At 50.1% G+C, this 70,471-nt stretch overlaps 1 protein-coding gene across 3 annotated transcripts; it reads left to right on the forward strand.

The window, feature by feature from the left end:
• Positions 1-32,181: 32,181 nt before the first annotated feature.
• On the forward strand, positions 32,182-52,091 carry CSF1 (colony stimulating factor 1). 3 transcript variants are annotated; one of them, XR_005020376.1, is made up of 10 exons: positions 32,183-32,428; positions 35,548-35,673; positions 36,932-36,994; positions 38,573-38,743; positions 42,924-43,071; positions 44,280-45,301; positions 45,820-45,872; positions 46,219-46,277; positions 49,395-49,457; positions 49,943-52,091. XR_005020376.1 is itself a non-coding variant. In XM_036856216.1 (9 exons), exons 1-8 carry the CDS (start codon positions 32,390-32,392, stop codon positions 46,262-46,264), a joined length of 777 nt encoding a protein of 258 aa, XP_036712111.1. In that variant the 5' UTR covers positions 32,182-32,389; the 3' UTR covers positions 46,265-46,277; positions 49,943-52,091. The 3 variants fall into 3 exon arrangements, 2 of the variants coding, with proteins under 2 accessions (XP_036712111.1, XP_036712101.1); XM_036856216.1 differs by lacking the exon at positions 49,395-49,457 and having other exon boundaries at positions 32,182-32,428; positions 45,171-45,301; XM_036856206.1 differs by lacking the exon at positions 49,395-49,457.
• Positions 52,092-70,471: the final 18,380 nt, after the last annotated feature.

The following is a 70,471-nucleotide window of genomic DNA, read 5'->3' on the forward strand; positions in this document are numbered from 1 at the left end:
GAGTCAGGGAGGCGACAGGTGGGAGAGAGCGCAGGGGGACTCAGCAGCTGTCTCAACAAAGATGTGGGATTCTTGTAAGCACAGTCATCTCTGAAACACCCTTCCCACCATCACAGCGCCCACACTGGAGGGGCTGCTTTCTCACCCTCAGGATCTCTCTGCCCTTCTAGATCACCAGATTCACAGTTTACAGGCAAAACACGTGGACTCAGAGGGTTGACTCTGATTGCACTCAGATATGGGGGCAGTGCGTGCATGCATGCGTGTGTGTGTGCTTGTGCATATGTGTCTAGGGAGGGGGGATTGGAAGAGTGGAAATCTACCAGCACAGCATGATTTCAGGAGTCTGAACACCACCATCCTAGCCCAGGCACATCCTGGACCTCCTTTTTTTTTTTTTTTTTTTAATTAATTAATTTATTTTGATTTTTGGCTGTGTTGGGTCTTCGTTTCTGTGCGAGGGCTTTCTCCAGTTGCGGCGAGCGGGGGCCACTCTTCATCGCGGTGCGCGGGCCTCTTTCTGTCGCGGCCTCTCTTGCTGCGGAGCACAGGCTCCAGACGCGCAGTCTCAGTAGTTGTGGCTCACGGGCTTAGTTGCTCCGCGGCATGTGGGATCTTCCCAGACCAGGGCTCGAACCCGTGTCCCCTGCATTGGCAGGCAGACTCTCAACCACTGTGCCACCAGGGAAGCCCTGGACCTCCTTTTAAGGGTGACTTCAAGAAGGACACAGAGGGGCTTCTCCTACATATCAGAGCAGAGCTCTGCCCATCCAGGACCAGGCCCTGTGCAAAAGTTTCAGCAAGAGGCTGCTAAGAGCCAATTTTGCAAGGAGCCCAGACTAGGGGTTCCTGGATGGATTCTGGGTTCCTTGCTAAAGTTGTGCTAAGAAGTTGGATATAAAACCCTGCCACCTGCCCGAGTCACAAGGGAGGCCTTAAACATGTAAAAGCACTTTATGCCAGGCGCTTTCACACACACACACACACACACACACACACACACACATACACCTGCTTTAATTCTCCTGACTATGGAGTAGGGATCATCCCCACTTGGACAAAACCGAAGCTCAGAGAGGTCAAGAGAAGTTCAGAGGTCACACAGCTGGAGTCCCTGATTGTACCCTCAGATGCCTGACTTCAAAGCTCCCAAGGCCCAAGGTATTTGACATCTCCAGCACCCATACCTTAGCCCTCCTCAAATCCCCTTCCTTTCTGGGCCCACAAGTCTGCTGAGGAGCAGTTCTGGGTCAATCTGGCTTTCTCACCAGAGGCCTTACCCTCTCTGGAGCTTCCTCGCCAGTCCGGGGATGGGGGTAAGTCTGCAGGGATGGCCTAAGCCTTGGGAATGGGAAGGGAGGGGGTTGTGCTGACACATCTTTGGAATTTTTCTGACTTCCCTGTCCTTTGGGGCGGAGAGCAGATAAGGACTGGGCATGTGGGCAAGGAAGGGGCATCTCTCTCCTTAGAAGGTGGTCCTGGGGCTCAGTGCAGTGACCTCTATTCCCTCCGATATCCTGAGACCTATTCTCTCCCCGTCTCACCCCCAAGCCTCTGCGCCCAAGCAAGGCACTTGTCTCCCAGGGCTCACTTTCAACAAGGGGGACACTGGTTGTTTTTTCCAGCCCCACTGCTGAGACTCCTTTCCCACTTGCCCTGAGTGTCTCCCCTCTGGCCAGGCCCCTGGACCCTACCCAGCATCTTAGGTCAGTTTCTCCCATCAGAGAAGAAACACATTTTTGTTTGGTTGTTGGGTTGATGTGCCACACATCCCAAAGGTAGTTGCCTGCTTGATGAGGCCCTGTATAGAAGGTGCTTATCCCAAAGGATGGAATTGCTAGAATGGGGCTGTCTGACCTCACGCAGGGACACTCTGTACAGAGCCTGCCCCTTGACTTTGCCAAAAGTTCAGGCAGATTTGATCTCCTGGACTCATGGTTTCAGGACCTCGGAAGGCCAGTTCAGAGGTGCTTGGATCCCTAAATTCCCAGCACTGGTGGATGATGACCAGGGCCATCCCTAAGCCTTGGCCCTGAGATTTGGACAAGATCGGGTGCGTTCAGGGTGGTATGACCGTAGACACCCTGAGATTTGGTATGGGGGTGGAGATGCTAAGCGTGGGCAGATCAGGCCTCTGGGATGTGGCAAGACAAACACCTTCCCTGCTTAACATGTGGCTGGCTCTCCCCAAAGCTGGGTGTCCCCACTTCTACACTTCTTCCTAAACTGCCTCTGACAACTCCATCGGTCTGGAGCAGAGTCTGCTCAGATTCCATCTGTGGGGAGCCGCTGTGAAGAGCCGGGGGATTTGCACGTGCTGTGGGCCCTGGTGGCGGCCAGAGACGGAGCCCGGGAGGGGCGGGGCAGGCACACAGACAGCCTCTGTTGGCCTGGGAGGCTGAGAGCAGTGACCAGCGCAAACCCTGTTGCTTTCAAATAAACAACCTCAGGCTGCGGGGAATAGCTCATCTTTGTCCTGGTTGGTGCTGATGTGGATCCTGCATCCCCTAACCCCCCAGTTCTCCTTTTCTTGCCCACTACAGCCTTGGAACTGGGGTTGGGTGGGGAGGGGCAGGGGAGAGGTGAGGCCCAGGCCCGAGGCACCTGGTTCCCAGAAGAGGTTGTGGTTCTGGCCCCTATGGCCTCTCAGGTGTGACCCCTCTTACCGAGTGGTCATGGGTGGGCCCCACACCCACCCCTATTGTCCTGGGCCTCCACCTCCACCTCAGCGAGTTCTCAAGGCCCTTTTCTTTGTCTAGCAACTGGGCTGCAGCTCTGTGCCATGCACAGTCTGAATCTTGGAGGATCAGGGAGCCTTGGTGTGTGGATTAAGAACCCAAATCCAGAGAGGTTAAGTGACTTGCCCAAAGTCACATAGCTGATGAGCCACTGAACTGGTTGACTTTCCACACTCTTGGAAGAATCCTCTTTCCATTTTTTCGTATTGGTCCTTCCCGGACCCCAGCCCACCCAAGAGAGCCCAGACGGGGCTGGGATGAGCAGTCTTCTGCACACATGTGGTGCTTATCAAGCAAGCGTTGCCTTGCAGGGTTTCGCAATGAGCCTTGTGTTCTGGTTACCCCATTGGGCTTGGAGCTGGGCTTGGAGGGCAGGGGCCTTCCGTGTTTTCCTGACCACTGCCCAGGTCACTGCCCCACCCAGGCCCAGAACCAGGGCCCAGCAAATCCCTGCTCAATGAGAGAGGGGATGCGTGCAGGCCTGGAGAAGGAACAAGCCCAGGACGTCAGGCATTTTCCCCTCAGATGGAACAGAGCAACGAATTGTGCAGGAAGGAGGAGGAGATGTTTGTAGGAACAGGGACTCGTAAAACAGGGAGGTGACCAAATTCATTCAGATTGGCCTCGGAGCAGGCTCTGCTCACAGAACCAGCTGAAATACTCCGAACCGAAAGCCAGCGACATCTCCCCAGAGAGGCCAAAGGGGACAGGCCAGGCGGAGCCGGCAGTGGCAAGATCAGGCACAGAAGACACTGAGCTGGCAGAGGGTGCCAGGGAGAGGTCTGTGGGCCTCGGGGAAAAGGCAGTGGGACTTTTCTGGGAGGTCTTCCTTCCAGGATTAATTAAGCCCTGCTACTTGCCACTCAGCCAGTCAATCAGCCCAGTAACTGGTGTGTGTCCAGCTTTCCCGTGAGCCCAGTGTGGTGCTAGGAGCCTGGGAGGGGTGGGGAGGCAGGCACCAGAAAGAGAAGCCAGTGTCTGCCTTGGGGGGGCCTGTGAAATAGTCGGGGAGAGCAAACAAGCACATACAAATCAGATCATGGTTAGAATGGTTAAATAGCAAACCATGGGTGACCAAATACAATAGGAGGCAGGGGGGGAGGGTCCTCTCCACTGCGAGTAAACATCAGGCATCTGTTCTTTTATTTCCTTTCTTTCCTTCTACCATCCCCCCACCCCCCAACACTCTACCATCCCCCGCAAACACACACACACACACACACACACACACACACACACACACACGCAGCGTCTCTACATAACAGGGCCAGCAGTGAAGGCTAGAGAATAACTTCCCATAAATCATAACTCTATGATGCCTTGGCGACATCCCAGCTCCAATCCTGAATTTACAGCTCTCAGAGTACTCACACTGCTGACCACCTACCCCAGGACACCACCAACATCTTAAATTTATTGACTGATGGACTGATGATCAGCGTGGGAGCAGCCGGTACACATGGCTAGGGGAAAGATGGCACACAGGCAGGAAAAAACAGAGAGCAACTTGGCAAAGTGCAAACAGCCTCATGTACAAGGAAGGGAAAGGATTAGAATCGTTCTTCAGTGAGACTTCCCAGAGCGGATTCTTTGGTTCCCACTTTTGAACCTTCACTCTTTCCCCACAGCTGGAACTTCCCCACCTCCTTGCACCCAACAAGTCCCTCCTCTATTTTGAAACTGACTTCCAGGGAAACAGTCCCCAGGTCCCACATCTGACTCAGGCCACCGCATCTGCCCCCTCTCTGTATTCAAGTCAGGCACCCAACTGTCAGTCCAGAGGGGCCAGGATCTGACTGTCTGGTCTGTCTTGTGTATAAGCAGTTTTTCCACTCATTAAACTCTCCGGAGCATCAGTTCGAGGCCGGGCTCTGGGCTATGTCAGCTGGAGGCAAAGTGGGACAAGCTAGGCCTTGCCGCACAGAAGCTCACCATCTCCTTAGGGTGAGAACACATAAACCCACCAGCGTGAACTTAACCTTGCGAGGCAGCCTGGATTCAATGTCAGATGAGCAGAAGAGTCATCAGCTTTTTTTGGTTTTGGTTTATTTGTTTATTTTTGTTTATAGCAGCTCTAGAAACAAACCAAATGTCCCCCCAAAATCACTTGAAAAGGCTCAGAGGAGGAAGAGGTTTCTGAGGGCTGGAAAACTGCCCCCAGCTTCTTGAAGAATCTGGGTCTTGAAAGAACTGGACAGGTAGAGAGGAAGGGAGGGAATTCAGGAAGGGGGAACTGCTTGAGTCAAAGGGTGGAAGAGGCGCTTCCCTGGTGGCTCACTGGTTAAGAATCCGCCTTCCAATGCAGGGGAAAAAGGGTTCGATCCCTGGTCCGGGAAGATCCCACATGCCGTGGAGCAACTAAGCCCGTGCGCCACAACTACTGAGCCTGTGCTCTAGAGCCCTCGAGCCACAACTACTGAAGCCTGCGCACCACAACTACTGAAGCCTGCGCACCTAGAGCCCATGCTCCGCAACAAGAGAAGCCACTGCAGTGAGAAGCCTGCGCACCAAAACGAAGAGTAGCCCCTGTTCGCCGCAACTAGAGAAAGCCCGTGCGCAGCAACAAAGACCCAACGCAGTCAAAAAAAAAAAAAAAGAAAGAAAGAAAATTATTTTTTAAAAAAAGGGTGGAAGAGGGTAGATCAAATTTGGCAAATAGATGGCACACGTGACACCACTCTGCTATCGCTTGTCTGTGGATGACGTTGTTGACTGATTGTTATGCTGCTTCCCACTAACTCTGAGTGCAGACTCCTTCTCAATGCTGCCATCACCAACTGGTTAATGTGGGAATAAGTGCACTGGCCCTTTCTGGCCTAGAGAAAGGCGCCTGTGTTCAGAGACCTGAGAAAATGGATGAGGCTGGAGCAGGACACTGTGTGTGGAGGAGTGGGGAGGAAAGGCAGAGTCGTGGAGTTGCAGGATGGCAGAGCTGAACGGACCGGAGGAGCCAATTCCCACAGTTTCACTTACAGAGTCCTAGGCTACAAGTACTGGTCCGAGGTCTGTGGGAGTACCTGGCGAAGGTGTTGGTGCTCAGGCCTCCTGACAGCTGGGTCATATGTTAGGGCCAGCTGTTCAGAGGGCTTTGGATGCCCAGCTGCTGAGCTTGTACCTAATCCTGTACGATCTGGAGCTGGCCGCGTAGGAGCCCAAGGCAAAGGTCTTCTGAGCTCATTCTCTACTCCAGCCCACCTTCTCTCCTCCTTTTCCAAAACTCCCGTTCCTCAGGAAGCCCACAGTGGGGCAGTGCTGGGGAGGGGGCATGCCCTCGTTCGGCGGGACCTCCAAGGTGGACTTCCTCTCACCTCTCTCCCCGCAAAGGAAGGCACTTCTCCCCCTGGAGCCCGCCCGGGCTCACTGAGCACCAGCAAAAGGTTTTCCCACCTTTCTCAAAGGTCTCCCTGTGGCCTGGGAGCCACTGAAGGTTTTTGAGCATGAGAGTGTTATGATGAAAATGTTATTTATAAAATATTATTATGAAAAATTAATCTGTCCTGTGTCTTCTGGGAGACAACACCTCCCATTGGGACATTCCTGAATGGGTTGGAAGCTCTGCAAAATGGACCCAAGGGCTCCACAGGACAGAGGACCCACTGAAGATGGGGGCACTGGGAGGGGGGTCCTGCATATATGGGGTGGAAAGGAGAAAGAGGTTTTACCCTCAGGATCAAATTCCTGAGGTCAAGGCCCATGGAGGCTCCTGGGAGGGATAAGGAGCGGAGACTAGGAACCACACAGAGCTGGAAGGGCTTTGGAGAGCTGTCAGACCCCGTAACCCCCAAGCCGGGATGGACTGGTAGTTTTGCTGTTGGTTTCCTTGAAGTGGATGTAAGTAAAGAAGTATGTTGAGGCTTGTCTGGGGGGTAGAATGAAGTGGGGAGACTGTGGCCCTTTGTGCAAGCAGCTTCTGGGGTCTGAGAAGGGGAATGTAGGAGGCAAACTCCAGGCAAAAGAGGGCGTGGTGGCAAGGAGGGGCACAGAGACAAAGGGGGTCAGCCAGGAAGCCCCCCAGCCTGCGAAGGGGCAGAGCTGAGCAGCAGCGCCTGGACACCCCCATTAGACCATCAGCCGCTAGAGGGTGGGGACCACACCCCCATCTTCCTCAGCCCATAGTCCCAGGCTCTGGAGACTGGACACGTAGCCATGACCTTGCTGAACCAAGATTGACTTTCTCCTTTTTCCCAACCATTTCCCAAATCATAAACAGTTCTCCCACTTATAGAAAGGGGCAGGGAGGGGACAGCAGTCTCCCTGCCCATGGAGGGGCCATCCGAGTGAAAGTAGAAGGGTCTGGTACCAGAGAGATAAGCTAATTTTTCTCTTCAAAGGTCACCACTGATGTCCCATTTTCCAACCCCAGCTTCCACTTAGTGCTCACCGTCTTGGGGCAGCTGTTGCTCAATCTTTGCTTCTTTAAACCTTATCGCCTGGGCTTCCGGCCTTTGCACCTTCATGGTTCTCCCTCTACAGCTCTAGTTCCTCTTTCTCTACTTCTGTGTAGTTTACTCTTCTTCCTGAATCCCTTAAGCCAGTTGTCCCCAAAATTCTGCCACTGGCCTCTTCTCCTGGACATCTCCATGGTCTCCCTGGGGACCCTCTCCACTAGTCTCAGCTTTGATGGTCAACTTGCTTGTTGGTGACACTATAGCCCTGATCACTCCTTCAATTCTAGGCCCTCATTTGCAAGAGTCTGCTGGACAGGGGTAGTTGGAAGCCCTCCACAATCCCTAGGTACAACACATCCATTGTTGGAGGGCTTCCATGAGACTTGGGGGAGCCAAGCCTGGAGACAAGGCTGCCTTGGTGGCCGGGCCTTTGCCTCAGGTCACCAGCACCAGGCCCGCCATCATCCTGCAGAAGGCTGCCTGCCTTCCCTCTAGTCTCTGGTCACTCTGCCTCCTGACTCAGACAGTGACAGGGTCTGAGTCACTGATGTTGGACCTGGAAGACTGAGATACCCCACTGGGGGACAGAGTGGTGGGTAAATTCTAAATCCATCTGGAAACCATTCCAGTTCTGGGGAGTGCTCTGTGTTGAGAGCTCACGGGAAGATAAGAGGAGACCTTCCAGGCTGAATGGGGAGGAACGTTACTCTCTCATTCATCCCTGAAATATTACTTGAGTTTCTCCGCTGGGCTAGGGACTGTGTTAGGGGCTCAGGATACAATGGAGAAGACAGACAAGGTCCTGCTCTCGGGGAGCTCAAAGTCTACCAGAGGACTGGGCACCGAGCAGGTGATTAGAAATTGATGAGTGCCCCAAAAGAGAAGCATGGGACGGAGGTGGGGTGAAGGACAGGGGCTGAGACCTAAAGAATTATTAAGAGCTAAGAGGAGAAGCAGGAGAGAAGATTGTTCCAGGCAGAGGGCAGAGCCCGTGGGAAGGCCCAGGGCAAGGTGGGCTCAGCACTTTGGAGGACCTGAGAAAAGCTCAGAGTGTCTGTGGAATGCTGAGAAAGTGACCCTTAAAAAGGAGGGAGAGGTGGGCATGGGCCCTGTCACACATGACATGGGGGGCCATGGTCAGGATTTCAGACTTTGGAATTTAAATCAGTGAAAGCCATGAGAAAATGTGCGTTTAAATAAGATATTTGGGGCTGCCGTGTAGCAATCACATCCCAGGGCCCACAGAGGATACTGCAGTGGGTACAAGACGGTGGCAGCCTAGATTAGGGAGATGGCTTTTGCTGGAGCCGAGCAGTCAGATTTTAAGGATATTTTGGAGGATTCAGGAGCTAAAGAAGAACAGAGGAGTCAAGGACAACTTTGCTTTTTTCACTTGTATAACCCCCTGCACTGTCAAGTTCATTCCATGGGAAGTTTGGTCGTGCATCCATGAAGTGGAGATGCTTCTGGGGCCTCGAAGAAAGAAGTCAAGTCATGCAGGCTTTGCCAGACACAATAAGGGTGCCCAGTTCAATTTGAATTTCAGATAAACAAAAAATAATTTCTTAGTATAAATCTGTCCTAAACATTACATGGGGCATGGTCGTACTAAATTTTTTTTCATTGTTTACCTGAAATTCAAAGTGAACTGGGCATCCTGTATTTCTATTTGCTAAATCTGACAAACGGGCAATTGTGTACGTGGATCTGAAGCACAAGACAGAGGTCTAGACCGTGTCAGCATAGAGCAGCACGTGCAGCATCAGACATGTAGGGGTGGCTTAGGGTCAATCTAAGGAGGAGACAAAGCCTAGAACAGGGTCTGATTAACTCCAAAGTTTAGGGTTTGGGTAGTGGAGAAAGGAGGAGGAAAAACAGGGGAGCATCACAGAAGCTGATGGTAGTAGAAAGAAGAAATGACCCTCAGCAGAAAAATGAAACATACAAGGGCTAAAAGCATTCACGGAAAGGATGGAGGAGTCGTTAGTGGTCTTGGTGACAGCAGTTTATTTATGTTTTGTGATGAGGGAAAATACATCACAGTGAGTTGAGGAGTAAATGGGAGGACTTGAGATGTTTTCCCATGAAGGAGAAGGTAGGAGCTGGAAGAAGAGGTGGGATCAAGGGTGGGCTTGATTTAGTATTAGAGACTTGAACTTGTTTAAATGTTGATGGGAAGCCATGAACAGAGAGAGAGAAGTTGAAGATGAAGGAAGAGGGAACAGGCAAGGTCCCTGAGATGGCACTAGGGTTGGGATCCAGAACATAAGTGGCAAGATCAGATAGAAGGATATACATCTTCCATCAAGCCAGGAGGCAAAGTGGAAAGGAAGGATCCAGGCAGACTGGTGGGAGGATGGCAGTATGGTGAATGATTTCCGGCCTCCAGGTTCCTATTTTATCTTTGAAGGGGGTGGTGATATCATCTGCTGAGAATTAAAATGCAAGTAAAATAAGTTGAAGTTTTGAGAACAGGGTATAAGTTTTAAAAAGTGGTTGTACAAGCAGTTGAATAGATGTAGACTAGGGAAAACATAGTGGGCGGTGCTGAGGATCGCCTTGCTTGCGTGACTTGACTGGTGCTTGGTGAGCACCAGTGATGGTGGATCCAGTCAGCTTGCTGGTGTGGTGATTCTTCTCCAGCAGACCTCACCCACCACAAAGGTACAGTTCAGAGGGAAAGGAGAGCTAGTCCTTCCACATTTGGGGTTTTGCTGGGTGGTGTGATAAAGGGCAGTTTGTGTTAAAGGCAAGAGTGAATAAAATTCTGAGCTGTGCAAGCTGAGGCGTGATGGGGGTGGGTGAAGAAAAAAGAGGGTTGTTGGATAGGGAGAGGGGGGAAGGGTCGGAGACAGGTGCTCCTGAGGGGGTCAGAGGACAGGTGTAGGCCGAGTGATCAAGTGAATAAGCTGAGAGGCTAGAAGGATATCAGAATTAGTGATTTCATAGGTGGAAAAGTTCTGGTAGTGACTCAGTCTGGGGAGTGGTGATGGGAGTGGATGGCCAAGATAGTAGGACAGAAGGTCGTCAGAGATGGAGAAACCAAGCAACCAAGAGGCTGGGTCACTCTCATGGACACTGAAGTCACCCATGGTGATGGCAGGGCCTCCCTGTGTCCTCCACATGTCTTACCTCTCCTGGTAACACTTACCTGTTTGTCAGGCCACAGGGCTCGCTATGGTGGTGGGCGGGAAGAGGAGAGCTGGTAGTGGCTCACACTGGGAGGGGACTGTGAAATGTTTCAATAGTAGAAAGAGATTCTGTGTAAGCTTAGAACAAAGTGGATTCCGTTGAGTCTTCCTACAGTCTACCCACAGTCTGTCATCAATATTCATCAAGACTGAGAAAATCTAAGATTCTTTCTCTTCTCAATGTTACTCTGGAAGCCCAAGGAACTAGTGTACTGGTAATAACACACGGTAGTATGCCTCACCTTTTTCCCCCCAACTCCCAGAGCCTGCCCCGTCTCTTGTCTTCTTTCAGCTACTCTGGCTAAAAAGTTCAGTCTCACTTCCATATCCAATTGGCCACTAACTTTGCCTCTTTCTATTCCCACTGCCCCTGCCCTTATTCATATCATTGTCATGTCTCCTCACGTTACATTTGCTTCCTAAATGATTTCTCTGCTTCCCTCCTACCACACCCTCTCCCCAATTTTCCCCGGCTTCTCCCTCTTCCCAAGAGGCCAAGGCCAGAGAGAGGACACTCCTAGCAATGCTTTCTCCAAATAGACCCTTTACTCAGCCATTGTATAATCTTCCTAAAATGCTGCTTAGTTTACATGATTCCCATCCTCAGAATTTCTCAGGGGATCTCTGTGTCTACAGAACAAAGATCAAACTTCTTAGCATAGTATTCAAGACTCCTCTTGACCTGGCCCCATGTTCCTTGTCACCCAGATCTCCTATTCCTTCCTCCACGCACTGTGTGCCAGCCCCTCTGGGTTGTTTTACATTAGCTGAAATAAGCGATATTCTTTCCTGACTCTGGGGATTTGAATCTGCTGCCCTCTCAGCCTGAGATGTCCCTCTTTCCGTTCTCCACCTGCATCCTGTAGGGCTTAGCTGCAATCACACCTTCTTCCTGGTGCCTTATCTGATCCTCACCGTTCAGAATTAATCAGCCCTTCCTCTACAACAAAGCCGGAAGGCTGTGCCAGCATCTCTATTCAGCATGTATTTTCAGTTTTGTAAGCAGTTTAGAAGTTGTTCATGTAACACTTACACTGCAAGTATGCTTAGCTGTATGAGCCACTGAGGATACAAAGAGAGAAGAGGTCCTACCTTCGAGGTGCTTATATCCTGGTGGGAGCGCTGGGGTGCTTGGCGAGCTGATGGGAGACGACAAAGGCTCATGGTGCATTCTGAGAAAGGCGAAGGACCGATAATTCCACCAGGGAGTGGAATTACTGGTTTGTATCCGTCTCCCCAGCTAGAACAGAAGTTCCTTGAGTTCAGAAAGATGCTATGTTTATCTCTAAGTCCCCACACCCCTGCCCAGACCCTGGCAGGTCGTAAAAGCACCATGTGTGATTTGTTAGGATGAACTTCAGGCTCCCAGAAGACAGGAGCTGTGTCTCCTTCATTCTTTTATTCTTCCCCCTTCCAGTGCCTTGTTCTAGTCCTGGTAGAGTCAGTGTTTGCTGAAATGAATTAAGAGAAAGAGTTGCTGGGAAGTAGCAGGTGTTCTGGGGACCTGTGAGTCAACAGTCGGCCTGGGAAGTGTCTCAGACCAGACAAGCGCTCATGGTTCATGGGACTGCTGTCTCGACCCAGGCACCAGCGGATCACTGCTCATCCCAGTGGGGCTCCCCGAGGCCGGCTGACTGACCAAGGCCTCCCAGCACCCACCCACCCTGTAGCCACTCTCTCCTGCACGAGGCCAGGTGGAGGGAAGGGCCCTTCTAGCCAGCAGGGCGGCGTCAGGAGCTACGGGGACCCGGCTGGAGTGATTCACAGGAACAGCAGAGAAGCGGCCTGAGAGGCACCCGCAGAACTTCCCCCCCCGCCCCGCCCTTCCCCCTACCACTGTGGATTGGGCCTCATCTTGGTTTGAGGGGCTGTGTGTTCAGCAGTTCTGATGTCAGCCATTGAGTCTCCCACCTTATGAAGAGGACAGAGGGGGCCTGTTCCCTAAGGGTGGCTTCAAAATGACCCGACAAAGGGCTTGGGGAGATGCGGGGAGGAAGTGCCTGCTCTGGGGTCAAGTGCAGAGGTTTCCAGGATACCTTGCCCTCCCCCTCTCACCCCCCTCCAATTTGTGCGTCGGTGAGGGTGGGGTGGTATGCAGAGCGTGAAGAAGTTATGAGGAAAGTTGGACAATGTCCTGAATTCCTGGGCTGAGGAAAATCCCCCCAGGACTCCACAGTTCCTACCAGGAAGTGGGAGATTCCCAGCAGCTTGTGGGGAGGGGGTGGAGGGCTGCCAAACGGGGTCAGGGCTTCATTAGCAAGGGCAGCCCCTCCTGAGGGAAGTCCCTGCATATCCCCTGGAGGTAGAAGTGGGCTGTTGGGATCCAAGGTGCCCCTTCAAGTCTGGGATGCAAGGTGTTCAGTTCCCATGGGAGGCGGGTTACCCCACCCCAAGCCTTCCCCATCCCTCCCCACCCTTCCTGGCTCCTCAAGGCTCCTCCTCCTCCCCTCCCAATGCTCCTCCTGGCATTTCTTTATTCCCCTCAGTCTTCCTCTCATCTTCCCCCTGGACCAGGAGAAAGCCAAGAGAAGGCCTAGGTTTGCATCTCTGCAGAGGGTCTGCAGGGCATGGTGAGAATAACTTGGGGTCTGGTCTGTGTCCCCTGCCTACAGCAGCCATGGGCTCGGGCTCTGTCTGGGCAAGTCACTCAGCTTCTCCAAGCCTAAGCTTGTTCTTTTGTAAAATGAGGATGTCCCTTTGCAAAGCTGCTTGAAGTGCCATTGTGTATAAGTGTTGTTTGCAAATTTGCTTTAGACACACAGCTATTCTTTTTTTTTTTAACATCTTTATTGAAGTATAATTGCTTTACAATGGTGTGTTAGTTTCTGCTTTATAACAAAGTGAATCAGTTATACATATACATATGTTCCCATATCTCTTCCCTCTTGCATCTCCCTCCCTCCCACCCTCCCTATCCCACCCCTCTAGGTGGTCACAAAGCACAGAGCTGATCTCCCTGTGCTATGCGGTTGCTTCCCACTAGCTATCTATTTTACGTTTGGTAGTGTATATATGTCCATGCCACTCTCTCACTTTGTCACATCTTACCCTTCCCCACAGCTATTCATTGATTCACGCATCCGTTCCACGCAGTACTTATCAATGCCGACTATGTGTCAGGCCACCTTCCATTGTTAAGGATGTAGCAATGAGCAAAATGGACAAAACCCCCTGTCCTCCTGGAGCTTACACTTTAGTGAGGAGGACGAACAAGAAACTAACCAGCAAATGAATAAACATTTAATATACAATAAATATAATTTTCTGCTCTGCAAGGATGAGGTGACGTAAGGTGGGATAGTACCATCTCAGGATGCTCAGGAAAAGTTTCTCGGAGGAAGTGACTTTTGGACAGAGACCTGAGTATGGTAAGGGAGAGGGCCAGGCCACACTCTGGGGCAGAGCGTTCTAAGCAGAGGGAACAGCAGTGCTGACACTCTGAGGCAGGGAGATGCTTGGCTCAAGGACCAGCCTGGAGCCTGCGTGGCTAGAGTGGAGCAAACAGGGGCTGTGGCGGGGGATGAGGTCAGAGGAGAAGGCAGGGCAGGACTGGAGGGCCTTGTTTATCATGTTGGGGAGTTTGGTTTTATTCTAAGTAATGGTTTTGAGCAGGGGAGTGAACTGATCTGATGTATACTTTTAAGATTACTCTGTATGGGGAGTTCACTGCCAAAGTGGGACCAGGATATCAGTTAGGAGGCTGTGATCATCATTCATCACAACTGGTCCCCCCTCCCCTATCTCCATCTCCCTCCCCAGTTAGCATTCCAGAGCCTGGCACACTGTGCCTAGTTCCTCTCTTCTGCTACTCTCCTGGTTTACTCTTTACTATATCTGGAGTCTGTCCCCACATGCCACAGAAACTGCCACCAGTGGCCCACTCCAAGGGTCTTTCTCAGAGGAGACCTCTCTGAGGCATTCCGTGATCTTAGCCCCTCCCCCTGCTGGGACTCTCCACTGCCGGGGCATCTTGGCTCTGCGTGTACTACCTGGGGCCCCCGTCTGAGGTGCAAAATACAAATGCCTATACAAGGTCCACTCTCGACATCCTTCATCCCTCCTCTGGGGGCCCCTCTCCCTGGCCCTAGGCTTCAGTGTTGTCCTAAGGTCCCTCCCGGGTTGTGCCCCAGGCCCCTTCTCCTTCCACTCTGACTGCATCCGGCTGCGACTCCCTCCTGCCCCTGCTGCTGGCATAGCTGTCACACTCCCTGGTGAGTCATTCCATCACCAGTGTTCACCAGCTGCCCACTCTGGGCTCTCCTCGGGTGCCTTCCAGGTGAAGGTGAACCAGACAGATTGAACCCCTGCCCTGAGGGAAGTCACATTCCAGTGGTGGAGACAGAAGAACATGTAAACAACTTTACAATGGAATGTTGGGGAGTGATTAATGCTATGATGAAAATTAGAGCAGGGTAAGCAGATAGGGAGTGATGGGGTAAAGGGCTACTCCAGATAGCAACCTGAATTAAGTGCACAAACCATGTGGATGCCTGAGAAGAGAGAGTTTCAGGCAGAGGAAAGAGCAAGTGCAAAGGCCCTGAGGTGAGAAATGAGCTTGTAAAGAAGGCTACTGTGGCTGGAGCAGGGGGAGGGGTAGTGGCTGAGGCTGCCTCACATATAACTCCAGACTCCACCTCAGACTCCAATCCCTCTGTCTTTCTGGACTTTCCCAGCTAGAGTTTCTCCAGGCATCACCACAAACTCAGTGGATCCCGTGTTCTTCCTCCAGAAACCTGTTCCTCTTCTTGTCCTCTGGTCTGAACCATCCCCCATGTTGGTAAGCTGGGAGTAGCTGTGACGGCTCCTGCCCCCTTACCCCACACACCCAGCCAATCACAAGTCCATTAAACCCTGTTTTAAAATATTTCTTGTATCTGTTTTCTCTTTTTCTGGATCAGGCCCCCACCCCTGTGATGAGGATATTGTAAAAGCTAACCTCTGATAATTCTCTGAACAGAAAGATGGCCCATACCTGGAGAAAAGCTCAATAGCACAAAGCAGCACGTACTATGTAGAGAGGGAGCTAGGGCTGGGTGCAGTCAACTGGAGGGAGCAGGGCAGGCTTCATGGAAGAGGGAAAGCTCGTCCTCTCCCAGTTCAATGACCATGTACACCTGGGCCCCCAAGTCTATCCCTCCAACACAGAACTCTCTCCAGAAATCTAGCCTTGCCCACCGTCTCTGGCACTTGCCTGCCCTCAGCAGCCCCTCCAGGAGCTCAAACTGAACACGTCCAAGTTTGCACTCATCATCCCCTGCCTGCAGACCTGCTCCCCTCAGTAAAATAGCCCCATTGCCCATCTGCTTAATCAGAAACCTGGGAGCCACGCTTGACTCCTCTCCCCTCCACCCCTATGCCTAAGCAATCACCAAGTCCTGTTAGCTGTTAAGAGCTTTGGACCCCTTCCTCTTGGCCTCAGCTCCCCAGCCATCACTTGGTTCAAGCCACCACTGCCTCCTGCCCAGACCATGTAAATCTCCTCCTAATAGGTCTCTGAACCTGTCGCTTGCCCTCCTCCCATCCATGGGCTACACTCTGGTCACTCTGGACCAGCTAAGGTGCAAATCTGCTCATTGTAAGTCTCCGCTATAAACTTCTCATTGGCTTCTCATGGCTCTTAGGATAAAGTTTAAACTCTGCAGGGCCCCTGGGTAACTCTCAGCCTCTCCTCTTGTGACTCCCTCTCACACCCTCTACTCCAAACTTTATGATCAACTTTCAGTTCCTAGAACGACTGTCTCTTGCCTTAGGCTCTCCTACTTTCTGCTTCCTCTGGTCCCAGCATCCTTGCTGCCCCCTTCCCTCCCTGATTCCCTTGCCTACCTAACTCCTACTCACGCCTCAAGAAATCAGCAGCATCACCTCCTTCAGCAAGCCCTCTATGATCTTCTCCAGGCTGGGTGAGGTGCACCTCCCAGGTGTCACCCTAGCACCCTGAGCTCACTTTGCTCCATTGCAAGTGCCTGTTTATGTCTGTCTCATCCACAAGCCTGGCAGGTCTGTTAGTGCTTACCTTGTCTAGCTTGTTGTTGGTCAAAACCTCAGCTCTTGGCACAGGACTTGGCATTCTAGTAGAAGGTGCTCAACAAATATTTTTTTAGTGGATGGATGATGTGAGGATGGAAATGTGGTTTAGAGTATGGGTGCATCTAGGAAGGAAAAGGCATCACAGAGAGTGATGGAGAAGGGGCATGGCAAAGGCAAAGGTGGGGGGATGGCCATGGGTATGTCACGTTCAGGGGCAGAGGACGCCACCTGATGGGAGTGGAGGGCAGGAGTGGGGTGAAGGGTGATGAGGTCAAGAGGGAGGTTGGGCTAAGCTAAGGCATTCAAACTTTATCCCAGAGCTAGTAAGGAGCCGCCAAAGATTACGAGCAAGCTGCGACATGGCCAAAGCCATGTTTGAGAACATCACTCTGGCGTGGCCTGCAGGGGGATAGAGGAGGAGTTTGGAGAACACTCCCACTTGGAGGGCCCCAGGGGGCCTGTTCCAAGCCCCTCTTTCAGCTGGAAGACCCCAATCAAGCCTCAGACCTCTAGCAGCCTTGGGCCGTGGAAGGAAACCTCCTACCCCGGCCCTTCCTTCTCCATCACAGGGCCTGATTGCCCTCCCTGGTGACTCACCCCGGAGGGTCAGCTCCGAGCAGAAAGTCATTGTTGACAGGAAGAGGGGTCAGACTTTCCCTTCCCCGGAGGCTTCCTGGACACCAAGACAACAACACAGGACAGCAAAGAGTGGGGAGGGAACCCCTGAATGAGCTGGGAGCATGCCCGCCCAACCCACGTTACCCGCCCACCCACCCAGGACCCACGGTGCCACATGACAGCCAGTCTGACAACACCAGTTGTTGGTGAGTCAGGCAGCCCTGGAAACCCTCTCACCGCCAGCTGGGGAGGTGTGAGGTCCACAGCGCCATTCCAGCTCTTGCAGGCTGGTCGGGACGAAGGGGTCACACCAGCCAGCTCTGGCTCTCAGGCGGACACTGGAGCCAGTGAGGGCATCAGAGTGGGGACAAAATCCGGCAAGGCTTCTTAAGGAAGTGAGAACTGAAGGAGGGGGCAGAGGGCTGCAGGCTCCCAGAAGGGTGTATTCTGGAACTGGGACGAGATCAAGTAACCCATCCCTCTAACATAGAAGCTGGCAAGAATTAACTCACTGTGGCAGTTACCAAGGCAGGCTGGCTCCAACCCCAAAATTGTTGGAGTTTAGAATTTGTTCTCTATAGAAGAGGGACGTCACATGTGGTGGCCTAGTTCCTTGGCTAGACCATCCCACAGAATTCCATGGGAGCCAGAATGTTTAGTAAGAGAAAGCTAAAGTGCCTATAGTTAACGATGCAGTTTCATGCACTTACAATTTGGTTAAGAGGGTAGGTCTCCTGGTAAGTGTTCTTACCACAAAAACAAAGCAAAGCAAAACAAAACACAAAGGGACACAAGGAAACTTTTGGAGGTGATGGATATGTCCACTACCTCGGTTGTGGTGATGGTTTCATGGGTATATGCATCTGTCCAAACTCATCAACTTGTGTACATTAAATTTGTACAGTTGTTTGTATATCACTTACACCTCAATACAGATGTTGAGAGAGAGAGAGAAAGAGAGAGCAAGTTGGGAATGTAAATTGATACAGCCACTATGGAGAACAGTATGGAGGTTCCTTAAAAAACTAAAAATAGAACTACCATACGACCCAGCAATCCCACTACTGGGCATGTACCCTGAGAAAACCATAATTCAAAAAGACACATGCACCCCAATGTTCACTGCAGCTCTATTTACAGTAGCCAGGACATGGAAGCAACCTAAAAGTGTCCATCAACAGATGAATGGATAAAGAAGATGTGGCACATATATACAACGGAATATTACTCAGCCATAAAAAGAAATGAAACTGAGTTATTTGTAGTGAGGTGGATGGACTTAGAGGCTGTCATACAGAGTGAAGTAAGTCAGAAAGAGAAAAACAAATACCATATGCTAACACATATATATGGAATCTAAAAGAAATGGTCATGAAGGGAGATGCAAGAGGGAAGAGATATGGGAACACATGTATATGTATAACTGATTCACTTTGTTATAAAGCAGAAACTAACACACCATTGTAAAGCAGTAATACTCCAATAAAGATGTTAAAAAAAAAAAAAAAAGAAAAGGCTGGTGTGCAGAAGTAAGCGTTTTAGCCTAAAAAAAAAAAAAAAAAAAAAAAGGTCATGAAGAACCTAGGGGCAAGATGGGAATAAAGACGCAGACCTACTAGAGAATGGACTTGAGAACACTGGGAGGGGGAAGGGTAAGCTGGGACAAAGTGAGAGAGTGGCATTGACATATATACAATACCGAATGTAAAATAGATAGCTAGTGGGAAGCAGCCGCATAGCACAGGGAGATCAGCTCGGTGCTTTGTGACCAGCTAAAAGGGTGGGATAGGGAGGGTGGGAGGGAGGGAGATGCAAGAAGGAGGAGATATGGGGATATATGTATATGTATAGCTGGTACACTTTGTTATAAAGCAGAAACTAACACACCATTGTAAAGCAATTATACTCAGATAAAAACATTAAAAAAAAAAAAAAAAGAGAGAGAGAGAGCAAGTTGCAAGTTTGGGTGTGGAAGTAGGGAAGAGAGGGAACTTGGAGCAGGGTCCGGAACCCATACGCACACCAAGGATTGTGGGAACCATGAGCCAGAGGGCAGGACTTCTAAGTTCTCCTCCAGTTCCGTTCCGGTTCTCTTCCAGGCTCTGTGGCTGGGAGCAGCTCCAGTGAAACCCACTCCATCTCCTGTGTCTGGAGTTCCACTCTCCCCTGCACAGAAGGAAGCAGAATCCAGACCCTGCTGCTCACCTGCTGGATGGCAGGAAGGGGACGTCTCCGGCTGCAGTGGTGAGTAGCTGGCTTCGGCAAGCCTGGGCCCCAGAGACAGAGGTGAAGAGCAGATGTGGGTGCCAGGCCTGGGCTGAGGGCTTTGAGGCAGGCAGCAGCAGGAGAGAAGGTGAGAGGGGAGCTGGGCTGAGGGGTGGGACCTCGGGGAAAGGAACATATCCCGGGAGAGGGGTTGCGGGGCAAGAGGGGCCCTCCCACAGCCATTGCAGCGCCCTGGGTTGCAGATCAGAAGGGACCCCGGTTTTCCTTTCTGTCCTATCCTTCCTCCTTCTCACTTCCCATCTCCCAGTCTTCCCAGCACTGCAGACCCTGCAGCTGGTTCGTAAGTGGGAGCCAGAGCTAGTCTGTCCCTCTGCCTGGAATTCTCTTCTCAGAGTTGCCACAGAGCTGGGTCCTCGTCACGGTCTTGGCTGAAGCATGACAGCCTCTAAGAGGCCTTCCTTGACCGCACCTCTAATGGAGGCCACCCTGACATCACTATCCCAGCCCCTAGATCATTCTCACAGCAGCTCTTACCACCATCTGCGATTTTCTGTCATTTGTTTCCTCATTTACTCCTGTCCCCCATCCATAACGTAAGCTCCACCAGCTCAGGGACCTTGTCTATGTTGCTCTTGGCTGTGAGGACAGTGCCTGGCACAGAATGGGTGCTCAAATATTTAGTTTATTCATAAATGAATAATAATTGCTAACATTTATTGAGTGCTTACAACAAGCCAGCACTTTCTTCGCGTATTAACTTGGTAGAGCAAACTGTGAGCCTCAGGGCAAATCCAGCTCCCTGCCTATTTTTATAAACAAAATTTTATTCGTCCCCATGCCCATTGATGTATGTACTGTCTATGGCTGCCTTCGAGATACGACCGCAGAGCTGAATAGTGATGACAAAGACAGTATGGACAGTAAACCAAAAATACTTACCATCTGACCCTTTACAGAACAGGTCCGCTGAGCCCTGTGTTAACTCACTTACTCCTCACCAATGACAGTGAGGCCAGTTTATTATTATCCTCACCATTTTACAAATAAGGCAACTGAGGCACAGAAGGCTTGTCCCAGGTCACACGGTAAATACTGAAGCCAGGCAGTCTTCCTCCAAGGCCCACGTTCCTATTTAGCTGCCACATTCCATGACCTTTCTAGGAAGGGAAAGGAAGAGAGAGGGAAAGTCAGGAGGTCAGAGGCATTTGGGTGGAGACTATTAAAAAGGAAAGGAAAATGGAAAATAGAGAAAGCTAAGGCAGCCAGGAGGCCAGTGGAGCCCTTAGGACCCCGGGCCATTGCTTTTGAGGTTTGGCTCAATTCTGAGACCCAGAGCTCTCAAATTCTGTTCCCTGGAGCAAGAGTCCCACCCCTAAACGTAAATAAAGATCCCCTTCCTTCAATCTGAAGATCGAGTGTGAAATATTCCCCACTTCGGACAGGAGATCCTCACATTCTTCTTAAACCTTAAACCTTAAACCTTGGCCCCTGCTACTGTTTATCTCCATGAGAATTAAGGATCCAGGGGTCTCTGATTTAGCACAAGTAAGGGTGATTGGAGGTTGCACATACTACTTTTTTGTGTATGTGAGTTCCACAAAAGTGCTGGCTTCCAGGGGCTCCACCATGTGAACATGTTTGAGAACCTCCCATTCCCCTGATATTGAAATTTGGATGCAACTCAACCCAGAGGTTAAAGGAACCAAGAAGCAGATCCTCTAGGATCAGAGGATAAATTGCAGTCTTGGATATCACACCCCCATGCATGAGATCTCCTAGTAGTACGAGAAGCTTTTCCTTACTGATTAAAAAAAAAGACTCTGGGCAAGCTGGAGAGGAGCCCTGAGCTGAGCCGAGCTGGGCCTGTGGACCTTGTCCAGGCAGAGAGTCCAGCTGCAGAGGGAGTATCTCTTGGAAGGTGTACTCTGGCGGGAGCAGTGGCAGAGCACCTCACGCTCAAACTTCTGGCCTCTGGAGGCTGCTGCAAAGTTAGCCCAGCCCCTCCACAGTTGTTACTGCATTTTCTCATGACAATGTCCTGAGGCAGGAGTTTCTTTCATCCCTGTCAGAGATACTACAAGATTTGTTAAATGTCACACAGCAAGTGGCACCAGACAACTCCTCTCCATTTCGATGAATTCCTTGCTTATTAAGTAACCTCCCGATGAGTCACTGGAGAGCCTGATAAAAGGACAGAGGTGATATGGGTGGACACTTTGGTGTTTTAATTCAACGTGTCCATCTAAGTCTTTGCTGCATTCCCAGTACCCCAAACCTGGCCCACCTGAGAGACCTGGTCGTCTCTCAATATTTGTGGAGCGTATTGAAATGACATGTCCCTGCTCTGGAGGAGCTCCCAGTCCAGTGGAGGTGACAGGGCAGGTACACACATACGCCTAAAATAAACTGGAACATGGAAAGGGGCCCCCAGAGGAAGACAAAATGCCATAGGCTTCTGATGAAACCACACGGGTTGGGGAAATAGGAATTCTTAGAGAAGGTGACAGCTGAGAGGGCTTTAAGGAGAGGTTTACTTCCTCGGCTGGGGGTGGGGTTCTAATGACAGGTCTCTGGCCTCACCAGTCCTCTCCCCATCAAACCTTGTGTCGCCCACACCCGGCCACCCCAAACCACACTCCTCTCTGCCCCTCTGCCTTTGCTGCTCCCCCTACCCAGAATGCCCCTCCTCTCCCTTCTCTTCTTCCCTTGGCTCGCCACTCCCCTGACTCCCCGACCCTCTCCCGGACGTCCCCACCTGGGCTTCCTGCCCACGGCACTAACTACGGGCTGGGGCGTTATAGTCGGCTACTTACTTGTCCAACCACCTCTAGCCCTGCTGGAATGTGAGCTCCTTGAGTGCAGACTGTCTTTTATATATTTTGGAAATTCCAGCAACTAACCTTAAGCTGGGCCATAGGAGACATTCAATAAAGGTTTATTGAGTGGAGGTGTACGCAATTTTGGGGGGCCTACGGGTGGATAATAGAAGATGAGTCTGAAGTAGAAGGCTAGGCCCAACCGGAGGAAGGCCTTGCCATCAAACAAGCGGGGGTGCATGGAGCCCCTGGAACACTCAGTGAGCCACGGTGGCTGGCGGTGCCCACTGACAGGATTGCCCTGCAGGGACACGAGGGCTAGAGCAAAGAAATGAGAGGCCACGAGGGAGGAAGGCTTCTCCAGCATCCTGGTAGGCACACAGGTCCCCGGAGCCTTCAGTGAGCCTGGACAGGCCCCCAAGGTTCTGCTCACACCTTGACTCACGGACAGAGTGAGTTCAAACCCTGCAGCTCTGGCATCCTGCCGGAGCCCATGACCTCAGTCAAGTGCAGAGGACCTGTGACAAGCATGTGACCCAGCTGCCAGCCCTGGGATAGGCCACCGTGGGATGGAAGTGAGGAGCTCAGCTTAGGAACAGGGGAGGAGAGGTCGTTTCCAGCAGGGGGAATGACTTGAGTTCTTGAAGTCCATTCATTCACTCATTCATTCAACAGACTTTTATTGAGCACCTAGTATATTTGAGTCCTGTGGGAGACCAAAAGCTATCTCTAGAAGCTCTAGTTTAGTTGGCAGAAGGGTAAGAAATATACATGCAAAGGAAGACACAAACAAAAGAGAGGCAGAGACCAAAGCACCATGGAATCCAGAGGAGGGAAAAAGCATTCCTGCTGAGAGCAATGGGAAGGCTTCCTGAGCAGGGCCATTTCAGGAGGGCCTTAAAAGACATGATTTCCACAGGAGGACTTGGGAGCGGTAGGAAGGGACAGCAGGCCAGGCAGAAGAAGGCCGTGAGCTCCTGGGGGAGGGAACCATGGCGGTTTGGTTCTGTCCCTGGTCCTCGGCTGTGCTCAGTAATGATGTGTCTTGTTTGCTGATTGAGGCAGTGAACTTCTCCTGGCCCCTCCTCCTTCCCTCCCCACCAGGACCCACCACCAATCACCTGAACTCTCAACAGCGCTTAGTCTCCCGAACCCCTTTTCTTCTGAAACCCACACCATTGACCTCAAAGGCAAAACACCTCTTCTCCTGACCCCACAAATCTTTCCTTGCATCCTTGATATTACCCCCGCCCACCCCCAGGATCCCGCTCCTTCAGTGACCTCTGTCTCTCCATCTGTTTAGCCTCTTTCTCTCTGGGCAACGTCCCTTTAGCTGATAAATGTAGTTAAGTCTCTGGCACCCCCAAATCCCCTCACTTCCTGATTAGATGCTGCATTTCCCGAGGACAATAGTCCATTCCGTACCATATGCATCTCTTCACGTGCCCCTCAGAACCTAAGGAAGGGGCCCTAAGCTCAAAAAACATGCACTGAATGGATAGATCTGATCCTGTCACCCTCCAGCTTCCTCAGCAACTCCTCGTGGTAAAGTCAAATGTTGTGTGTATGACCTCCAGGCCTCTCTCCCACTTCTACACTTCCTCCCCAGCTCCAATCATTCCAGAATATACTGCCCAGAGCCCACTACACTGTCACTTACCTCTCCTGGCCTCTGTGCATGCTGTTCCCTCTCTCTGGAATTCCCTTCCCCATTTCTGTACCTGGTGTACTATTGCTCTCAATGCAGCTCCAAGGTCTCCTCCTCCTAGAAGCCCTCCTGACTCCCCACCCACCTGCTTTAAATGCCATCCAGCACTGCTGCTCTGTGTGGGAGCAATGTGTTCACAAGCCCGAGAGCTCCTTGAGGGCAGGGATGGGTCTTCTTCAATGATTTTAGTCCTAGTGACTAGGGCCGGGCAACTGGTAGGTGCTCAATGTTCATTAAGTGAACGAGTTAATTAATGTCTGAAGAAGTGCCAGTGTTTTCAGAGGAACATGTCTAATTTTCCTCTTGAGTCCTGGCTCCCACCTGCAAGAAGGGGTGAAACTCCCTTGGGGCCCAGAGTGTTTAAGATGGCATGAGTCCACAGTTTAGGACCCCCCAAAACTCAGCTCTAGAAAGACCTCTATTTGAAGTTGGCTTAAAAATTAGGCATATAATCCATGACCTTATTTTTTCAAATTCAAGGAAGAACCAGAACATGAGTTCTACTGCTGTGTTCTAAAAATATTTTTTCTATGGTTTTCTGCTTTCTTCATAATAAAATAGCTTTGGCATGACAGTCTTCTTGTATAAGTGAAATAGTGTTTTATGAGCTATTTATTTATTATTTATGAAATAGCTTTAAGGGAAGCAAATATCTGACATAAGGCAGGGACAAAGGGAGGGGAGAGGGGCTCCAGGCAAGACAGTTCCATGTCCCCTGAAGCAGGTCCTGGGCCTGGTGCAGGGATATTGGCACCAGAATCCAGAGTCAATCGTCCTCAATCAATCAGCAAATATTTATTGAGTGATTACAGCATGGGGAGCTGCAGCTTAGTAGAAGGGAAAATGTGTGTGAACCCGGTTTACTTTCCATGGCCAGTTCCCTCTGGCCATATCATCACTACTACTTCTATGAATGATTGTAATTAACATTCATTGAACATCTGCTCTGCAACAAGGGTCTGGTTATCTCCGTTATTGACTTTTTATAAACTCTCTAAGGCAGGTAGTATTATTTCCACTTAACAGATGAGGAATCTGAGGCTCAAAAGAGGTTCCTACGTTGCTCCAGGTTTTCCAGCTAGAAAGCAGATCTGGATCTGAAACCCAGTTTCAAACCCAAAGTCCTTTACTAGTGATGGCCAACATCTGCAGGAGTCTTCCAAGAGGACAGAGTATTTTCTAGGAAATTTCTAATTTGATACTAACGCTACTCACGGGAGTTCACAATTGTTATAATCCTCATTTTACAGATGAAGAAACTGAGGTGCAGAGGGTTCCAGCAAGTTGCCAAAGTCCCTGTCTGAGGTGAAGCCAAATCCTGCAACACCACACTGAGGACTGGATCATCCAGTTTTGGCCCCTGTTGCCTTCTAGCACAGAGCTGGGCCGTGTAGTCTCTTAGAAGGAATTAATTCCGGGAACGGAATTCTTTTCTTTTCTTTTCATTTGGCTGCACCGTGTGGCTTGTGGGATCTTAGTTCCCCATCCAGGGATTGAACCCAGGCCCCCTGCAATGGAAGCGTGGAGTCCTAACCACTGGACTACCAGGGAATTCCCAGGAACAGAATTCTAACCTAACAGCCCCAAAGAGCCCCCAGGCATCATCGTAGGACTGCCTGGATTCTGTCCCAGACTCCTGTTCCTGGGAGGAGAGAAGGGAAGGGCGCTCCAGGCCGGATGACCAGGCTGCTCTGGGGGCTAGCAGCCCCACGCCTGGGAGATGGAATGTGAGGGAGAGGGCGGCAGCTGTACCGGCTGGACAATCAGGAGGCTTTCTAATGAATGGACCGATTGGTAGTTGTGGTTCTGTGGGCCAATTGTGGTTAGGGGAAGGAAAGAGGCTCCCAAGGAACACTGCATTCCTGTTTCTGACAGCAACTCCAAGAGGGAGCTGGGAGCCCAGACCCTGTCCACTCCCTTGGCTCCAGGATGAAGCCTGCCCCTCAACAACCCCGCACCCTCCTGGGCCCCAGAGCAGGGCTCTCTCCACAGCAGGATCCAGAGGAATGTTCACAGTGGGAGAGGGGCTTTTCTGGGGTGGAAGCAGCCTTGGCCATGTGCCGCCTCCACCCCGCCCCCATTGTTGCCTGGCTAGGGCACTGCTGAGGAGGCAATAGCACAACCGCTCTGGAGTCCTCTTTTAATGGAGTCTCGAGTAGCACCGACTGGACAACAGGCGCAGTGCCCTCTCGGTCTCACTCTTCCTTAATAATGATAGCTCTCTCCCTTATATGGCACCCACTATATTCCAGCCAATGTCCTAAGCATTTTATACATAATAACTCAACTTTACAGAAGCCCTGTGAGGAAGATGCCATTATTATCCCCATTTTACGGATGAGGAAGCTGAGGCACAGAAAGGTTAAGTAACCTACCCAGGAACACAGAGCTAGCAAGAGGCAGAGCTGGGACTTCAATCCAAGCATTACGGCCGCAGAGCTGATGCTCTTACCACACTTCACTGCTCCACCCATGAGGGCTGCTCGGACTCTTCCTACTCCTCGGGGAAAAGTGCACAGCACCAGCCAGTGGAAAGGAGATTTGCCATCTGGCTGAAGGGCCTGGGGCTGGGCTAGGACCCTGGCCCGGGGCTTAGGGCAGCCCCAGAGATGAGTGCTGCAGACTGGAGTGGGCGTCACTCTTGCCTCTCCTCCCCTCACATAGGGCAACCCTAGAAAGTCTTCCCTCCTGACTCATGTCCGTGCTCTGGGCCTCCCCATCCCAACTAGCTGGGCACTCTCGTGAGGAAGCCTCCTTTTGGACTTCCCAGTTGGCATTGGGCAAACCAACATAAAGAAGCAAGGCAAGGGGCTTCCCCGGTGGCGCAGTGGTTGAGAATCTGCCTGCCAATGCAGGGGACACGGGTTCGAGCCCTGGTCTGGGAAGATCCCACATGCCGCGGAGCAACTAGGCCCGTGAGCCACAATTACTGAGCCTGCGCATCTGGAGCCTGTGCTCCGCAACAAAAGAGGCCGCGATAGTGAGAGGCCCGCGCACCGCGATGAAGAGTGGCCCTCGCTTGCCACAACTAGAGAAAGCCCTCGCACAGAAACGAAGACCCAACACAGCCATAAATAAATAAATAAATTAATTAATTAAAAAAAAAAAAAAAAAGAAGCAAGGCAAGGAATAGCCTTAAATCACAAGAGGTGGGAGAAAGGGGTCTGTCCCCCAGCCGTATCTGGGACTAGAACCCTTCCAACCCTCAGGCTTTTCTCTGCTCCAGGTTTCTGGCTCCCTTCAGTGACTTCCAGAAGCCAAGTGGCTCCTGGCACACTTCATACATTTCCCCATCATCACACTCACTGCCTCAAGTTGGATTGTCCCTGAGGCGTCTGTCTCCCTGGCAGGCTGTGAGCAGGGAGGGCATGTAATGCAACTGATCAGGATGAGCGCAGGGCCCAGCAGACAGCAGACATTCAAAAATGCCTATTGCATTAACACATGATTACAGATGGCATAGATTTTCACTTCCTCTTTCCAGGTAATTCTCTGCCTTATTTGCTCTGAAGTCATGCAGGGCCAAAGATAGGAAGTACGCTTGTCTGTTGCTTGGAAACCAGCAGACACATGATCCTCTTCATGATTCTTTTTTTCCAATGACGGTTAGGACAAACTTTCATTCCAGAAGGGTCCTCAGCTAAGGAGTTATAACTCTAGCAGGTAGGGAGGGTACTCGGGAAGCCAAAATTCACGCAAATAAATTTTTTCTTCACTTCTAGGTTAGACTGATCAGCTCTGAGGACTTCATGAGCACCTGAGAGAGCCTGTCCAGGTCTAGAAGGTGTTGGCAGGAAGCTCAGGGCAGAAGAAAGAGCTGGGCCCCTGATACAGACAGCCTCCCAGAATGCCTGCCCTTCAGAGGCAAGGCTCTTGGTGGCATGGTGCTGAAGCCAGCACAAGTGTTTTTGTACCTGCAGGGACAAGAGGTATAGCTGGCTGTCCTCCAAGGGGAAGATCTGGTCTCAACAGTTCTATCAGTCATTTTCCAAAGTATCAAATATTGGTTCTTGGTAGTTTACCAAATACAAGGTCTTCACAGCAGCCCTGGGAAGCCACCTGGCTGGGAGCTACCATTCCCATTTCTTACTTATTTATTTATTTAAATTTATTTTTGGCTGCGTTGGGGCTTCGTTGCTGGGCGTGGGCTTTCTCTAGTTGCAGTGAGCGGGGGCTACTCTTCGTTGCGATGCGTGGGCTATTCATCGTGGCAGCTTCTCTTGTTGTGGTTCACAGGCTCTAGAGCACAGGCTCAGTAGTTGTGGTGCACGGGCTTAGTTGCTCTGCGGCATGTGGGATCTTCCTGGACCAGGGATCGATCTCTTTTTCCCCTGCATTGGCAGGCGGATTCTCAACCAGTGAGTCACCAGGGAAGTCCCAACCATTCCCATTTAATTGATGAGAAACCCAGTCCAAGGGTCCCTCCATTATGGCCGCTTTACCACTTTTGTGCTGCCCCCCACCCCGCCCACCACTGCCCTATAAAAAGGGAGAAGGCATGACTAGAAGGGCAGCCCACAGAGTAATAGACCTGGGTGGGGCAGCATAGGAGATGGGTTAGTTGGGGCGTCTTAGCACACTCTGGCCATCTCTGCAGCACCTTGCCAGGAGCACAGGGACAGGAAAGCGGCATTTCCTCTGCAGCCCCAAGCTTCCAAGGCTACGCTATCCACCCCCAGTCCACTTCTTAAAGGGCCCTGGGCCACTTTAGTGGAAGGAAGAAAGAGAGAGAGAAGAAAACGAAGGAGGAAGAGGAAGAGGAGGCAGGAGAGAGGAGGGAAGGAAAATGAAAGGAACGAAGGGGGAATGAAATAAAGGGGGAAAGAAAGAAATAAAGAGGGGAGGAAAAAAGAGAGAAAGAGAGAGGCGGAGAGAAAGAAAGAAAGGAAGAAAGAAAGAAAAGAAAGGAAGGAAGGAAGAAAGAAAGAAAGGAAGAAAGGAAGGAAGGAAGAAAGAAAGGAAGGAAGGAAGGAAGAAAGAAAGAAAGAAAATGAAAGAGAAAGAAAGGAGTCCTTTGTGATAGAAGTCAACTCCCTAGAAAAGATCTCAAGGGGAAATTGCCTGTCAAATAATTTCAAGGAAATGACATCTTGACAACTAGCAAATGAAGCTTTCCTCCCACTTCCTGCCATCCGTCTCCATTTCTCTCTTTTCTATGTCTCTCCTCCCACCCTTGCTTCATTCCCCTGGCAAGCAGGGTCCCTCTGGTATTCCCTTCTGCCCTCCTCCAGGGTCAGCTGAGCACTGCCTTCTCGATGATGCTACATTAGGAAATCATTGAAACCCCAAATCTTGGATTGTTCCAAATTCCTCTATGCCTCCCCCAGGACCCTGCTCTGGACATGACTCCACCAGTAGTCAGCAGGGAGAATAGCAGCTACTCTGACCAGGGAGAACACAGGGGATCCAGAGTTGGGTCAATCCAGGCCTCGCTCCTGAGGCCCCCACCCCACACTGCACCAATCATGTGTGACTTTGGAGGAGGTGGCTTCGCCTGTCTGAGACTCTGTTTGCTCATTTGAGGCAATATGGGTGGAACAGCTTCTAGGTCAGGTCTGTGGTTCCAACACTCTGTGACCACCAATGGGCACACACAGGCTTCCACGGGTGTAAACAGCTAAGGAGCCACGTGCAGATGGAAACCATCCTGCTGGCTTGGCCCTGAGATTCAGCCGGAACCTGCCTGCCCAAGGTCTCCCAGCCAGACAGGCAGGGGCTGGAGTATCCGCCCAGTGCAGGAGAGAGCCCAGGAGATGCTGTCCAGGGGAGCCCTACCAGGCACACCATAAGTTCTTCCAGCCTCAGTTTCTCCACGTCTGGTGGTAAAGCTTGCCTGAGGTCAAGCAGATTCACAACCTCTCCTTTTAAGGTAACAGAGACGAGACAGCTGCAAGTCCCACTGTGGAGTCACGGTTACCCAGGACCTTGCTCATCCCTCTGCAGCTCCACACAGGCAGAGCCTCCCAGCATCCCATAGCCTACAATTCCAAAGTGTTCTTTCATAACCAAGCACTTATTCTGTGCTGTTCATTGCCCTAGAGATCCCCATTTGTCACCGATTTGACCTCTCATCCACTCCTTGGGGAAAGGGCTTATCGTCGCCATTGTCAAATGAAGAAAGAGGGGCTCAGAAGGAATAAAGGCTTTGTCTAAAGTCACACAGCAAATGAATGGCAGAGCTGGGACTAAAGTCTGGCATTGGGACTTGCAAGTTTACTGCACTACTGTGGTGTCATTGCTTAAGACGCATGTGAGTGGACAGGTAATACTAATACTAATGCTAATGCTAATGCTAATACCAATAGCACTTACTACCTTCAGGTCCTGGGCTAAACACTTCACAGGCATCATCCTACTAAATCCTCAACACTTTGGTGAGAAATATAAACGTCTCCATTTTATAGATGAAGACACTGAGGCTAAGAGAGGTTTGTCTCGAGACATACAACAAATGACTGGGCAGAGTTGCAAGGTCAGATAGCTTGTAAGTGGTGGAATCAGGGTTCAAATCTGGGGGTGTAAAGAATTTCCGTTAGGGGAAACAAGAACCCAATGCTTGTGCTGACAGAGGAAGGCTGACTTCCAGAGGCAGAGCTATGTCCTAACACTGGCTTCAGTGAGCCCACAGAGTCGGGTCAGGTGAAGGAGGGAGCAGGTAAAATTTTACTCCCAGCTCAACAAGTCAAGAGGTTTATCTCCTCACATCATTTCCTCTAACCTCTTATCAGTCCTCAGAACAAGTGGTGTCAACATGTTATCTTAAATCATTTTGTACTGGGACCACTTGACAATGCCCAGGGGAAGTAAGCCCTCAGACTCCTTCCTCTGGCTGGACTCTGTCTCTGGCCTTCCTTCCTCAAGTTTCTGAACTTCCAGTCCTGCCCCACACCCTTTCAGCTCTGACTACTCCCAAACCCATGAAAGCAGGGATATGCCGACATGTCCATCATCACATTCCCAGGCCTAGCTCAGTGCCTGGCACATAGTAGCCACATGGTGCACATTTGTTAAATGAGTGAATTATTCTCTAATGGTCTCATTCGATCACTATCAACTGGGTACCTATTATGTGCTGGGCACTTTCGATTTGGAGGTAAACATGGGACCAGCTTGGAGGAACTCTCAGTCCGGGGTGGGGATGAAGTTTCAGTCTGACGATCCAGAATATAACTATCAGCACCACCTGAAATACTTTTTAGAATAATGTGGAGAATGAATGAATGAAAGACAAACAACTTAAGCAGACCACAGAGAAAGGAGCCAAATTCAGTGAGACCACAGGAAAAGGAACCATTGATCTGCCTGAGGAGTCAAAGAAGGATTTGCTGGTGAAGGATATGGTGTGATTTCAGCCTTGAAGGGTGAGATGTTTCTGCCTTAAGGACAAGTGGGGAAAGGATAATTCTAAGCAGAGGAACCAGTATGAACAAGAGCATGCAGGTGTAAAATTACTTCTTGGGGCTGGAGCAAGTGACAAGAGATGCCCCTTCCAGACCTGGCTGTATATCATGTATTTCCCAGGGGCTGGGTTTGGGTGGAGTCACAGAGAGATTGAAACACTGAACCATAGTGAATTGAAGAAAGAGAAAGCTCCTGAATTTGGCATTATGATTAATAGGCTCATCCTATTAGGCCTCATTTAGATTCATTCTCATGTGTAGACAAAATGTGATTAATCATCTCAGTAAATGCATTTCCAAAAGCCTCAAGGGAAATCTAGGGCCCAGGTGCCAATCTCCTCAGGTCTGGAGGCTCAGAAGGGAGCGTGGGTACCAGCCAGCATTTACATCACCTGCAGGTCAGGTGCTGGGAGCATCTCCTAGCACACAGCAGAGCCTCCCAGCTCCCTGTCACAGGACACAACTCATCTCCTTCTGGCCAGGTAGTTAGCCTGGCCTCTACCCTGACACCAGAACGGGAGACAGAGGCTGGGCGGGCGGCTTGGGGGCTGCATAAGAAGGAGAGGGCTGCCTACAAACCTGCTGACTCGGGTTCCACAAGGTGCTGCAGGAAGCGCAGCGGGGGAGGCCCCAGTGTCCAGTGTTTGTCCCTGCTCTCAGGCCATTTCCTGCTCAGATTTGGGAATTTTCAGGCCTAGAGGGAAAGTCCCTTGAAAGGAATATTAGAAAGAGAGAGAGAACACCGGATCCGCCTGGAGAGCGCGGAAGGAAAGGCAAGGCTCTGTCCAAAGCCGGCGCGCTGGAGGGAGGGAAGCGGTGAAGCCCGCGTTATTTTCTTGAAGGCTTTGGCGTTGAGCACAGCAAACAAGGCGACTGGAAGACGAGCGGAGAAGACCAGCCCGCGGGGTGGGGGCGGGGAGGCGGTTCAGTGGGCCTCCGGAGTTTGTGTGTCTGTGTCAGTGCGCGCGCGCGTGTGTGCGTGTGTGTGTGTGTGTGTGTGTGTGTGTGTGTGTCTGGCGCCTGTCCAAGGTGATTTCCCATAAACCACATGCCTCACAAGTCCGCTTAAAAGGCTGTGCCGAGGAGCTGGCCAGTGGAGCCCGGCTCGGGGAAAGTGAAAGTTTTCCTGGGTGCTCTCTGCGCCGCCGCGGGTCCCTCCGCACTCCTGGGACAGCAGCGCGGCCCTCGGCTGGGGCGTGGACTCTGCAGCGGCCAGCGAGCGAGAGAACGAGAGAGCGAGGGCGGCCGAGGCGCCCGGCCGGGACCCAGCTGCCCGTATGACCGCGCGGGGCGCCGCCAGGCGCTGCCCTCCCACGGTAAGCGACGGCCGTGGCGCGGGGCCCTGGCCGGGCTGGGGTGGGAGCTCGGCGGCGCGGCGCGGCCCCTGGGAGCCCGCTGCCCGGGCGCGCCGACTGCCGAGGCTCTTCCGCCCCGGCAGCGGGCTCCGGTTTCCATCCCATCTTTGCGCACGGACTGCGCGAGGCCCCTCGCGCTCTGGCTGGGACCCGAGGCGGCCCTGCAGCTACAATTGGGGCTGCGGCACTCCCTCGGGAAAGGGAAGACTGCTCACCCCATTGCATGGAGAGGCACACTGAGCCATCCGCTGGCAAGAGAAAGGGGCTCGCAGCCACGGGGCAGAGGCTGCGTCCCTGACTCTCTCCCTTCTGATCAGCCACTGCCAAGGGACAGGCGGAGTGGCTGTGCGCTGAGGGTGGTGCCTTCCCAGTGGGCCATACACATGCTTCTAGGTCCTGCTGGGGAGTGGGCGCTTCTGGATGGGGAAAGTTCAGGGGCCATCCAGCTTATAGAATGCCAAGGCAGAAGGAAGGTGCAGGGCAAGCCACTACTTGTTCCGGTTCACAGACAGAAGCCGTTGGGCACTTGGGTGGCTGGATCAAGTATGTTTTGTGGGGGGCGGCGTCCCAGAGTTGCATGGGGCCAGCTCTGAATCTTCCTGCCAAACCTGGTTTAGTCCGTTGGGGAGATCCTGGGCTTGGTGGTGGTAGAGGAGGTGGAAGGAAGGTTTGGGGTTGCAGAACTGTGGACAGGGGCAACGGGCTGCTCAGGACTGCATGGGGACTGTCCTGCCCCAACCGTGGGACAGCTCCTAGATGGCACAGGGTTGCACCGTTAATGAACAGTAAGTGGTCTTCCAATGGGTTTGCTTCTGAGGAATCCTAGAGGAGAAACTCAGGGGGGAGAGAAGCAGAAAAATATTCGGAGGATGAGGGAGGGGGTTGCAGGTAGGGTAAGAGGGAAGAGCCCTTCCACGGGGGAGGAAGAGCCCAACTGAGAGAGAAGAGATGGGGTTAGGAGGGGAAATCAGGAAGGGTGAGGTGATAGGCAACAAGACAAACAGGGGCTGGAAGTGAGACCACGAGGAAAGAGGAGGAAAGGAAAGGTGGAAAGAAAGAGGCTGGTTTTAGACAGGGGCAGCCCAAGGGTCCACTCATGCTATGATTTCTCCAGGGACCTTGTTGATGGGGGAAAATAGAACAAGATAGGAGGCAGGTGAGGATGGATAGCTGGGCTGAGATGTCCCAGCATCTCTCTGAGACTGAAGCAAAGATTCCTTGTGGTTGCCCCAGAGGCCAAGGCTGGTGGGTGGGAGGAAGAAAGAAGGGGGGAGAAGAGCCGGCCCAGCCAGATGCAAGCTAGAGTGTTAACCCTTTGGTGCCTGTCCAGATCCTCCTCTGAGGCCAAATCAGGGCCCCAGGTGCAGGGTGGCCCTCTTTGGCTACCTTCAAAGTCAGCCTCCCACATGGTGCCTGAAATAACTCCAAAAGCCAGGCAGCCCTTGGGGTTAAGCATTGCCCTCTCCTTGCTGTCCTCAAACATCAGTATCTTGAAATGCGTGCGGCAAGGCTGTCTTCCTGAGCATCCCCTTCCCCATAGGCCCTTTCCTCCGTACCACTGACACCTGGGGCTCAGAGCCTCAGGGGCAGCCAGCCTACATACCTTCTGCATGGCCCAGTTTTCTCGCATGGGTCCTGAATTGCAGGTTCCTGAGGGCCTGGGCAGCTATTCCCACCCAGAGCTACCTTCTCAACCATGCAGCAGAGCCCAATGTTTCCTCCATGACTGTTCTCCCTCTTCCACAGTCTCCCTCCCCCAGGTCAGACCAGGACCCTCACCAGATCCCTGTGCTGAATGGCACTGGGCCATCTTGTGCCTCTTTCCTCCAGGCCTCTCCCTCCCTCTCTCTGCCATCAATTTCTCCCCATCTTTCAAGGCCTCACTGTGGCCCCTCCTCCCTGCAACCTCCCTGGAGCCCAGCCAGGGCCTCTCCTCCCTAGTAAGAGCTGACAAACATTTGGGCTTTTAGTTATATGTAAATCAGCATGTTGTTGTGGGCTGTTTCATAGCCTCCAATGTGCTATTTGTTTGCAGTATTTGTCTCGTCATCTGAATTACTGAGGCAGAGCCCAGAGCCCAGAACCCAGGAAGGCGCCAGCCCGCACCCCATCCTGACAGCATTTCCCTGAATCTGCCAGGAGGCAATCCAGCTTCGGAAAGAAAGCCCAAGGGTCTTTCTCTGCCTCTGGCTGGAGAAGGGGAGACCTAGAGCCAGGGAGAGGGCTAAGGGGACCTTGGCAAGGAGGAGGGAAGGGGAACAACGGTGTCAGGAGCCTGTCCCATCACTTGGGGGTAAGCAGCTACTGGGCCAGGTGGGTGCTGAAAGAGGGGAGAGATCTCAGAAAACGTTCTTGAAATGCTAAGAGCTGACTGGCTGGATGCAGAGCCTGATGGGGCTCCGATAGGCAGGTGCCAGCCAGGGATGGTCTAGAGCTGGCACTGCTGCCTCTGATGAATTGGTTGGGCTCTTTTTGACACACATACCCAGGGCTCCAAAGGTCTGTGGTGCGGGATAGGTTCCCAGTGAAACTGAGTTTGGGCCCCTGGTTTTTCCAGTAGCGGAGCCAGACCTGTGTGGAATCAGGTAGGAGGAAGGGCTGAGCCAAGGCAAATACCTCTGGCTCCAAGTCTGGAAGCCAGCCAGTGCAAGAACATGAACTTGAGAGGAGTGGGCAGCTCACAAGATGCCTGGCTCAGTGTGTGATATTGCAGAGACAGAATAATGGGTAGATGCAAGTCCTGCATTCAAGGAGTTTCCTGTGTAATTGGCATTTAGACTGGTAGGCATACCTCCCATGTCCTCATTAGAAGTTCAGTGTGTAGTAAGGCTTGGCCTGGGTTAATCTGGGAAGGCTTCTTGGAGGAGATGACATTTGGATTGTTAGCGAGGGAGAGCAAGGTTGTGCGTGGCTGCTAGGAAATCCTGAGGAAGATGGGTTTGGGGAATGCTGCATTCTGGGATGAGGGGCAGGTTTGTAGCATTGTGGGTCTGAGGTCCTTGCTTTTCCACCCTCAGCAGGGCGTGGGGGTTCCTGGGGAGTGTGAGAGCTGGGGAGAAATTATGCCCTCTCTGTCGCAGACATGGCTGGGCCCCCTGCTGCTGCTGCTGGCCTGTCTCCTCGTGAGCAGGAGTACTACCGAGGAGGTGTCGGAGAACTGTAGCCACATGATTGGGAACGGACACCTGCAGTTCCTGCAGCAGCTGGTGAGTGTGTGGCCCTGCCTACCTTACCTTCTCCCCACTGGGGAAACGGAGGCAGGAGTCAGGGAGCAGGGCCAAAGAGAGTGGTTGTAGGCAGAGAAATACGGCCATGCAGGATGTGGCTCGTGGCTCCCGCTAGCTCCACGGATGTTCTTCTCACTGACCTTCTAAAGGTCAGTGCCTCTGAGCCCCCCCACCGCCTCAATCCTGAAGCCCTCTCCCACTCCCCTGCCGGCGGTGGACAGGGTGGGCTTCTAGCTGGTTGCCTAGGTTAATGATTGCCTGGAATGTCAATCGTGGACTCTGAAAAAGGTTGTAAAGCCTGCTCTCCCTCGGTGGGATACTTCCTCTGAGGAGCCAGCCCAGTCTGCCTGCTGTGTCCAGATGTTGCCTCTAGCTCCTGGACTCCCAGATGTGCCGCCAGCCTGGCACCAGGGCCTCAGCCAGATTTGGAAGGGAGGCTCCCGCCTAACTCCCAGCCCTCCCCCCTCACTTCCCTGGCTCTTGCCCGAGCCCTGGGGCTGGGATGGCCTGATCACCCGGGCCATGAAGGAGCCCGTGCCTCACTCTAATCGTGCCAGCAGAGTCGTCAACAATTTCAAACGTGGTTCAGCCAGGCAGAATCAGGTTGCTGTCATGGCTGCTGTCCTGCTCAGAAGAGAATTTACCATCCCTCTAGCCAGCCAGGCAGGGGGGAGCACCACAGGCTAAGGCCAGCTCCAGGGCCCTGAGCTTGGAGCCCATAGGCTGGGCCTCCTGCCTCTGTTACCTCCTGTATGTAGCTGCTGCAGCAATCCAAGGTAGACCAAGAGCCACCACATTCTCTGAGGCTTAGAATCACAGAACCACTGCTCTGAGGGCCAGTGAGGGCTTTAAGGGCATCTAGCCCCAGTCCCTACAGATCCTGAATCCCCAGAGCTTGTCTAGCCTCTGCTTGAATTCCTTCCAGGACAGGGAGCTTACTACCTTCTGCAGGAGATTATGTCCTATATTAGATAGTTCTTCCTTATAACAAGCTGGCATCTGTGAGATTTCAGAGTGGGAGGTACAAGACAGAGACTTCTTACTCTTCTATAACCCTCCCCTGGGCATGTGGAAGGCACAGGTCTTCCCCTAGCCTTGGCTCTGTCTTTCCAGGTGTGGTTGGGGGGAGATGGATGAGGATCAAACCCTGATCCATCCAGAAACTCTAGTCCCCATTCTTAGGCAAGCTCAGTCGAGTGCAGACACCCTGCCACCACTGGCCTGCTCTCTTTTACAGATTGACAGTCAGATGGAGACCTCGTGCCAAATTGCCTTCGAGTTTGTAGACCAGGAGCAGTTGGTGAGTTATGGCTGTTTACAAGGCCCATGTGCCAGCATGTATGAACTTCCCAGGGTGGGTGTATGTGGGAGCATGAAGGCAGGAGAAGTCCTAGAGCTGGGCAGGGTATGGTGTAAGGACCCCTGGTACTCAAGTCTGGGGTGCCAGGGTCCAGGGCTGAGCTGGGCAGGGCCCGGGGCTCAAGTCCCCTGCTGCTCCCTTCTGCTGGCCTGGCACATGTCAAGGTCTTACTCTGTGCCAGGCACTTTTGATCCTGACTGTGTGGTTCACTCTTCTTGTTCATGAGAGGTTAAGGGAGAGAACATAGGTAGTTAAGTGATTTGAACGCGGGCAGGCTGGCTCTAAGGCCTAAGGCAAACCAGTACTTCTTCTGGGTCAAATGTTTTGCTTAAGGATGTCACCTCCATCCAGCAGACAGACCAGCAACCAGGAAATCAGTCCAGCCCTTTCCCTCTTCCTCCTATCCCACACCCAACTGAGTGCTGCTGGTTCTCCCTCCCAGCATCTCCGGCTTCTGGGGCCTCACCCCATCAGTTGCTTGGACAATTTCAAAAGCCTCCTAAATGGCCTTCCTGCTTCCAGTGCACCCCTCACCCCACCACTAGTAGGGGTGCTCTCTGAACCACAGCCTGTTATCCTCACCGCCTCCCCCAAACCTGGAGACCCCTCACTCCAGGAGAAAGCCTAGGTTGTTTAGCCTGGGGTTTACAAGCGCCAGTCTCTATCACATGGCCCAACCCACTACCCCCATTCCCTGTTTCTTCCTGCCTCCAAGCCTTTGCACAAGCTCTTTCTGATGCCCGTAATGCCTTTCCAGCTGCCCCCACCCCAGCCTTTATTCCACGTCTGTTCTTCTTTGCGCCTCCTAGAAAATCGCCATCATGCCCAGAATTTGCTCCCATCTCTGAGCTTCTGCACACCTGACCCATACACATTTCTATTAGAACTGGAGACCACCTCATGGTCCAAGGAGTAACCTCAGTGTTCCACTCACTCACTCACTCACTCACTCACACCTTACCAAGCATTTACTACTAGGAACCATTGCACCAGGTGCTAGGAATACAGAGCTAAAAGCAGAGTCTTCATTGAGGCACCCACCATCTCTTTAGGGAGACAAAACACTGAGGTCATTCTTTGGACCCCGAGGTAGTCTCCAGTATCCCTATGGCCTGGAGGATTAGAAGGAGCCATATGGTAAAGGGCTTTGTGTAAAAGCAAGCCAAAAGAGGGTCAGAGACAGAAAAATAGAAGTTCCCGAGAACCCACCCTACCTATGCACCTTCATCCTGATTAAAGCCTCATCGTTCAGAAATCTGAGGATCTCTCTGGTTGGTCAGAATCCACATTTCCTTCCCTCTACCACAATCCCCAGCAGCGCCAGATCCCAACAAGGGAGAATGAAAGCCAGCTGAGGGCAGCATTCTCCTTCTTACTGGAGGGGGTGGCCCCTCTCCTCAGGAGTAAGGGTAGGGCAGGCTGCAGCCCTCCAACTGCCTGGGATGAGGGCATCCAGCACAGAGTTTGGGCTCCCAAGTGGCATCAGCCAGGTCGTCAACTCCAGGTTCTACTTTTCAGAACGACCCCGTGTGCTACCTTAAGAAGGCATTTCTCCTGGTGCAAGACATAATGGAGGACACCATGCGCTTCAAAGACAACACCCCCAATGCCAATGTCATTGTCCAGCTCCAGGAACTCTCTCTGAGGCTGAGGAGCTGCTTCACCAGGGACTATGAAGAACAGGACAAGGTAGGAGGGCCCTGGAGCCAGGAGCACTGAGTGAGGGCGGGCAGAGGGTAGCTGCGGTGGTACCATCCCTACCCACAGGCACAGAGGCACTCACTGGCCTCACCCATGTCACTGCTCACTTGCTCTCTCACTCACGTATTCACCCCATAAACCTTTGCCGAGGACTGACTGTGCAGGAGGCACAGTGCTAAGCCTTGACGATGTCTTCATGAGCAAGAACTACATGGTTCCCACCCTCTTGGAGCTTATAGTTAAGTGAGGTTGGCAGCCATTAAACAAACAATGACACAGGTAAATAGAATTTTAACCCATGAGGACTATTCGTTCATTCAACAAATAGTTAATGAGTGCTTATTGCATACCAGGTATTGTTCTAGACTCTGGGGTACAGCTGTGATCAAACAAAATTCCCCACATTCATGGAGGTTACATGTAGGGGTGGTGAGACAGTTAACGAAATACGTAAGTAAAGTAGAAGTAAAGTGTCAATAACTGCATTGCAGAAAGAAAACCAGAGAGGGAAGACCTGAAGCAGGTGCGGGAGTGAGCCAGGAAGGAGAAGTACGTGGGGCTCCGGGAGAGAGAAACAGGACTTGGATTTAAAAGGCAGTGGGAAAGAAGAGACAGGGAAGCCTTCTGAGTAAGAAAATATTCACTTGAGGTCCAAAGATGAGTAAGAGTTAGGAAGAAATAAGGCTGGTTAGAGCATTCCAGAACAGAGAACGCTGGGCACAAAGCCCTAGGTGAGCAGGAAAGTGCACATTCAGGGCCCCCAGGTGTGGTCAGCACGGCCAAGGCAGGGGAGTGAAGGGGAGAGAGCCAGGGAGGTGGGAGCCAGATCATCTGGGGTCTTAAAGATGGGGGATTTTGTCTAAAGAGCAAGGGACCTAGTCTAACTTGCGCTGGGAGACCATTCTGGCTGCTGTGCGCACAATGGTATGTAGGGAGCAGGGATGGAGGGTGGGTGGCCAGCAGGAGGTGCAAGTCCAGGCGGCTTGGACTAGGGTTGTGCAGTGAAGGTGAGGCAAGGGGACTCATTCCTGAGTTTAGAGAAAGAACCCAAGGACTTGGTAATGCAGCGGCCGTGAGTTGTTGAGGGAAGGGAAGAGTCGTGATGGTTTTGTCTCCAGCACGTGGAGTTGCCGTGATGCTGAAATGGGGCAGGGCAGGTTTGGGGGAAGGGCACGAGTTCATGTTGGGGTACATTACACTTGGGATGTTCGTGAAATGGCCGAGTGGAGATGTCGAGCAGGCCGCTGGACGTATGGGTCTTGAGTTTGTCTGGTGATAGACAGACGTAAGCGGTGTTGGTCTGTAGGTCATCGGTGAAGCCAGGGGACTGTATAACACTGCCCACCGTGAGAAGAGAAACAGGCCCAGGAAACCCAGCATTTATTTAGAAGTCAGGCACAGGAGGGGGCCTGGCAAGGAGGCTGAGGAGCAGTCTAAGGGGTGGGAGGAAACCCAGGAGAGTGTGGGATCCCTGAGCCCATGAAAAAGAGCATGCCAAGATGGGAAGAGTAGTCAACTTTATCGAACGGGGTTTGAGAAGCCAAGCAAGAGAAGGGCTGAAAAGTGTCCAACGGATTTGACAACGTGGAGGTCGCTGTTGGAGGCAGGTGCCAGATCAGTGAACAGAAAGTGAGGAATTAGAGGCAACACTGTGGAAGAACCTGGCTCCAAAGAACCGCAGAAAAAGAGAGGTAGCTGGAGTGAGTGCGGGATGAAGGGAGGAAAGACTTTTAAATAAGAGAGGTATTAGATCTGTGGTTTTCCAATGTTGAGGTTCATAAGAATCACCTGGGAGCTTGTTTAAAATGCAGATTCCCAGAACTTCCCTGGTGGTCCAGTGGTTAAGACTCTGCACTTCCACTGCAGGGGGTGCGGGTTTGATCCCTGGTTGGGGAACTAAGATTGCGCGTGCTGCGTGGCCAAAAAATAAAAAAAAATAAAAAGGAATTCTTCATTTTAAAAAATGCAGATTCCAAAAAAAAAACACCTTCCTTTTAAATAAAAACTCAAAAAACATTTTTTAATAAAAAAAATTTTTTAATGCAGATTCCCAGTATGCACCCCTAGAAAGTCTGATTCACTGGGTCTGTGGGTGGGCCTCGGAATCTGCATTTTAGCAAGCCACCCACCCTGCACACTGCATGGGATGCTGGGGGCAGGGGGGCAGACTCCAGGAGCCGGGAGCCAGTGAAGCTGGAGGAGCTGGTCTCCTGAGCAGCCGGCAGGGGAGGGATTCAGAGCTCGGGAGGCAAGAAGGCACAGACTCTGTTGAGACAGGTAGACATCGGGACCTTCTGTCCTTGTTTTCTCTGTGAAGTATGAGGTGAGGTATGAAGGACACGGAGATTTTATAAGAAAGATGAGAAGAAGCCAGCTTACCTGTTCCTTACACTTGCCCTGGGCGGGAGGCAGGCAGGGATTGTTGTTTTGACTTTACAAATGAGGAGATGAGCCCAAGCTGGAAAGTTCATTTGGCCAGTGTTTCTGAGCTGGTGAGTAATGTAGCCAAGTCCGGGTCTTCCCATTCCCGCATTCATTCTCTCCTTTATCTGGTAAACACCTACTAAGGGCCTACTATGCACAGCCCCTGGGCATCCAGTGATGCCTTCAAGGACTTCAGCACCTAGTAAAGCCTGTAGTTCTTCCCCATGCAGGTCAGTTTAAGGAAGGACTTGGGAGTCATTGGCAGGTGGGCCATAGATGTAATGAAGCCCTGGACACAGTGTCTGGGGTGAGAGTAGGGGTGGGCCCAGGACTGAGCCCTGAGGAGTGTCAGCCTGTGGAAGTCAGGTGGAGGGGGCCAGCCTGGTAAGGAGACTGAGACGGAGCAGCTCAAGGGGTGGGAGGAAAACCAGGAGTGTGTGAAGCTTCTCAGAGCTCCAGTGGGTGTGGGGAGCCTGGGTCCCACGAGCAGAAGAGAAAAGAGCAGCTCAAGAGGCATAGCTGGGGCAGCCTTGGCTCTCCTTCCAAGATACACCAGTGCCAGAGAAGGACCCACAGCCCCATGGCCTCCTCCAGGCCATTCTCCTCACCACACAGGATGATCTCTCTAAAAGACTGGAGTCTTACGCTCCACTCACCTCCCCAATGTCCCCTCAGTACTCTTTGCTCTGCGGAGAAGGTTAATGGTTTTTTTTTTTTTTTAATAAATTTATTTATTTTATTATTTTATTTTATTTATTTATTGTTTCTGGCTGCGTTGGGTCTTTGTTGCTGCGTGCGGGCTTTTCTCTGGTTGCGGCGAGTGGGGGCTACTCTTCCTTGCGGTGCAGGGGCTTCTCATTCTGGTGGCTTCTCTTGTTGCAGAGCACGGGCTCTAGGTGCGCAGGCTTCAGTAGTTGTGGCACACGGGCTCAGTAGTTGTGGCTTGCAGGCTCTAGAGCGCAGGCTCAGTAGTTGTGGCACACGGGCTTAGTTGCTCCGCGGCATGCGGGATATTCCCGGACCAGGGATCGAACCCGTGTCCCCTGCACTGGCAGGTGGATTCTCAACCACTGCACCACCAGGGAAGCCCAGGTTAATGGTTCTTGGCATGGCCAACAAGGCCCTGCAGGACCTGGTCCTTGCTGACCTCTCTCAGCTGCATCTCTTGTCACTTTCCTCCTAGATGGCTGTGCTATAGCCACTCTAGCTTTCTTTTTCATTTTTTAACATTTCAGGCTCTTTCCTGCGTCAGGACCTTTGCACAGTCTATTCTCACCACCTGGACAGCTCTCTCCAACCCCGCCTCCTTTCCTGGTTAACTCTTGCTCATCTTCTGGTCAGTTCCTTGGGGACTCCCCCAGGCCCTCATTTAGTTCCCCTTGTTATACACTCTCAGATCATTCTTCTTAGGACTCACCACACTTGTAACAATATGTTTAATAACGATGCCTTGTTGGACTCAATGTCCAAATCGGCCAGGGACCACCTCTCTCTTGTTCATTGCGTGATTCCCAGGTAGTTACCAGATGCCTGGCACATTAATATGTGTTAAATGGAGCCATGAATAAATGATAAATTTCACCAACTCAGGACATAGGGGTCCTGCAAACCAGGGTAGAGGGGAGGGAGAAAACAAGAGAAAAAGAAGACAGATGTGAGAACGGCCAAGGGAGTTTGACAAACAAGCTAGAGACGTGGGACCAGTGCTCATCCTCATCAAGGGGGGGCTCTGCTCTCCTTCCAGGCCTGTGTCCGAACTTTCTATGAGACGCCTCTCCAGTTGCTGGAGAAGATCAAGAATGTCTTTAATGAAACAAAGAATCTCCTTAAAAAGGACTGGAACATTTTCAGCAAGAACTGCAACAATAGCTTTGCTAAATGCTCCAGCCAAGGTGAGCACAGAAGGGGCCAGCAAGTGTGGGGTTGGGGAAGGGCATGTGGGACAGAGCTGCACTGGGAGGTGACGCATGGGGCTGGAGGGACCCCTGGGAGGCAGCCTGTTTGCTCCTCGTGCTCCTGTGTGTGTAGACGTGCTCGTTTTGTGTACATATGTGGCTTCATGTACCTCTGGGTGATCCTAGGCACATGTCTTTTCTGACATGTGTGTGCATGCACACCTACATATGTCTGCATGTTGAGGCATCAAGAAGGATCATGCTGGTGGCTGTGAGATCAGGGAGTGGAAAAGGGGGCCCTCTCAGAGAGCCCTGTAGGCATGGAGGCTTTCCCACCGGCTCTGCAGGCTGGCTGAACGTATGGGGGGTACCGTGGAGAGAGCAGAGGCTCCATCGGGGATTCAGGGCCCTTGCTCCGGGAGCCCTGCTGCAAATCACCAGGATACCCTGGCTCCAGAAGTCCCCAGGATGCCTTGAGTGTCCCCTCAAGGGACAAGGCTGGATTTGAAGTCTGAGCATCATTCAAACTCTCCCAGTGCTGGCCCAGCTGCACACATGTCTACCCTGCGTTGTCCTCGTCTCTGCGTCCTGTGCCACGTGTGCCCACCTACATTCAACCTTGCTCCCCGAGGCAGGGGCTGAGGCCCTGCGACCTGCCAATGGCCAAGTCCAGTCTCGTTGCTTCAATCCCAAGGCCTCAAGCCTTGGCCACATTCCAGCCCCAGCCTGTTCCCACCTGTGGCCGTGACTGTTTAGCCCCTTGCTGTGCATGAAACCACCTTGCTGCTTTCCAACCAACAGTGCCTTTGGGGCTTGAGGGTGTCTTGTGTTAGTCCCGGAGGCCACTACTCAACCTTCTGGCTGGCTGTTGTCACCCCTGGCTTGGCGTCTGGCCAGCTGGAACTCCAGGAAGGGCTGTTCTCTGGTCTTGCCTGACCCCAACCCCCAATCTGTGTGTCTAAACCCCACTTTTTGCTCTTTCCTGCAAAGAACCTTCCTGCAGTTTGCACCTTCCCTGTCTAAGGCCTGTGTCATGAGCATTGGCTCCAGTCCTGTCCTCTCCTCAGCCCCAGGGCTGAGTTAGGGCATGAGGGGACCCCCAGACCCGCATCCCCCTCTCCATCCCTCTGGGAAAGCTGTGCTGGAGGCTGGTGACTCTATCTCCTCCCCGTCCTTCTCTCTCTCTCTCTCTGTGGTTCTTTCAGATGTGGTGACCAAGCCTGATTGCAACTGCCTGTACCCCAAAGCCACCCCTAGCAGTGACCTGGCCTCTGTCTCCCCTCAGCAGCCCCTCGCCCCCTCCATGGCCCCTATGGCTGGCTTGACCTGGGCTGACTCCGAGGGGACAGAGGGCAGCTCCCTCTTGCCCAGAGAGCAGGCCCTTCGCACAGTGGACCCAGGCAGTGCCAAGCAGCGACCACCCAGGAGCACCTGCCAGAGCTTTGAGTCACCAGAGACCCTGGGCGTCGAGGGCCACCCCGCTGGAGAGTCACCTCAGCCCCAGCACTCTGTCGGAGCTCCTGTCACTGGGATGGAGGACATTCTTGACTCTGTGCTGGGCACTAACTTGGCCCTGGAAGAGGCCTCCGGAGAGGCTAGTGAGGGTCTTATACCCCAAGGGGCAGCGCTTGCCTCCCGCACGTGGCGGGGCGGCAGCGTCCAGGCAGAGACTGCCTGGCCCAGCCGTCTCCTCTCAGCATCCTCACCAGTCTCTGCGTCAGGAAAGGGCCGGCAGCCTGCGGGTGTAACTGGCACACCACTGCCCATGGTGGGCCCCGTGAGACCCACCGAGGCCTGGAGTCACACACCTGAGGACGCAGACCATTCATCTGCCTCGCCCAGAGACCACCAGGAGCCAGGCTCTGCCGGGGCCCCAGCACCGCGCCCGCACGGCCTCAGCAGTCCCTCTGCCCCCTCTTCTCAGCCAAGGCTTCCCAGAAACCATTCCTGGGGCAACGTGCTGCCCCTTGGGGAGCTGGAAGGCAAGAGGAGCACCAGGGACCGGAGGAGCACCGCAGAGCTGGAAGGAGGACAAGCAAGTGAGGGGGCGGCCAGGCCCCCAGCCCGTTTTAACTCCGTTCCTTTGACTGACGCAGGCCGTGAGAGGCAACACAAGGAGCCCTCCGACCCCCAGCTCCCCGGCTTTGTCTTCCGCCTGCTGGTGCCCAGCGTCATCCTGGTCCTGCTGGCTGTCGGCGGCCTCCTGTTCTACAGGCGGAGGCGGCGGGTAAGAAGAGCGCGGTGCGGGAGAGAAGGGCTCCCCGTGGGGGCAGGGCGCGGCCTGGCTGGAGGAGCAGGTCGGAGGACGACTTGGGCTCAGACTGGGTTCTTCAGACGCTGAGAGACAGGAGGCTGACTGAGCACAGAGGATGGGAGGTTGAAATGGAGGGTTTCTTCAAGAACAGGGAAGGCTCAGGCTACAAGATGAACCAGAAGGGACTGGGGCAGAAGAGTAGGAGACACTGTGCTTGGACTAAAGCAGGATGAGAACCCAGATGGGAGGGGAGATGGAGGAGGAAAGTGATGCGTGTGAGGTCAGGGCAGGGCATTCCCTGGGAGCTCTGCAGAGCTGGGGTGTGAGGATAGGAGAGGCCTCTGGAAGCCCCCTGGCCCTCTGGCTGATCCAGGGTGGGGAGGCTTGGTAACTCTCTCGTAGAGTCCCTGAGCAGCCCTGCCTGCGGGTGGGGCCGCGGCCTCCCCACGCTCCCTCAGCTCCTCAGTGAGCCTGCTATTTTCTGTCCCCAGAGCCATCGAGAGCCTCAGACAGTGGATTCTCTCATGGAGCAACCAGAGGGCAGGTGAGAGGTTTTTTTTTTGCGGTGGTGGGGGGGGGCTCTGATAGGCATGGGGGACCTATCTTGGCATCTATTTCCCATGTAGATTTGGAGGAGACGTTCTCCCGCTTGCTCTAAGGAGATGAGGCTCAAAACAGGATTCCGGGGTGGGTGGGGAGAAGTAAGGGGTGTCTCTTCTTTCCTAGCTATCTGGGACTTTTCCTAGTTTCTTCTTAGGGTTAGGCAGTTCTGGGTCTTCTAAATCTGAGAGGGCTGGAGCATGTGCATGCGGACTTGGGGGCTACTTAGGGGATCCCCTCACTCCCTGGCCTCTGCTAAAGTCTTATGCCAGCCTGTGCTCTGCCCGCAGCCCCCTGACCCAGGATGAGGACAGACAGGTGGAACTGCCAGTGTAGAGGGAATTCTAAGGTAAGACTCTGATCTGGATCTCTCGCCACTCCTTAAAATTAGTTACACCCAAATTTTCCAGTCACCCTAACTTGTTTGTGGTACCACCAACTCCCCTGAGGCACCCACACTTGACTCCCTTCTCTCTCTCTCCTACTCCCTTTTCCATCTATCGCCAGGTCTGGCCAACCCTCTTCTCCCCGGGTCCTCAGGCCTCCTACTGCCCCTTCATTCCCTCCACCCCATTTGTGGCCAGGCACTGTTCATCCTGTGCCGGGCTATGATTTCTGCACTGGGCTCCTACTTTTGCTGCCACCTTCCATCCCAGAGCAACCAAATTGTTCTTATTTAAGGTCTTTAGCCTCTTGGGGAATTTCAGCAACTCTACGTCACCAATCACTTCAAACCCAACGTTCTCAGCTTGGCACCCAAGCTCCTCCAGCAGCTGCCCCTCACACACACCTCTTGCCAGCTTCCTCTCTGTCTGCACCCTGATTTGACCCTTCTTCCCAACCAAGATCATTTCTACTTCCCTGCTTTTAGATGCAAGGAGCCATAGAGGCTTAGTCTTAGAAGGGCTCTCAGAGGTCATTTGGCCTAGTGTCTCTGCATCCCTGATGGGGAGTCAGACAGCTTCTGGTCACACACTCTCAGTCGCAGGCAAGCTCCCTGCCCTCTCCCAATAACACTGTAGGGCAGTCCTTCCTCACTAGAGGTATAACTGGCTTCCCTGCCCCTTCCCCATCCTCCCTCATGAGAGCCCTCCAATATTTAAAGTCAGTTATCCATGTCCCCTTTAAGAATTCTCTAAGCTAAGTGTGGCCAAGTCCCTCAAACATTCCTTATATGATATGGTTTTCAGACCCCCTCACCATCCTGTTCGCCCTCCTTTGGACACACTCGTTTGTCAATGTCCCTCTGAAAATGGGGTGCCCAGCCCTGGACACAGTGCTCCAGATGTTGTCTGACCAGCTCAGAGTACAGTGGGACTGTTACCTTCCTTGATCTAAACAGTGTTCTTCTATTCGTACAGATTAAGATTGCATTCGTGTTTGTTTGTTTTTTTAACAACCACATCATTCTGTTGTCATATGTTGAGCTTGTGGTCTATTAAAATCCCTAGTTCCATTTCCCATAAACCTCTGTCAAGCCGGACTCTTTCCTGTACTTGGAGAATTTACTTTTTTTACCAATGTGCAGGAATTTATATTCATCCTTGTTAAAACCACCTTGTGGGCTCAGGCCTATCATCCGAGCCTACTGAAATTGTTTTAAATCCTAATTCTGTTTTCATAGCCCTCCCAATTGTGTCTGCTGCACATAGATGAGTGTCTTCTGTTGTCCTCGCCCATGTTTTTGATAAACATGTGCCTCTTATCACTCCTCACCCTGGGCTCCCCGATTCCAGGCAGCCCACGGCCCTCCTCCCTTCCTTCCCCTCAGACCACAATCAGGCTGCAGGAATCAGCCCTTCCTGATGGTCTCCATCACCCTCTGGTTGCTCTTTTAGTTCATACTCCTCTGCTCTTTTGTATTTGGTTAATACTATATCGATTTGCACTTACTTGGATGTTGTTTGTTTTTATACATTCTAAAATCTTACTTGATGCATACGTGTACATTCTGTACCCCTAAGAAGTCTGTAAGCCCCTTGAGGGCAGGGACTGTGTCTTCTACTTTTTTTGCATTTCTTTTTCTATCCTGAGTCCTAAACAGAGAGGGCTTCTTCATACTTGCTAAGAACTCAGTAAATGCTGACTGACTGGCTTCAGGGCTGACTGGCCGATTGGCCCTGGCCGGCTGTCTCTAACTGTCTAGCCTTCTGGCTGACCAGTTAACCAGCTAACTAATTGACTCTGAATGGCTGACCAGCTGGCTGGGTGACTCTGACCAGTTACTAGCTAGTAACTGCCTAACTGGCTAGGCGATTGGTGAGCTGATTGGCCAACTGACTGGCTGGCTGCTGCCTAAGTTGCTGATTGGCAGGCTGGCTGACTAGCTGGAGTGAACCCATTCAAGTTTCCAGTCACATCCCATGCCAAATGCAAGCCAGCACTTCAGGGCCTTCTCATGTGTAGAGTGACAGGTCTGGGCCACTCCTAGCGAGATAGGGGATCTGCCAAATGCTGAAAACCAGGGGAGCCTATTTAGAAAACAGCAAGAAGTAACACATCTGGAATCCTGGGGTCCACCTTGTTGGTAGGGTGAACTAAGATGGGTCAGATGGGACACTAGCAGGGCTGCAAGAATGACGCATACCCCATCAGGACTGGCAAGCAGAGGAGGGACCAAGGTCCCTAGGGACTTCATGGCTCAAAGCTGCATCACCCTCTGACTGGTCACCTGCCTACCCCCCCTTGGTCTTGGCCCTCTGCCTGCCTAATCTCAGGCCCTCCCAAGCTTTCCTCTTCCTCCCCTTAAAATTTCACTTAGCGAGGAACCCAGGGCAGGGGCCACATCCAGACCTCCACTTGGATCCAGCCCTAAAGTGGTCTCCAGGCCAGGTGGCAGGAGCCTCAGGGAGACTCAGGGCCAGCCTCAAGACTTACTGCTGCTCTAGTGAGAGAAATGACAGGGGGAAACACAGAGGCAGAGGTCTGAGAGAGGGACCCTCAGAAAGGAAACGTGGACACCAGACCCTCCACTCCAAGCAACCAAGACGTAGGGGCAATGGGCTGGAGGTTGCCCATTTGGTTCTTCTTTCCTCCTGGCCCCAGCAGGGCCTGTGGCCTGGCTGTACCCAGCATGGCTCATGTCCAGTTTATGGTCCTCCCTTCTTCCCCTTCCAGAACATGGGAATGGGCTGGGAGCCAGAAGCTGTGGTCCTATCTTTCCTCCTTACCCATCACGGGTTTTGCTAGTAGGGCCCATGGACAGTCAGGGAGGGAAGCTCCACACTGGGTCCAAAGTCAAACTGTTGGATGGAGTCCAGGGGATTTCTGCTCTGGGAACAAAGCGTTCTGAGGACAAGGATGGGGGAGGGCTTGGAGAGAGCAGGGCCCTGACTCCTACGGATGATGCAGGGAGGCAAGTCCCTTGGTCCATCCGGCAGGAGGCTGGCTTGCTTAGGGGTTAGCATGCCAAATGGCAGGGTGGGAGTTTCCTTGTCCGGAACTGCCTCTACTTCTTCCCCTTCAGATACCTCTGCCCTGCTGTCCTGAATATCATGTGTGATGACCCTCTGTGACGAGTGGTGAGGAGGTGGGAATGAGCAATTCCTCTTCTTTGTTAGAGTTAGCAGGATTCACTCTTGATTTTTTTAGAACAAGGACAGTGAAATGGTCTTTCCTGAGGAGGGGTCTAAGGACATGCAAGTGCCCCCTTCCCTCCCTGTCAGACCCCTCCACTTGAGCAATGCCCCCTACCCCAGCCCTGCTGAGACCTCTACCAGGCCCTGTTACCTCCCCCTGTGGTCCCTGGTTCCCCAGGAGGAGGTAGGAGGTGAGGCCAGTCTGCCCAGTGGCTTGGGCTGCTGCCAGAGAAAGCTGCCCGGTCCCTTGTGGTGTCTGGGGTGGCTGGGAAGGCGAGGGAAAGGATGGGGGAAGGCGAGGGAAAGGATGGGGGGAGTCCTGTCTGCAGCACCACCAACGGCCCACAGGAATGCTCTACCTCGCCCACCCATGTCCTCAGCGACCCCTCCCTTCACTCCCACCCAGCTGACCAGCCTTTCTTTCTCTCCCCTACAGCTGGGCGCGCAGGACAGTCTCTCCATGTGAGGAGACGTTATGGGGACATTCACCACCACCCCTCCCCAGCCATTCTCCTGGGAATGTGGCCTGCCCACCATGAGAGCTCCTGGACTCAGGAGAGCAGGACTAGACCAGAGCAGCGAGGCTGGGGCCCTCAGCCCTCGACCCTTAGACTCTGGACTGACTAAGAGAGGGCTGGAGGATGCCCCCCACGCTGCTGATATTTATCGGGGGCCCTGGAGGCTCCCATCCGCTTGAGGAAGGCTGGAAAGCCCGGCTGAGGACCCTCTGCCCCTCAGGGGCTGTGTCCTCCTCCCATTCCCCTCCAAGCCAACACCTGGGCCAGGGACCCAGAGGCCCGTGGGACATGGGAGAGCAGGGTGGGCGCTGAGCAATGGAAGAGCCCTTGTGCCAGAGGACCCGCCTGGTGCCAAGGGATCCCAACACCGACAAGCAGGGACTCGTCTCCAGAGAGAGAAGCATGAGATTCGCAGGGCAGGACAGCGTCACTGGATTTCCCGTAAAGGTGTGTGGCCCAAAAGACGGGAAGAGAAGGCCTCTGGGCCTGCTGGTCTGCACTGACAGCCCAGAGCGGGTCTGCACCCTCCACTTGCCTAACTGCCCTCTGCTGGTGGCCAGGAGGAGAGGGGATGCCAACCCTACCCTCAGGACCTGCCTGGCTTGGCTCGTGATGCCAAGGGCAAGACCAAGCTCTGGCCTCGGCCCCAGCGTCCCCCCAGCCCTGCCAGAGCTTCTCCAGGAGGCCGCGCAGAGGCTCTCCTCATGAAGGAAGCCATTGCACTGTGAATACTGAACCTGCCTGCTGAACAGCCTGCCCCATCCATCCCAGAGAGCAAACACCTATCCGTCCTCCCACCCCTCCAGCCTCTCCCCAGCTTCCTGCACTGAGTGCCCGAGCCGGCCTCGCCCATCGACTGAGGGAGCCCCTGAGCCCCGACCTTCTGCTGACCCGGCTCTGAATCCCTGGGGTGGATCAGGGTGGGAGAACTGCCCGGGCCACCAGCCAGAGCTGGTCTTCTGGCTGCGTTGTTCGCCCAGGTTTCTGCATCTTGCACTTTGACATTCCCGAGAGGGAAGTGACTAGTGGGAGGGAGAAAAGGAGGGCAGGGACAGACACAGAGAGAGGCTGCAGGGTGAGCTCTGACGGAAAATAGGTCTTTGAAGTTAAGGGCATGCCCCTGAGGTGGGGGAAAGGGTCTGCACCCCTGACCCCCCAGCCTGCCCTCTTGCCCTGTACCAGGCCCCTGCCCCAACCACAGCCTCAAGGCTGCTGCTGGCTGGCACCTGGGGTGAGTGGTTGTCCCTGGTAGGAGCCTGGGAGGCAGTGACACCCTCTAGCTCTCATCCCACCCCTCGCTAGCACCATCTCTCTGACCAGGCAAGCCAGGGTGGGAGAGGGACTTGGAGAATCCAGGCGTCTGCTTCCAAGTCTGCCTGAGGGCCTCAGCTTCCTGGGTCAGCCCATGGCTGTGGCTCTGAGAGTTGGGCAGCAGGTGACAGGGCTGTTGATTACCCTCGATCCCTTTGTGCTACTGTGTCCCTCCTCTCCTGCCGCCCTGGGCCCTCCACTGAGAGACCCTGCCCTACTTGGCCACTGGACTGGGGCCTAGGAGCTTCCCTTCCTGCCCTTAAAAGTGAGGGTCCGCTGGTCCCTGCCTCCCCTGTCCTGTTGCTGTCAGCTGAGGGAAGGGCAGTGGAGAACTTTCCCCTTGGGGTCCCTTTTCCTAGTCACAGACTCTATATTTGATACTAAAAGATATATATTTAAAAGTGGAAGGAAAAAAAACCCACAGAAAAAGCATTCCTCCCTCACTCCCCACCCCTTAAACGTATGGTATTTTAAAGGTCAAGAAAGCAAATCCAATCCATCACAGAAACTCTTTGTGGGCTCTTGGTGACACAGGAGTGGGAGGGGCCCCAGAGCCCCCTCTGGGTGGCTCCCCAGCTACCTGAACAGGAGCCCTTCTTTTCTCTGAGAAAACCGAGAGGGAACATCGGCTCACACACTGTGAGATTTTGTTTTTATACTTGGAAGTGGTGAATTATTTTATATGAAGTCATTTAAATATCTATTTAAAAAATAGGAAGCTGCTTATATATTTAATAATAAAAGAAGTGCACAAGCTGCCATGTGTGGGTCATGGGAAATGTTGCTTTTGGTGTGTGAATGGCAAAAATGGAGTCGGGGGGGTGACCAGTAGCTGCTGGGTGAGACCCAGCTCAGAAAGCATTTTTCAAGGTACGTGGGGAAGGAGGGTTCTCTCCAACTTCCAGTCTTGTTACCAAAACCTCCTGCATTATCGCTGTCCCAAACACATTCATCTGCATATCTGTTTAACAGGAAAACGAACAGAAACCAGCCCAACTTCAGGCCTGCCCGCCAGCCCCTGCCCCAGCCCAGCCTAGCCCAGCATGGCTGGTTGGGCTCTGTCCAAGGGCCCAAGGGGCCTGTAAGGATGAGTCTCCTTGACCACTGACCCCTGCTGTCCAAGTCCTAGCAGGCTGTGAGGTGAATGACCGCTGTCTCTGGACTGGGAACTAGGCGAGGCTGGCAGAGGGAGAGCCAGCAAGCTCTGTGAGTGGCCTTCAGCCCTGATTTTCCTTCTGGGAGTGGAGAGGAGACCAAGGATGCAGACTTCCAGGGGCAGAGGGGTGTTGGGAAGGTCCAGAGTGATTGAAGGCCCAGCATAGCCCAAACACACACCCTGGGCAAGGCTGGGATAAAAGGGGCCTCCCCACCACTAAGAGTGTGGTGGACAAAGTTTTGCATCAGTGGTTCTCAACCCTGGCTCACCTGAAACTAACTTGGGTTGTTTCCAAAAATACTGGTACCCAAGCCCCACCCTAGATCAACAAAATGAGAATCTCAGGGGTGAGGCTCAGACACCAGGCATCAGAAGTTTTTCAAGACATTTCAAGTAATTCAAATGTGATCCTGGATGAGAAGCATGTAGAGCTATGCTGTCTGATATGGAGGTTATTTGGATTTAAATTAATTAAAATGAAATAAAAGTAAACATTCAGTTTTTCAGTAGTACTAGCCACACGTCAAAGTTCAGTAGCCACGCGTGGCTACCATGTTGGATAACACAGAAACAGAACATTTGCATCATCTCCAAAATCATATTGGACAGCGCTGCACAAAAGTTTGTGTCCCCGGACTTAGGAGACCAAGGTTATAGGGTCAGAATGGGCACCAAGCAAACATGCCTGGAACTAAGTACCCAGGTATCTCAGTTACCCCTCTCTGTGCCCTGAGCCCCCACTACCACCCTGTCTCTCATCATTTCCCTTAAGCTAGCTCTTCCCTTTCTATCAAAAGCTCCTCAGAAAAGATTTTTGAAGAAACTTATTCATGTTTTTTTCCTTCAAGTCACAACTTAAAAGTCGCCTCCTCTGAGAAGCCTTCCCAGCCTGACCCAGGCCCCGGAGGCCCACCCTAGCTCAGTTCCTTCCTCCCCTATTCTCCCACAGACTGAGAGCCTGTTTATTTGTCTGTCCCACCAGGCCACTGGCTATGGCAGGAACTGTGCTGTATCCCTCCTTGCATCCCAGTGCCTGAGAGTATCTGGCACACAGTAGGTGCCCAATAAATGTGCATCAAAAGGTTAATACTGAATGCATGAACAAAGGTATAGTAAGGCAAATTCTGACCAGATTTAATGGTGGCCTTTTCTAGGGGCTTACCTGATATTAGCCAATGGAATGTATATCAAATAACTACAATTCATTAGTAGAGGAGGTATTTTCAGCAGGTCTCCCTGGCTTCTGTTGGAGACGGGGCTAGGTTAGAACCCTAACTGATCACTGGGCAGTAGATGGAATGTAATTTCAAGGACTTTAAGCAAGGATTGGCAAACAAACAAATGCCCCTGCCCCTCACTTGCCTTTCCAGAGGCCCCAGGAGGTATCCAGAAAGAAATGCCAGAGAATCTCAGTAGCCTTTCCTGGGCTTCATGTGCTGCAGGTGCTGCTTCAGAAGTGTCGTACCTGTGGAACGACATCAACTTTGGATTCAGAGCCAAAGAACTTAAGCCATTGGCTTGGGTCTCTTCCTGCTGTGTGAACTTGGGGAAGTATTTAATCTCTTTGAACCTCAGGTTTCTCCTCATCTTTAGAACTGGTTTAAGAATACAAGCCAGGTATACCTGGTCTGAGGTTCAAATGCAGGGACAAACCCAAAAGCACCTTGTGGACTCTAAAGGCTGCCCTCAGATAAAGTGCGTTCTGATGCTGCCCTTGTCAGCTGATCCCATGGTGCCCAGGCCAAACACAGCTCCTCCCTGGGCAGGCACTGGGGACCCAGGATGCTGCCAGAGCCTGGCTGTACTCAGCAGAAGGTGGCAGAGCCAGGCACTTCCTGCTGGGATGAGGATTCAGATACCTTGTAGCTCAAGGATTTTTGGCTGAAGGGAAAGACAGGTAGGAGACTGAGCAGGAAATGGCCCTGGGACATAGCGGGTGCCTGTTAGCGGGCAGGGTCAGGAACTCCGGCTTTGAGTATGCAAGCAGAAGGGCCCAGCCAAACCCCAAACCATTATCCCGCCAGAGCCAGGAAACTGAATCAGAGGCAACCAGGAAGAAGCCTGAGGTTAACCTCATGCAGACTGCAGGCCATGGCAAGGAAGGGGTTGGGGTGGCCTGGGGTCTGGGCAGGGCCTGGGTGGGTATCTGATGACCCCCTGAATGAGGAGCTAAAGTCATTAGGGGGTGGGCAGTGACTAGGCAGCCTGAGGCCCAGGTCAGCTGCAGGGCAGCCCTGGGGAAAGAGACCATGTTTCCCGACAAGGGCCCCCAGCCCCCAGTGAAGGCACCCTCTACCAGAGCAGCACTTTTGTCTCCTGGTTTCCTGGGCCGGTTTCCTGGGCCAGTTTCTGGGAAGGGGGGTGACCAGGCTCTGCCGCCCTGGATGCTGGGACTGCTGAGGGAACAAAGTGGACTGTGCCAGCCTGGAAGGCCCCCTGGCAAAGTAAGGAACCACAGAGAGGCTCGCTCCCAAAGCCCTGCCGGGGCTGTGGCAGCTGTGGTCCCATCCCTGGTCTGGGACCACAGGGAAGCCCACAGGTTGACCCCCATGGCCCTGTGTAGAGTCCACGTGGATGCAGCTCAGGAACTGGGTGGCCGTGGGGCAGAAGAGGTTGTGGATTGGGGAGTGGAGAAGGCTGGGTCAAGGGAGTCGTTGGGTGAATTTCTGGAGGATGGCTGGGTGAGAAGTCCATGTTGGACTCTGGCCCACAGGCCCCATCACTGCCCTGAGGTCCTGGACTCCTGCCCCAGCCTCTCCTTATATGTGTGCACCTAGTGAGGTCTGTGAGGGCTGGAGCCTCATCCTCATCCACTCATTCATTTCCCCATTGATTGCTAGACACTGAGCACAAAATGGTGAGCAGAAGAGCCAGTGGGTGAGACGGGTATTATCCAAACAACCACACAAATAAGTGTCTAATCATAAAATGTAAATAGATGTAGGAAGATACAAGTGCTGTGAGAGCTTCTACTAGGGGATTAGGATGCAGGGTGCATTAGGCCCCCAGGATGCAGGGCCTTGCAGGCCTTCAGAATGATTAAGGCAGAGGAAGCCAGAAGATGGTTTCAAGCAGTGTGGCATGGTCTATTCCTCTCCCTTATTCAATGCTGCCAACAAGGATGAACAGTTTTCATTGATCAACTACCTGTTATGTGTGAGGTACTCTATAAAAATGCAATTTCATTCAACCCTACAACAACCCCATGAGCTAGGTGCTAATATCCTCTTTTTTTTTTTCTTAGAGAAACATAAAATTTGGCCAAGGTCACAGCAGCTGGGAAGTGGCAGAGCCTGGATTTGAACCCAGGTCTGGGTGTTTTCAAAGCCCACCCTCTTGTCACATCACACCCTAGTGACAGATACTTGTTGCGCCAACAGACAGCTTGTGCCAGCCTGGGGTTGAAGGTCCCCAGGGCCTTAGCATCCTCTGCCTTATTCCCCTCAGAAGGACTGTTTAGTCTGGCACTGGATAGCAGGTGTGCCTATGACAGATTTCTACTCTCTTGGCCCTGTTCCTAACCCTGAATCCACCATGAAAGGAGGAAGCCCCTCCTGGGCAATGTGCCCACCATCTGGGCCTCTGGGAACGGCCCTTCTTGACTACCAGTCCTCCCATTGGCTTCCTTTGGCTTGGACCCTTTGTAACCCATATGTTTTCACCCTGCCTGCCTTTTGGGCATCTCCCAGGCCCCCGGTTAATTATTGGCCCAGGTGACATCTGGGCACTGATCACTCCAGCTGGTAACAGGCTTTAGCATCATTTTTATCTTGCCTGATGTGACCTTCTTGGATGAAGAGGCTGGAAATTTGTTCTCCTCACACCCAGCCAGACACCCAGGGGAGGTTATCCAGGCCTGGCTAGGATTGTGTGGGCAAGGCTGGATCAGGACCACTAAATGTGACATCTACAGGTTCAACACACTCTAGTGATTCTGGAGAGACAAGCCAAAGGCTGAGGAGTGGAAGGAGCAGAACCCTCCTCCTGAGTGTGATGTTTGGGAGAGCCTCAAAGAGGCATCATGATCAGAGTGCACTGAGGGTGCTTAATCTGTGCTGGTTTTCCTAAAATGAGCTCCATGCCCACAGGCAAGAAGCCCACTCTGACAGTCTACTTACCCAAAGAAGAGCTTCAGGCTTGAAGGGAATTTGGCCCAAGGCCTGTGTTATGTTCAGAGTATTTTTCTATAGCAGCAACAACAAAAACATCCTGGGGAAGGGGTAGAAATCTGATTTCCAGAGTTGCTGCATTATGTCATTTTAAATGTCTAGTTTTAACAACAACAAAAAAATTACAAGGCATGTAAAAATACAAGAAAGTATGGGCCCTATGTAGGGGAAAGAAGCAATCAATAGAAACTATCCCTGAGGAAGCCCAGACATTGGACTTATTAGGCAAAGACTTTAAATCAGGTATTTAAAATGTGTTCAGAGACTAAAGGAAACCATGTCTAAAGAACTAAAGGAAAATATGAGAACAAGTCTCACCAAACAGAGAATATCAACAAAGATGTAGAAATTATAAAAAAGGAATCAAATAGAAATTTTGCATTTGAAAATTAGAATAACTAAATGAGAATTTCCCCACAAGGGCTCAATAGTAGATTTAAACATCCAGAAGAAAGAATCAATGAATTTGAAGATAAATTCATTGAGATTATTCATACTGAATAACAGAAAGAATGAAGAAAAATGAACAGAGACCAATGGGACATCAACAAACATACCAGCATATGCATAGTAGGAGTCCAAAAAGGAAAAGAGAGAGAAACAAAAGAGTATAAAGAATATTTGAAGAAATAATATTTGAAACTTTCCAAATTTGATGAAAAACATTCACCTGCACAACCAAGAAGCTCAGCAAAGTTTCAAAAGGCAGAGACTCTTGAAAGCATTAAGAGAGAAGTGACATACGGTACCAGGAATCTGCAATAAGATTAACAGCTGATTTTTCATCAGAAATCATGAAGTCCACACCTTAGGCTACAAAAGAAGGCTCATTAAATTTAAGAGGATAGAAGTTATATCAAGCATTTTTTCTGACCACAATGATATAAAACTAGAAATCAATTACAGGAAGAAAAATGGGAAAAGCACAAACACGTGGAGACTAAACATGCTACTAAAAAAACCAATGGGCCAGTGAATAAGTCAAATTGGATATCAGAAAATACCTCGAGACAAATGAAAATGGAAACACAACTTTCCAAAATCTATGGGATACAGCAAAAGCAGTTCAAAGAAGGAAGTTTATAGGAATAGAGGCCTATCTCAAGAAACAAGAAAAATCTCAAATAAACAACCTAACCTACCATCTAAAGGAATTAGAAAAAGAAAAATAAAGAAATCATGAAGTCTGGAAGACAGTGAGATGACCTATTCAAAATGCTGAAAGGAAAACTGTCAACCAAGAATTCTATATGCAGCAAAACTATCCTTCAAATCTGAAGGCAAAATTAAAACATCCCCAGATAAATAAAAACTGAGAGAGTTTGTCATGAAGCAGATCTGACCTACAAGAAATACCAAGAGACTTCTTCAGGCTGAAATAAAAATATAATAGATAGTAACCTGAATCCACATGAAGAAATAAAGAGCACCAGTAAAGGTAACTACACTGGTAAATATACCAGTGTATACTTACAGTATACACTGTAGACAAAAGACAGTATGAGTGTATTTTTTTTCCTAATTGATTTAAAAGAAAACTGAACAAAGCAATAATTATAAATCTATGTTGGTGGATAAAAAATGTATTTAAAAAGATGTAATTTGTGATAATTACAGCATAAAGTAGGGGGAAAAAATGGAGCTATATAGGAGGAAAGTTTTTGTGTACCATCAAAATTAAGTTGATTGTTAATCTAAACTGATTGTTGTAAGTTAAGATGCTAATGGTACTCCCCAGGGCAACCACTAAGAAAACAACCAAAAATACATAATAAAAGAAATGACAAGGGAATTAAAATGGCATACCTGAGTACTTTTCTCTAAAAGCCTCACTCACACTCCAGCTGTCAGTGAAAAATTGGGGAGACTTAACTGCCTGAGGAGGAAAGAGGTACACATTGTCCTTGCCCCTTGACCTCATGCTCTACTCATCCCTTAAGATAAAATACCCAGTGTTCCTTAGTTTTCCAAGCACTTCCCAGATAAGACCATGTTTCTTCCTCACAGAAGCACTGTGAGGCAGGCTTTATAGTATGAGTTTTATGAGTGAGGGCTTTGAGGCTCAAAGAGGTGAAGAAAGCAGCCCAAGGATGCAGAGCCAGTAAGTATGAAAGGTGGGACTAAAATTAAGTCTGTCTTATTCAAGTACAGGGCTCTTTCCTCCATAGTGAAACTCAGCACTTGGCATCAGAGATGCCAGCTTCCTTTTCCTTTGTTCCTTTTCCTACGTTTTAATTATAGAAAATATCAAACAGATGCCAAAGCAAAGAGGTAGTAAAAGGAACCTCCTTGTACCCATCACTCAGCTTCAACAATTGTGTCCAGTCTTGACCCATCTGTATCTCCACACACTATCCCCTGTCTTCCCTCCCATTCTTTTGAAGCAAACCCCAAATATATCTTTTGAAATGAACAATTTTCAGTATGTGTCTTTAAAAGGCAAGGATTTGTTTTTAGAAACATAACCACAATGCTCTTGCCACTTCTGAAAAAATTAATACTTCCTTAATATCATCAAATATCTGTTAGTGTTTCCATTTCTCTCTCTTAAATTTTTTTAGCGTTTGTTTGAATATGGACCCAAATATCATTTATACATTGCAATTGGTTGATATGCCTTTTAAGCCTCTTTTCATCCACAGGACTCTATAGGACCCCTTCCCCTGATCTCTTCCCCCCAGTAGTTTATTTGCTGGAAAAAACTGGTTCATTTTTCCTGTAGAGTTTCCTGGAATCTGGATTTTGCTGATTGCAGTGCTATAGTGTCACTAGTGTGTTCCTCTGACACCCACATTTCCATAAATTGAATATAAATGATATTATATATTTTTATCTTTAAAATTTAGAAACAGCTTAAATGTATTCTCCTATACTAGGAGAATAATCGCATAATGATGGTTAATTGTTACCATGGAATTTTATGCATTTATCAGTAATCATAATTTTCAAAGAATTTTGAGGGATATGGGGAATGCTTATCATATAGCATTAAGGGGAAAAAGCAGGAGTAAAAAATATATACTTTATGCCATATATCTATAGAGAGAAAAAAGGTTGGAGGGAACCACTAATTGCAAGGAAAAACAATTACGTTAATAGAGGCTATAACTAAGGATTAGAATTATGGGGGATTTATTTTCTTTCTTTATTCTTTCTATATTTTCTAATTCCTAATAATATGTTCACATTTCTTTTATAATCAGAAAAATTTTTTTAATATTTTGTAAAACCTTCTTCCGTGTGTAAAGTTGTGATTTTCCTGAAGTCATCCACAGGACCACAAAATGTTACCTTCTGCAACAAGATCTAAGATCTAAACAAACAAAGCAGTTTGACCAACTGAACAAGTTACTGGTAAGTTACTGGTTGGTCACTGGTTGTTTGATGTCTCTGAATGGTCATTTTGGTCACAAAGACCAGTTTGCTGGTCACAGGGGCACAGCAGGAGTGGAGAACAGTTCATCAGGAAGGCCAGCAGGGCAGACTCTTTAGCTTAGCTGGCCTGGCCGGTGGACTTGGGTCTTCAGAAAGCCCAGTCCCACTGCCCTGTGCCCTCCTCCAAATCACGCACCACAAGACATCACACACACACAACCACAGAGACATGATCTCCCCGGCAGTGAGGACAACGAGGGACAACTACAGGTACCTTGAGCAGGGCTAGACCAGGGCAGCAGCCCACTGTCGGAGGCATGCCTACGTGTCCCTCCCCCCGGGCAACAGGACCAGACTGCAGGTCTGACCCAGACAGAGGAAGAAGTGAGAATTCTATTTCTGATTTCTACCTTTTCCTTCCTGGTCTAGCTCAAGCCATAGGCATCAGATATTGATCTATAAGAAAAGAACATTCGATTTTAGATCTTGGTGGCCCTTTTCCCACTCTGACATGCTAATCTTTTCTGGGATCAGTTTCCTCCAAAGTTCATGGGCCATTTGAACTATACCAAAGAGAGAGATATTTTGTTTCCTAGTTCATAAGTAATCATTTAAACTATGTCCTCATATGTATACCATCGGATTGTGGCACAGATGTCTCTGTCTCTGTCTCTCTCTTTCTCCCTCTCTCTCTCTCTCTCACTCACACACACACACACAAACACACACACAGGCTGTGAGAGCCACACTACAACCCCAATTCTACTCACACAGCTCAATCCCTGGGGAGACCCTCCAATCGACCAGTCTCTTCCATGTTGTTCTTGCTTTCCTTTAAGTGGATGATATATTTTAAAACTTACATTTTTCTGTTTGTAAAGTTATCACAAGGTGATTACAGAAAATTGGGAAAATACAAAAAAGTATAAATAAAAAAATAAAATCACTCTTACCCACACCATTTATCAATAGCCACTGCCAACATTCTGTTGTATTTCCTTCCAGTCTTTTAATAGTCTACTTAGATTTTTATATAGTTAATATCATAATGTATATACAGTTTTATATCAATTTTATACTTAATGTCATAATCATGAACCATTTCTCATATCATTACAATTTTTATAAATATTATTTATTCTTTTATCTTCTATGTTTTTCTGAGCTGATTAACGAATCCATAGTTATTAACTGAGCTTCCACTTTGTACAAGGCAGGTACGGGGGAGCATTCAAAGGCATGTGACTACAACAATGTCTCTTTCCATGAGGGGATGAAGGACATAGATGTGCAAAGCTTTCAGACAGGGCTAGGGAGGAGTGAAAGAGATCACTGTGAGGATGGGTGATTGTGAGGACCATTATTTTCTGAGCTAAAAACTGGTCCACAGGATCTGACCAAGGTGACCTTGGACAAGTCATTTAATTTCTCTGTGCTTCAGTTTCCTCACCTGTATATTGGGGACGATAATAGTACCTGTCTCAAAACTGTCCTGGAAAATAGCACTATGCAAGTGTTTTCTGTTTTTATTATTTTGGGACACAGAAGTATTTCAGAAGCTGTTGCTTGGTTGTGAAAACATTTGTATTTGTAGCACATTCTAATGTAGGGATTGTGGGGCAAAATATTTGAAATCTGAACTGTCCTGGGGGATACAGAGTAAAGACTACCCTTGGAGGAAGGGGGTGGGGAAGGGAGAGAGATAGAGAGACAGAGAAACATAAAAAGAGACAGAAACAGAGAAAAAGAAAGAGAGAGAGAGAGACAGAGTCATTCTAGCTAACGTTTAGTGAAGAATACACAGAGGAGGAAAGATTTGAAATGGGCTTCAGAATCTTCCTTAAAAGTCATAACCCTTTGATTTAAAAGTTCAAATACTGAGGTAGAGGAACCACACCTGACACACAGCCTCACCAGACTTGAACTCATTCACAGAGCCGGCTTACCGCGCAGCGCACGGCTGGGCAGAGAAGGTACTCAGTTCAGCTCTGCAGAGCTGGAAGGGACAAAACAGAAAGAGAAGACAAATACAACTTCTAAATCAATTACTTCCCTCTTTATTTTTACCCAGGAACCAAACGTTGAGCTGGGACTTTTGCTCTAGTGCAAACATTCTCTCCATCAATTTTTCAGCACAACGTAATCTGATATGGAAATATCAGCAGAGGTCCAAATAGAACATACTTTAAACAGTATTTGATTTTTGGCTCACAATAACAGATCATCTCTCCCAGAAACTATTCTCTTCATCCTTCGCATGAATTGACAGTGAGCAGCCATCTCATTAAAAAAAAAAATTTTTTTTTTAAACTTGAGCAGTATATTTTAAAGAAAAGGCTAATGGAGGCCAGCCCCGGACTCTGTGCCTGTTGTTGAGATAGCACTGTTGGTGGGATGAGCCCCGACTGGAGTCACACCACCTGGGTTTAATACTGGACACCTTAATGAGGAGCCGGGACCCTCTCTAAGGTGAAGGTGGTGGAAGCGAGGAAGCCCAGGGAAATCTGCAGATTAAGAAGGGTTTATGGAAAGACCAGGATTCAGCCCTACAAAATGATTTACAGGTTACAAAACACCTTTGCATGTATTTTATCATTTGGTCCTCACAACATCTGGTGAAGTAGCTCTTTTTATGATTTACACAGAAGGAACTGAACCCAAAGAGGTTAAGTCACTGGTCCAGTGTAATGACAAACCCAGGGCTTTTATGCCAAGTTATTCCCTGCTGAAGTGTAAATTCCTTAAGGACAAGAGCTTTGCCATATTCATTTTCAGATCCCCATCAGTCTCAACACAGGATCCAGCTCAGAGCAGATACTCAATAAATGTTCGCTTAGTGAAAGAATGTGTATGACCTTGGACAGTCCCTTCACCTCTCCACACCTGAGAGTGCTATGAAGATGGCTTTAACAGTCCTTCCCCACTTGGAAGAATCAATGGCAACACCTCTCTGAATTCTTCTGATATCCGTGGGTACCGCATGTCAATGGGACAACAGTCAGAGCATCCATTGCATTATGTGCCACTTATTTCACTCAACACTAGTGTATTCACTTCCTATTGCTGCTGTACCAAATTACAACAAATTTAGTGGCTTAAAACAATATAGGGGCTTCCCTGGTGGTGCAGTGGTTGAGAGTCTGCCTGCTAATGCAGGGGACACGGGTTCAAGCCCTGGTCTGGGAAGATCCCACATGCCGCGGAGCAACTAGGCCCGTGAGCCACAACTACTGAGCCTGCGCGTCTGGAGCCTGTGCTCCGCAACAAGAGAGGCCGCGACAGTGAGAGGCCCACGCACTGCAATGAAGAGTGGCCCCCGCTTGCTGCAACTGGAGAAAGCTCTCACACAGAAACGAAGACCCAACACAGCCAAAAATAAATACATAAATAAATAAATAAGTTTATTTTTAAAAAAAACAATATAGGACTTCCCTGGTGTCGCAGTGGTTGAGAATCTGCCTGCCAATGCAGGGGACACGGGTTCCGGCCCTGGTCTGGGAAGATCTCACATGCTGCAGAGCGGCTGGGCCCGTGAGCCACAATTACTGAGCCTGCGCGTCTGGAGCCTGTGCTCCCAACAAGAGAGGCCGCGATAGTCAGAGGCCCGCGCACGGCGATGAAGAGTGGCCCCTGCTTGCCACAACTAGAGAAAGCCCTCGCACAGAAAGAAGGACCCAACACAGCCAAAAATAAATTAATTAATTAAAAAAATATATATATATAAATTTATTCTCTTACAGCCTTGTAAGTCAGAAATCAGCTTCCCCGGGCTAAAATTAAGATATCATCAGGACTGGTTCCTTCTGGAGGCTCTGAAGGGAGCCTTTTCCTTGCCTTTTTTAGCTTCTAGAGGCCACCTGCATTCCTTGGTTTGTGGCCCCTTCCTTCATCTTCAGGTTACATCACTCCAGGTTTCTGCTTCCATTATTACATCACCACCTTTTCTTCTGTGGTCAAATCTCCCTCTGCCTCTCTCTTCTAAGGACACCTCTGATTACATTTAGGGTCCACCTGCATAAGCAATACTCACAGGGATTAGGATTCGGATATATTTAGGAGGCATTATTCAGCCTACTGACTATCATTACACTTACAATTTACCTTTTCATTGTATATTTGCCTGTCTCTCTAGTAGACTGTGAGCAACTTGAGAGCAAGGATTCTACCTTACTTACTTCTATTCCTAATATGGTGCTTCACACACAGTAGGTGCTTACTAAATAATTATACAAATAAATAACCTCATATCTATGGATTGCTTCCACCTTAAGGACCATCACAGAACAACATTTCAATGAAATCTAAATCTAACTTCAAAGAAGCCTTAAAAGATGAATCAGTCTTTAGCAAAATTCTCTTGGAGACATAGAGGAGGAGGACATTACACAGCAAAGCTTCCTAAAAATGCCCTGGAGACATTTCTCCCTCTCCTCCAGGCCCCTTCACTCAGTCTCTCCACTTGCCTGCCCATCCACTGCCCCAGGCAGCCAAACTTGTAATTGTTCCCAGGGAAAACACATGAGCATCAGGATTTAATTTTGACAGTACTCGCTCTCAACCAATGGCTAGGCTATCAAGGGAAAAAAGAAAAAAAAGCACTATCCATTTCCTAAATTCTTGGGCGTGTTCCTAGATCTGTCTGCCACACAGAGAGGTCTGAGTCCCCAGTGGTCCCATTTGGACATATTTAGGACCAGCCCTCTGTCACAAGAAGAAATTCTAGGGGAACTGCCTCCAGCCAGGGCCCCGAGGCTGACTCCAAGGAGGAGAAACCTGCCTGACAGCCCATCTGGCCCAAACCCTCGGGGACGTCCCACCTCCCCAAGCCAGCCCAGCATCTCCAATGTGAGCACCTTGAAGGTCTTCCTTCTTCCTCCTCCCAAATTAATGTCATCAACAAAAAAAATGAGTCTGGGTAAAATCTCACTTGGTTCAGTAACTCTCAGCTATAAATTCCTTATGCTCTGACATGATCCAGCCCTTTCTAATTCTCCAAGCTGTGCTCACAGGCACTTTGTTGTTTAAGCAAGTCACCCCAAGTGCATAAAAATGACAAGAGTTCCAGCATCGGAGCTTTACCTGTTTTGTTGCATCTAATCCTCATGGCGACTCTATGAGGTAGGTATTATTGTTACCCCACATTTTCCCCAGAGGGAAACCGAGCCACAGAGAACTTAAGTGACTTGCTCAGGGTCACTCAGTTAATAAGTGGTGGAGTCAGAATTCAAATCCAGGCAGTCCAGCACCATTAGGCAAACACCTCATCTTCCTGATTACCTGGATTGTGAGTTGGACAAATAAACTGCAGCTGTTCTCCATCTTGCCACGTTTTCTATCTAGGGCTTTCAGGGATCCTGCCTCATATGCAGAGGGCTCTGGGTCCACATGGAATTCCTTAGTGTTGGACCCTTCCTCTGGCATTTTCCCACCCTCAGACCTGCCACCCCTGGAGCTTCTGAGGGCAGCTCCCAGGCCCAGGGCTCCCTGTGAGGTCCTCTAGTTTCCAGGAGCCTCTGAGATGGTTTACTGCTTCCTCCTCAGTGGGTGCTCAGCCTCTGAACTGTACAGTCCTGCCTATTTGGCCATTCCTCCTCCCTTCCACTTACTGCAGGACAAGTGTGTCCATGAGACCAAGTTAATAGCACCCAAGAGGCTAAGTTAAATCCTGACTTCCAGCCTCAAGCCTCACCAAGGAGTTCCTTAGACTTTTCATTCTGAAGAGTTAGCATAATGCTGTGTAAGGTAGTCCTTCATTTGATGCAATCGTTCTTGGATGCATTGCCCCAAAGATGAGAATTCTGACCTCTACTTGATTACAGAAAGATCACACCTTAAGTTCAACATTTAGCATGGTAATTATGCTGTGTTGACATTCACATTCCCAAGTGTTAAAAAAGTCCCCACATTGTCAGTTGTAATGGTCCAACGTGTTATTATAAGAAATTTTCTTAGAAATTCCTTTACTCTTTGGCACTTGGGTCATTTCCAATTCTTCGCTTTTCTACACAGTACAAAAACAGGTTACTTTTTTTTTTGTTTGCTTAATTTGTGGTTTATTTACTTCCTTGTAGCTAAGTTTCCTAAAATGGAATAATCTGGAAGATATGAATATTTTTATAGCTTTTGATACATATCATTTGATTGTTTAAGGAATTACACAAACTCATATTGTCACCAGCAACAAATCAGTACCTATTTCCCCACAGTTCTGTTAACAAGCAGTTTATCATTTTTATTTGCTTTAATAGTTTAATAGGGGTTTCCCTGGTGGCTCAGTGGTTAAGAATCTGCCTGCCAATGCAGGGGACACGTGTTCGAGCCCTGGCCTGGGAAGATCCCACATGCCGTGGAGCAACTAAGCCCGTGCGCCACAACTACTGAGCCTGTGCTCTAGAGCCCACGAGCCACAACTACTGAGCCTGCATGCCACAACTACTGAAGCCCACGCACCTAGAGCCCCTGCTCCGCAACAAGAGAAGCCACCGCAGTGAGAAGCCCATGCTCACTGCAACTAGAGAAAGCCCAGGTGCAGTAACAAAGACCCAACGCTGCCAAAAATAAAATTAATTAATTAATTTTTTAAAAAAGAAAAGAAAAAGAAAGAAAAAAGTAGTTTAATAGTTCTAGAATGATATCTTTGGGGCTTCCCTGGTGGCGCAGTGGTTGAGGGTCTGCCTGCTAATGAGGGGGACACGGGTTCGAGCCCTGGTCTGGGAGGATCCCGCGTGCCGCGGAGCGGCTGGGCCCGTGAGCCACAACTGCTGAGCCTGCGCGTCTGGAGCCTGTGCCCCGCAACGGGAGGGGCCGCGATGGTGAAAGGCCCGCGCACCGCGATGAAGAGCGGTCCCCGCACCGCGATGAAGAGTGGCCCCCGCTTGCCGTAGCTGGAGAAAGCCCTCGCACGAACCGAAGACCCAACACAGCCAAAAATAAATAAATAAATAAATAAAGTAGCTATTAAAAAAAAAAAAAAGTTAGAATGATATCTTTAAGTTGTTTAGATATAAATTTTTTTACCGCTTTCAAGGCTGTATATTTTTCTATGTGATATTTGTTCTTCCTTTTTATTTGGGAATGAACTCTTCATCTTCTTTGGCTACTTACAGAGTGGAATCTAGACATGAACTATATATTTGTATCAGTTCTTTCCTTTTTTGGAATAAGCTGCTAGTAACTATATTTTTCACATATCTTTTCTTTCTATAGCCTTGTTTTATATGTATCTACCATAAAATTTAGAATAATCTTTACATATTCATATTTCTCTATCTTGTGCTTAATAACATTTTTCATTTCTTCAACAGTCAGACATTTATCACCTCTTCAAACATGAGATAGCCATGTTATTTTTTCCCATTCTTAAAAATACTAGTGTATGTTTTACTCTAATGCATCTGAAATTTATTATTTATGATGTGATGTATCACTCTAAAGTAAATAACTTCCTTATTATCCCATTACCCAAACAATTAGTAAGCAATGAAGCAATGAAGTCTTTCTGCATTGTTGTATTGTTTCTCCTTTGTTGTAAATTAAGTTTCTAAAGTAGGACATCTGTGCTACAAGAATTTCTGTTTTGTTTCATTCACTCAGCAAATATTTATTGAGCACCTACTATGTTCCAGGCACTGTTCTAGGTGCTAAGGATACAGATATGAACAAAACAAACATCCCAGCCCTCATGGAGCTAACATTCTGGTGGAGGAATGGGGGGAAAGAGACAAACTTTTAAAAGAGTTGATAGATGGATAAATAACAAGTTAGGTAGGAAAGAATAATAGTGAGGCTGGCATGGGGGGTGAAAAGTTGAATTTTTCAATGGGGAACTTAAAGACCTCACTGAGAAGATGACATCTGAGCAAAGACCTGAAGAAAGGGAGGGAATAGGCCTGCAAATAGCTGGGAGAAAGAAGGTTCCAGTAGAGAGAAACAGAGTTGTAAAAGAACGTCAAGTTCCTAGAGGAGAAATATGCCTGGTATACTCTGGCTGCAGTGCTGAGACAGACTGTAGGAGAGCAGCAGAGATGGCAGATGTGTTAGGAGGTCCCTGACAGTGGTACAGGAAAGAGGCCATGATGGCTTCAGTCAGGTTGATGGAGGTGAGGCAGTGAATAGTGGTCAATTCTGGACCTGTTTTTCACCACTTAGATGTGGCGGGTGGTAAAAAAGAAGGTCGAGGATGACTCCACATATTTTGGCCAGAACATTGGAAAGGTGGTTTTCCATTTACTGAGATGAAGCAGACTCAGTTTGGGATTTGGAGGAATATTTTGGACTTCGGAATTGGTCCTGTTTTAAGCTTAAGATGCTATACCAAGTAGAGATGTTCCACTGATTTATTTTTTCTGTTTGGGGACCTATAGTTTTGATAAATATTTTTTTATAACGCATTTTAAATCTTGTGAGAGAGTCCTTATTTTTTTCCCATTATTCTCTAAGGTTCATATCAATTACTCAGCTACTGTAAGTATTTTATAAGGCCTTTAACTACTATTGCATTAAATCTGTTAACACTGTCACATTTACTAGACTTTGTTTTTTCATTAACGATCTGGTATATCTCTCCATTTGTTCACATCCTCCTTTTCTTTTCCTGTTATGGTTCAAGTATTTTCTTGGAATAAATCTGATGGCTCAAAGAAAATCCTCAAATTTATTTTTGGTTTGTGGTTATAAATGGAATCTTTCTCCCTTTTTTATTTTATGTTTTAATTAATATGCAGCTGTATTTCACTGACAGATGGAAATGCAATTGTTCTATGTGGGTTTCTTTTGGCTGTATCTTTGCTGAATTCATTTATTTCTAGTAATTTAGGGTTTGCTTTTCTTGGAACTTTCAGGTATATAATCATGTCAAATATAAAAAGCAGTATTTTTTTATCCCTAAATTTTTATATCCTTCCCAAATAGCTATTATCAGCATTTCTAATACCACGCTGAAAAGAATGGCATTGGGTGAACCTTCTGTTCCTGCTTTCAAGGAGAGGAACTCATATCTCCAGTAAGTGTGACACTGGCTTTTCAAATTAAGTACGTGATTTTTCTCATCAAAGAATAAAAATCTCCACACCTTATTTCAAAGCTTTAAAAAGGAATAAATATTAAACTTTATTGACAGTCTTTTCAACAACTATTAAAAATATATATGCTTAAAAATTGCTTTTCTTTTTCATACATGATTTAATTTTCTCCATTTTCTCTCTTTTAAAGTGAAAATTAACTAGTTAATGAAGTGCCACGGAATCCAAATGCAATTGTTTTTTATTTTTCTCTTTAATTTTTACCAGCTTTTTACATGTCTTTATTATTACATTATTTAAGACCAAAAACGTGAGAATTGTTAGGCACTCCTTGCTCAGTTTGGGTTATCACCCTTAATATTTGTGACTAAAATCTAATTTATTTGACATCATGTTTTTTACACATTCATAAGAGAACTTAGAATACTTCCATCATTTTAGTCCTTTTTAAATAAGTCTTGGACTTCCCTGATGGCTCAGTGTGAAGCCTGTGCGCCCTAGGGCCTGCAAGCCGCAACCACTGAGCCCACGTGCTGCAACTAGTGAAGCCTGCACACCTAGAGCTTGTGCTCCGTAACAAGAGAAGCCATCGCAATGAGAAGCCCGTGCACCACAATAAGGAGTAGCCCCCACTCACCGCAACTAGAGAAAGCCCATGCACAGCAACAAAGACCTAATGCAGCCAAAAATAAAAATAAATAAATAAATAAAGTCTTTTGGCTTTAATTATTTTTCTAATAGGTAATGAATAGTTATATTTATTTTATACCCCGGTCTTCAAACTTATTTTCTCCTCATAGGGAAGTCTATCTCATTGACATGTAATATAAATGATATACTTGTATGATCTTTTATTGTCACTTATATTTATTTTTATTGCACCATTTTTTACTTTCCTGTTTTCTTTTTTTATATAAATTTATTTATTTATTTATTTATTTATTTATTGGCTGCGTTGGGTCTTCGTTGCTGTGGGCAAGCTTTCTCCAGTTGCAGCGAGCAGGGGCTACTCTTTGTTGTGATGCACGGGCTTCTCGTTGTGGTGGCTTCTCTTGCTGCGGAGCACGGGCTCTAGGTACGCGGGCTTCAGTAGTTGTGGCATGCGGGCTCAGTAGTTGTGGCTCGCAGGCTTAAGTAGTTGTGGCTCGCGGGCTCTAGAGCACAAGCTCAGTAATTGTGGTGCACGGGCTTAGTTGCTCCGCGGCATGTGGGATCTTCCCAGACCAGGGATCAAACCCATGTCCCCTGCATTGGCAGGCGGATTCTTAACCACTGTGCCACCAGGGAAGTCCCTTTCCTGTTTTCTTTAACTTGTCTCTGTGGAGAAACAGAAGCACCAACCTCTGTGGTAATATTTTGACAGCCTTGAATCCTTTTTGAAATTCTAGTTTTTTAGGTAGGATTTGGCAGATGTTT

The sequence above is a fragment of the Balaenoptera musculus genome, chromosome 1, assembly GCF_009873245.2.
Source record: "Balaenoptera musculus isolate JJ_BM4_2016_0621 chromosome 1, mBalMus1.pri.v3, whole genome shotgun sequence".
NCBI classification, from domain to species: domain Eukaryota; kingdom Metazoa; phylum Chordata; class Mammalia; order Artiodactyla; family Balaenopteridae; genus Balaenoptera; species Balaenoptera musculus.

Coding starts and splice junctions, on each gene's coding strand:
- CSF1 (XM_036856206.1), top strand. CDS start 32,390: ATGACCGCGCGGGGCGCCGCCAGGCGCTGCCCTCCCACG. Junction 35,674..36,931: donor TGCAGTTCCTGCAGCAGCTG/GTGAGTGTGTGG, acceptor TCTCTTTTACAG/ATTGACAGTCAGATGGAGAC. Junction 38,744..42,923: donor ACTATGAAGAACAGGACAAG/GTAGGAGGGCCC, acceptor CTCTCCTTCCAG/GCCTGTGTCCGAACTTTCTA.